General features: G+C 37.8%; 6 protein-coding genes and 1 pseudogene across 27 annotated transcripts; 4 read left to right on the forward strand and 3 right to left on the reverse strand.

Annotated features, from left to right (window-relative positions):
- Nucleotides 1–8971: 8971 nt before the first annotated feature.
- LOC130730342 (receptor-like protein Cf-9) lies at nt 8972–11420 on the reverse strand (annotated as a pseudogene).
- A 785-nt stretch (nt 11421–12205) lies between these two features.
- On the forward strand, nt 12206–17447 carry LOC130734173 (phosphoribosylaminoimidazole-succinocarboxamide synthase, chloroplastic-like). Its single transcript, XM_057586507.1, has 12 exons — nt 12206–12702; nt 12792–12893; nt 13318–13447; nt 14001–14093; nt 14167–14255; nt 14872–14952; nt 15218–15307; nt 15393–15482; nt 15615–15665; nt 15779–15825; nt 16642–16699; nt 16776–17447. Exons 1-12 carry the CDS (start codon nt 12382–12384, stop codon nt 16833–16835), a joined length of 1212 nt encoding a protein of 403 aa, XP_057442490.1. The 5' UTR covers nt 12206–12381; the 3' UTR covers nt 16836–17447.
- Nucleotides 17448–18664: 1217 nt separating this feature from the next.
- LOC130734174 (chaperone protein dnaJ 1, mitochondrial) lies at nt 18665–35472 on the forward strand. 3 transcript variants are annotated; one of them, XM_057586508.1, is made up of 20 exons: nt 18665–18915; nt 19008–19116; nt 19211–19297; nt 19393–19484; nt 20830–20913; nt 21063–21101; nt 21303–21413; nt 21502–21543; nt 21641–21728; nt 23074–23138; nt 23291–23353; nt 23442–23514; nt 23902–23993; nt 25019–25090; nt 25361–25417; nt 26515–26563; nt 26662–26731; nt 27272–27361; nt 34420–34619; nt 35163–35472. In XM_057586508.1, the coding sequence occupies exons 1-19, from the start codon at nt 18889–18891 to the stop codon at nt 34517–34519; spliced, it is 1410 nt and encodes a 469-aa protein (XP_057442491.1). In that variant the 5' UTR covers nt 18665–18888; the 3' UTR covers nt 34520–34619; nt 35163–35472. The 3 variants fall into 3 exon arrangements, with proteins under 3 accessions (XP_057442491.1, XP_057442493.1, XP_057442492.1); XM_057586510.1 differs by lacking the exon at nt 35163–35472 and having other exon boundaries at nt 34366–34619; XM_057586509.1 differs by lacking the exon at nt 35163–35472 and having other exon boundaries at nt 34384–34619.
- A 526-nt stretch (nt 35473–35998) lies between these two features.
- Nucleotides 35999–38029, reverse strand: LOC130734175 (purine permease 1-like). Its single transcript, XM_057586511.1, has 2 exons — nt 37234–38029; nt 35999–36686 (listed from the first exon to the last, which is right to left on the reverse strand). The coding sequence occupies exons 1-2, from the start codon at nt 37975–37977 to the stop codon at nt 36348–36350; spliced, it is 1083 nt and encodes a 360-aa protein (XP_057442494.1). The 5' UTR covers nt 37978–38029; the 3' UTR covers nt 35999–36347.
- Nucleotides 38030–40459: 2430 nt separating this feature from the next.
- LOC130734176 (2-oxoglutarate-dependent dioxygenase 19-like) lies at nt 40460–43100 on the reverse strand. Its single transcript, XM_057586512.1, has 4 exons — nt 42780–43100; nt 42315–42550; nt 41035–41365; nt 40460–40946 (listed from the first exon to the last, which is right to left on the reverse strand). Exons 1-4 carry the CDS (start codon nt 42990–42992, stop codon nt 40704–40706), a joined length of 1023 nt encoding a protein of 340 aa, XP_057442495.1. The 5' UTR covers nt 42993–43100; the 3' UTR covers nt 40460–40703.
- A 6578-nt stretch (nt 43101–49678) lies between these two features.
- On the forward strand, nt 49679–54273 carry LOC130734177 (uncharacterized). Of its 20 annotated transcripts, none has more exons than XM_057586515.1 (15): nt 49680–50072; nt 50185–50279; nt 50462–50503; nt 51383–51444; nt 51652–51731; nt 51941–52273; nt 52356–52411; nt 52499–52583; nt 52670–52799; nt 52889–53043; nt 53137–53257; nt 53405–53581; nt 53663–53713; nt 53817–53852; nt 53938–54273. In XM_057586515.1, exons 6-15 carry the CDS (start codon nt 52224–52226, stop codon nt 54106–54108), a joined length of 1032 nt encoding a protein of 343 aa, XP_057442498.1. In that variant the 5' UTR covers nt 49680–50072; nt 50185–50279; nt 50462–50503; nt 51383–51444; nt 51652–51731; nt 51941–52223; the 3' UTR covers nt 54109–54273. The 20 variants fall into 20 exon arrangements, with proteins under 20 accessions (XP_057442510.1, XP_057442498.1, XP_057442500.1 ...); XM_057586517.1 differs by having other exon boundaries at nt 50462–50500; XM_057586516.1 differs by lacking the exon at nt 50462–50503 and having other exon boundaries at nt 51941–52020; nt 52103–52273.
- A 12120-nt stretch (nt 54274–66393) lies between these two features.
- On the forward strand, nt 66394–67583 carry LOC130730349 (uncharacterized). The gene is made up of 2 exons (XM_057582339.1): nt 66394–66555; nt 66678–67583. Exons 1-2 carry the CDS (start codon nt 66394–66396, stop codon nt 67581–67583), a joined length of 1068 nt encoding a protein of 355 aa, XP_057438322.1.
- The last annotated feature ends 2432 nt before the right edge of the window (nt 67584–70015 follow it).

The raw sequence follows: 70015 nt of genomic DNA on the forward strand, positions 1-70015 counted from the left end.
TTTCCAGTTGGTCATATATCCAAATCATATGTCATGCATTTGATATTAATCGATTCAGAGGTGATTTATGTTCTGTTATTTTGGTATGGCTGCAATTTATACTTTAGGTTATTATTTATTTATTGGAAAATTGCTTTGCTGTAATAGGGTGTGAAAATTGAGGCTTCCATGAACAAGAAATTTATTTCCAAATTCAAACATGTATTTCCTGAGGGGAATGATTACAAAATCACATATTTTGCTTAATGAGTCTGACTTGAAAAATTGTTGTAGATCTTTAGGTCATAACTTTTCAAAGAAGGCAGGTTTCAAGTAATGTGTTTTGTATGTTATTTAGTAGGAATGACCAATTTTTATAATTAAGATTTGGAAATTATTCTTTCAAATTATTCTTTGTGGCTCATCTAAGTGCTTTGATTTGTAGGTTCCAAGTCTGATGGATCTGGAAGACAAATGAAGAAAGTTGCTTGTCCTATTTGCACTATCCATCTTCAGGTTCAAATAGTGACTAATGTCCCTGCTGTTTTCCCACACCACCACATCATCTCCATCCTCACTTGTGGATTTGTTTTGTAAATTTTGCAGGTTCAGGTGCCTAGCTCAGGTTCGGAGACCATTGAGTGTGGAGTTTTCCAACACCCATTTCTTGTGAGTTCCTATTGCGCTATGATAAACACAAATGAAGGTGTCTATGTGTCAACTTTAAATTTTAATTGCTTTACTGATCTATTTATTGCGAGTTAATAATCAAAGATTGGGGATATCATACTGTTTATTTTTATCTTTGGCCTACCTACATCCTTTTATTGTTTTCATCTTGTCATCTGACCTTGGTGTTAATGAATACTTGTTTTTTTCTTCTTATCTTCTTGGAAAGGTACTCTAATTCGTTTGTCCTCTTGTATAAAATAGATACTGAACTTGTACATTTATAGCTATGCAAAAGTCATAATGGTTTCAGACAATTTAAGGGCTGCATATACTGTTTAGATTTGAGTTATAAAAGGTTAATGTTTGGACTTTGCAGTGTGTAACTGGTCGGCTACTATTTAACTCTCACTTAACGTCATGTTTTATTATGTATTGGCCGGATTTTGATGTTACTATTACTCTTAAAAGGATGTATTTGCACACTTTAAAACTGATTTGGAGGTTTTTTTTCCTTGCTGCATTTTCACATGCTGAACCATATGACACTTTTTTGTTTGCTTTATTTTCTTGTAGATGGTGGCAGCTAGATTGAATTTTGTCATACATGAATTTGGTGGCCATTTCTTGGAGGCTCTCATGTGCAAGATATTTAGGAAATGCGAGAAATGTAACTTTTGGCTATTTCTACCCAAGTAACTATCTGATTTTTTTTTTGCTTAATGATCATACCTTTTATATATATCAGTGAAAGAGCATAATAGAATTTTTTTCTAGAATATGTGAGAAACCAGAATATTTTGAATTGTTTGTGTAAAGAACACCTTAACATGTATGGTTTTGACTTGCTATAAACATGATAGTTATGATTGTTAATTGATTGTCTGGTGAAATTGGGTAGAGTTTTGATTTTTCATGTTAAACCTTCTTCTTGAATGATATTTCTTTTGGTGAGTAGGTTGCAGATGCAATGCGACAAACAGTGACAAATATAATTGGAATACCCCTCAATTTGTTGTTGTTGCAATTACCACTGTAAGATTATACAATCCCCCCCCCCCCTTGTGCGAGTAGGTTGCGGATGCAATGCGACAAACAGTGACAAATATAATTGGAATACCCTGAATTTGCTGCTGTTGCAATTACCACTGTAAGATTACACAATCCCCCCCCCCCCTTTTGTATGGTGTGTTGTATTTGCTAGCTTTGGTATTGCACTTAGGTGTGTAGCTAATCACTTTGTTTTGCTTATGAAACTTTTGTGTGAAGTGGGAGAATTTGCTATTCTTGCTAATCTCAAATAAATCTTGTGACAATAAAGAGAGATGGTTTTGTTTGTGCTCCACTTTTTGGAAAAAAAAAATTGATCTTACTATGATATAAATATTTATCAATTCATCAATTTATTGATCTTGCAAATAGTTAGTCTATTCCTTAATGCCCTACTACTCTTAGTAATAGCTTTCTTCCTATCATAACTCTATAAATACTGCTATTGTTTAGTTTTTTCTCACCTTCAACAACTTCCTTTGTTTCTCTCAATTCCTCTTTGTTTAGCTTTTCCTCTGTTTTATCTTTGATCAGGTTTATTCATTACTCATTTCCTCATGTCTTTTATCGCTGGTCCTTTGAATCTCGTCCGTAGTTTATGTTCTGGCCAGTAAACATGGAAGATCAAGGTTCGTGTTCTTCGTTTGTAGGAGATGTTTCCTGTTGATGATATATCCAAAACATATGCCATGCATCTGGTCTTAATCGATGCATAGGTGATTTTTTCTGTTTTTTCTTTATGATTATTGTTATGCAATTTCTAATTTATTTATTAATTATTGGAAAATTGTTTTGGTGTAATAGGGGTTTGAAAATTGAGGCTCCCTTCAACAAAAACTTCATTTCTAAATTCAGACGTTAATTGGCTGAGAGTAATGTTTACAAAATTATATATTTTGTTGTTTATAGAAACACTGGTGTATTTCGGCAAAATACATTGTTTCTTGAGTGAAATTATTGGTGCCTTGTCATAGTAAAATTTGATTCAGAAGATTTAAATGAGATAGAAAGATGATATAAAGCTCAAGCTCTGTAACGTGCTTAGTTACATATTGTTTAGAGAATTTGATATTATTGGTCTAGATTTTATATGCTTTAAATACTCATTTTCCAGTCTGGAGTATTTTATATCCTGTCTTATTCTTGTTTTTGGTGTTTTCTTTCTTTCTTTATGTAAGTGCTATTTGGCAGGGTCTTTTTTCCTACTCTCATATCACCATACCATATTGTCTTTCTTTGTTCAGCGACTCTTTCTGGTTACTGCATTTTGGTGAAGATTAAGTCGCTTGCTACTTCTATAAGATCCCTAGAATTTAAATCCACAATCCTGAATGAATTTGTTTCATGAACAAGATATCAATAAATTTTTCTGCATCGTAACAAAAGCATGTCAAATCTCTTTAATCCTGAATTAAGTACATTTATTTCTCAGGATGATTCTAAGATTTGCTAAGCTTGAGCACATGCAAGTTCTTTCTAAGATGGCTGTCAATTTTTGTTTTCTGTCATCGTTGCACTCCTCAAGTTCAACAAGGTCACTGATTTTGCCATTATCTATTTGTCCTTTTCTTTTTTAAGAGCTTCTTGTGATTTTAAGAAGCTTGAAAGATTTTTTCTAGAAACTTTCTCTTCTTACTGTCAAGTCAAATTCTCAAGTTATTTCATTCACAGATATCTTATCATATTGCAATTAGGTGTTGATAGTATGTCTCTATGACAAACTGAAAGATAGTTGTTTAGCCCTGATACAATTGACATCAAAAGAGAAGAAGAATTGATTTTATTCGTTAGATAAATGACTACAGTTGAAATGGCATGAAGTCCTTATAATGTTTGCTATTTAGGACTATTATAATATTATTTATTATCAAGGAGATTGTTAAATTGATATTTGACAAGATCTGTAATCTGTAATTATTACATTGTTATGCTATCTATGAATTAGTTCAAGGATTTGATCAAGAACCTGTTGTAGTGGTAATGATAGATATGCTTCTCTGAAGATAGAAACTGAACTATGTCACAAATTTTTAAAATATCCATTCTATTTGGTACTCCTAAAATGTTTTAAAATATGGCAGATTTTATTGTCTCAAACTGCATTAAATCATAACTGTACTATCTATTATATTGTCATCATAATATGAGCATATAGATTATTTTTATACAGTAACCTCTCTTGGAATATGAAAGTACATGTTACCAATGTTAAGCCATTGAAATCGAATGGAAAATAACATCAGAAGATTTGTTTGCTAAGGGAGATTACTTGCCAAAATCTCCCAAAGTAACATTGAGAGAAGATTAAAGGTTAAACAAGTGCTGCATTACCCAAAGTCAGAAGATCCTATAGGAAACATATACGAGGTTGGATTTTATTATGATTGAGATGAACCAAGATTTGGTGCTAATATGTTAGAGTTGCGAAGTGTCAACCAATTCAAGGAGAATATGTTTATTCGTTTTTCCTATGAGGGTGGAGCTCGGTTTAAGATCCGACTTTATGATGTGAATATTAAAGAGATTCAGTATAGGATGAGGACCGTTGAGGCTGCATTTCATGTTGCAGATCCAAGTAACTAGAATATTTATATATTTTCTGAGTATGACAAGAATGATATGATTATTGATTTAGTTAGTGTTGATGATCCTGATGCTGAAGTTAGAGATGTTAGTTATGAGTAGTTGATATGGACTGTTGATCTTACTGTCGATCTTATCGATGGACGTGAACCTTTGGTTTGTTCGATGTTTTGCTTTAATTTGTTATTTATTTATGGTAGTATTAATTTTGATTTTATTACTTACGGTGTGAATTTCAAATTTGCAGTTGATTCCTCGTGATGTCCATCTAGAATGTTTCCCTGATCTGATTCAGGAAATCAATATTTTGCTTCCAGATGGATCATGGAAAAGGTGGAAAATTGTCTGGTTCTCATTTGGTCATGGAAGGGGTGAAACCGGTATGAATGGTGAGGTCTGTTACTCGTGGTATCAGTTCTATAAGGGTATATTTGAGAGGCTTAGAAATACGGTTGCAAGACATAAGATGGAGATGTGGAAGATGATGCAACCTAATAGTTTTAGGGTTAAATTTTTTCACACTGTAGTCTAGCATGAAGAAGGTGTTACCTTTATCTATCATTTTTTACTATGTAATTGAGACTTTTCCTTTGATTGTTGTACTTCCTGTGAGTTGATATTTTCCTCGAAGATTTAAAATGTGATACCTCCAATGTTCGCTATGTTTTTGAAATTTTGTATTTATTTTGATTGTGCATTTTTTTAATTTGTTGAAGAATTATATGATCTTTATGTTTGTTCTTTTGGATATAAGCTTAATCATTGTTCCAAGGGTATTGGCTCTGACGTGGTGTGGCTTGCTGTGTGTTGATATTTGGTTTGAAATATTTGTATGTGGATCTAAGGTGCACCACAATGTAGCTTTTGTGTTTGGATATTGGATGAAATATGTCATGATATAGGTTTGTTTGTGTTGCATACTTTGGGGAGTTTACTTGTCCTTTCTTATAGGGAGTTATCAAGTATCTTGATAGTAACATTAAAATTGTATTCAAGTTATCTTGACAAAGAAAACACCGCAAACACTTTTGTTATACATATATAATTACTTCATTGTCCCTAATGTTTTGGTTAAGCTATATTTGGGTTGTTACTATTAAAGATTATATTTTTTGGCATGTGAGTTAATTAAATGGAATTTAATAAATTAATGAAATAAATATGATAAATTGTAGAACTGCTCGTCTGTGCATCGCACGGAGACGGGCTAAAATCCTAGTTCTCCATATTTGAATGTTTTGTACCTTGAATTTTTCAGTGCAATTCAATCCATAAAATACAAAGAGGCACCTACAACTGTTGATGAGCTTGTTACTGTTGACTGTTGTTGTGAAATCACTTGAAACATTCTCATCTATAAAGTCAAATCGTATATTTTTAACACTACAATTGTACATGGTAGAAATCATGAAAACAAATGGATCTCACAAGTACAAGATTCCACATGTGGGCAAAGCAAAGATGGAGAAAAAAGGGCAGTTTCCGATACAAATGAAGTGTGACTCTGCATTGATGCACAAGGTTCTTCATTATTTAGGTTGAACTCGTTATATGGTGCAGTAGTTTCTTTTTCAATTTTATTTTATGCTATGTGGTCTAAAAGCATCCCCATGTACTGATTTTTCAAAGGTGAATGAATGAATTAAGTTGGATATTTATTATTATTTTATTGACAAAGAATGCACTGAGCCATCTTTGATCAATATTGAAACTTTTAATGAATACACAGTATTAGCTGCTAAGTGTAGTGCTCTAGCCTATGTTGTGTGTATAAGCACCATGGTTTAAACTTATATTTATGCAGGAACGTTGCACACAACCCCATTGCTCTAGCCTAAAACATGATTTATCTTCTCATCATGTTAATAAAGCATAATCCCATATACATAAGACCAACCGAATTTATTCTAATTTTTTTTTCATATAATACTAATAAAGCATAATTTCATACAAAACTCTAGCATTACATACACAATAACATCATATCTCTCCTATCATAATGGAATAACATCGCTCAAAAAGCCAATTGAAATAGCTCACCACATCACGAACCACCAAGTCATCAAAATTATTTGCAGGATGTTAGTAAGAATTAGGAAGGTAAATTTTGAGTATGTCTCTAACTACATCATTCTACTCAAAGTTTTTTCTTCATCTTCTGGAAATTCAGTCAAATCAAAACCAATATCAGCAACTGCATTTAAATCAATATTCAGTAGTGCTTTCTTCTCTTGCAGATGCAATATTGAACTTTACAGTGGGAGTCTGATGTAGAATCTTGAGATTCTGATTGTAAAGAGTCTTAAACTATCTCTCCATATGAGTATTCAACTCTCTCTTCAAATGGGTCTTCAGCTTTCTCTTCAAATGAGTTCTTCATCTTATCCATTTTCCCTCAAATTACTTGCTGATATGTGAATCAAATTTTACAGTAAAAAATTGAAGTTAATTTATTTAGTAACACGTGCCCCACTAAATTGGAGTATATAGTACCAAGGAGCAGTAAACATAAGCACAATGCGGGTATTGATTAGTAGTGGTTGTATCCAGAATTGCAATAAATACAATGTGTATAGTAGTTGATATAAAAATTTCAATAAATAGGGGTATAGAAGGGGAAAAAACAGGGAAAATGCATTGACATTCTAAAACAATAAACATTTTAGAATTTTGAAAGAGTGCAAAAAACCACAATCTTTATGGAACGGAGGAATTATGATGTTATATACGCTAAAAACATGGATCGAGTTAGATCCCTTACTTGGGAGCATGATTAAAAAAATGAAAGCTAAATATGACAAGTATTGGGGAAGCATAAAAATATTAACATGATGATTTTTACAGCGGTTGCACTTAATCCTAGATATAAACTATGATTTGTGAAATGAAGCTTTGACAAGCTTTACTACAAGGAAGATGTTGAATATTTAAGTCAAATGTCAAATGAAGCTTTCAATATGATGGTCAACAACTATAAACATTTTTTTATCAAACTCCTTCTAAAATTGAAAACACTATGTTGGTTGTTGTTCATAATTCATTTTTCTATGGAATTGAGTGACAATATAAACAAAAATTAAAATGATTTGTATCTTATGGAGGCAATAGAGAAGAAAACTCTTAATTTTGATATCCAGAAAATATCATACTCTTTGTTTGATAGCTAAGATGTTTTAGCTATGTCGGTATAAAGTATATACAGTTGCTTCGAGATTCGCATTTAGTACTAAGGGAAGAAGTCTTACCAATGAAAAAAGTTCACTTACTCTAGAGATTGTCGAAGCATTAATTTGTACACAAAATTGGTCTGATCAACTCTTTTATCAAGTGATATTAAAGAAATTGTGGAAGAATAGGAAAAACATGAGCTAGGTAATTTATTTTATTGTAATTGAATATTCTAACTTGAAATTATGATTTTGATGATTAATAAGTAGACTTATTTTAATCTACTACTTCTTAGAAGAGACAATTGGAATCACTATTCCTAAGAGAGCTTGCAATCTTGGTCATTGATTTAAAGTGGTTTAAATTTTCTTTTTCAATCTTGGTTGTTTACTTTTTGTATATTGCAGTTTTCTGACCCACCAATCTTGGCCCCGTTTTCCCCTTTTGGTGACCTAATCTCCTGCGATGATGAAGTATAGGTTGAAGGAGCACAGTGGTTCATCAGTTTTTCTCTCCATTTTCCGTACTGCCGATGATCTCATGGATTGCGTTGGAGAAGGTTTGGTAGAAGGGGCCCTTTTTTTCCCCTTCGATGACCTAATTTTCTGCGATGATGAAGTATGAGTTGAAGGAGCACAGTGTTTCATCGGTTTTCTTCTCCAATTTATGTACTGCCGGTGATCTCATGGATTGCGTTGGAGGAGGTTTGGTAGAAGGGGAAGATTGTGGCCTTCAGATTCTCACAATTTAGACTCCTTTGTTCCTACATTCCTTTCATGATTGCAAATGTGAAAGTTTTTCATTTGTATGTTAACTGAGTTTTTGATACAATCATATTCCAAAAATTGATTTGTTATTTGCTCTGTACGATTTCAGGGTTCTGGAAGAGGTGAGAGAGCCAAAAAGCTATGTAATAGAAGTGGAGAAAGTAAAGGAAGTGGTTTATGTCAGAGCCAGAAGATAATAGTCACAGTTTAGCAGAAAGGATATCTTTTATAAATCCCCTTCAAGCAAAGACAACAAATTCAATCATCAAGAATTCTCAACTTGGAAAATGGATGTTTGCTACTAGAACAAGTGATGGTTGATACCTTGAAGCTTGTTTGACTGTAAACTGAATGCTTTTTACTTCTGTAGGGTTTTGAGACGATTACAAAATGAACATTCTATGTTATTGTCTCCAAGGTCCAAAACTTTGAGTTTTGTGCATTGGAACAAAGCCTGAGGTGATAGTGTCCCTCCATTCGATGGCCATTCAATTTTACTGCCTCATGCATTTCTCTCTGAATTTTTTCCAGGTATGCTTCTATGAAGGTTGTTCATTTGCTAATCCAACACCACAAGATCATGAAATGTCCCTAGGCACCATATAATTTTACCAGTCAAGTTGTTGTGAGCCAATTTGAGCATGTGGAGGGCGCTTGTATTGCATATGAATTGTGGAATCGTGCTTGTCAAGTTGTTGTGAATCAAGTTGAGAGAGCTTGGATTGCACATGTATTGTGGAATTATGCCTTTCAAGTTATGAGCCAAATTGAAGTTCAATGAAAGAGCTTGCATTGCATATCCATATGCATTGTGGAATCGTACTTTCCAAGTTGTTGTGAGTTAAGTTGAGTTCATAGAGGGAGCTTGTATCACATATGGTTGGATTAATGTCTACAATGAAGTAGTTATTTGGGACAAGAAAGTACGAAGTGTCATAGGGTGTAACTGGAAGATCTCCTTGCAACTTGTTGAAACTGAGATCAATATGGAAAATATGGTTCCACGAGTGCAAGAGCTACTTATGTAACCATTTGGAAATTTTCCATGAATTGTTATTAAAAATATCTAATGCTAGCAGATTTTGATGTTATGTTGAAAATTTATGAAAATTGTCGTTCTTATTAAAAAAAATAGATATACACGTTCAAGGTCGTGTAAGATGTAGTCAACACTAATATTAATTAATAAAAAACTAGTGTTAGAAAATTGAGGAATCATAAACGTTCAATTTTTGAAAATCTTTGGAAGTCTACAGTACCACTCAAGTTATTTGATGACAAATATAAGTAAGCAAGATTTTCAAATTCAAATATTGAGTTTGTAAACTTATCTTCTAATTTGTTGTTAAAGAGTAACAAATATTCTAAAGAAGAAGTTGAAAATTCATCAATTGACCCTAAGAGTTGGTTATCCTTAAGACCCAATGATACCAAGAATGGGAAACAATAACACCAATGGGGAATTGTTCCATTTAGCATATTTGTTGACAAATCTAGAAAGTCCAACTACTTTACTTGGAATAGGTCCTCCTAGGTTGTTCCATGTTAGGTCAAGAAATTCTAATTAGGGAGATTTGAGATTTGAAAGTAATGGTGGGATTTCATAGCTTGGAAGGTTATTTCCCATGAGACTTGAGTATGTTAGTTGAGTGAGGTTGCTCAAAGATAAAGGAACCAATCCATTAATTTTGCAGTATGAAATATGATGTTGATTAAGATATTTCAAATGACCAATGGAGTTTGGAATTTCTCTTGGGAATGAGGTTTGTGGGAGATCTAAGGCAGCTTCGAGGAGTGCTCTAGTTGGACTTTGAAAGTTGACCTCGAAGGTGATAATTTTCTGGCAAAACTAGCTCTTATAGAATGTCACTTGGAAAATTCTCTTTTAATCTGGTGAATGGTAGATGTAGAGAAACCAAAGAGGATGACAAATTCTTAAGCATTGACAGAGAGCTTTCTCTAATTGAAGACATGTTTATGCCATCAAGATGGAGCTCCCTTAAATTAGATGTGTTAAGAATGAGTTTTGAATCAAATCTCATTTCCAAGTAGTTGAGGTCAAGTGATTCAAGTTTAGACAAGTGAGAGGTTGTGAGAGGAATACCACCACTGATTTCAGAGTGTGATACATTCAAATGTGAGTTTCAAGAGATCACCAATTCCAGAATACAATGGAGACCCATAAAAAAAATTAAAAGTAAGGTTGAATTGTTAAAGGTGTCTGAGTTGGAATACGATAATATTCGGATAGAACTCCCTCGAAGATGCCCGCAGTTAAGGTTGAGAACAATCACGTGGCCTGATACGGCGTCGCATATGACCTCATCCCACTTGCAACAATATGTTCCATCTCTGTCTTATAAGAAAAAGAGGGACAACGAGACCATGGAGATTGAGTAATTTTTTTCCTCTGCTATTGTCTTTTATGGAGGCATGTCATATGGACTCATGGATATTGAAGATTGACAGTTAAAGCAATGTGTCATTTAGGAAGTGCACCCGATTTAGTTTTAATTTCATTTATGATATATTAACCTAACGAGGACTTATATTGTACATTTGAATTTTATAAATTGTTGAAGACTTTTGATGATATATATATTTTTTTGAACTTTCATCGTTTAGTTTGGCAATGTGACATTCCATGATTCAAATTATTTTCTATTTCATTGTTAATTTTGATATTTATGATGTCTTTGAAAACATGAAATCCAATCCAATTCAATACAAACTGCTAAAATTTGGATCAGATTAAAAAAAAAAGAATTGATTGAATGGTGAAATGACAAAATTGAAGGGATTTGATGGAATGAGCTTTCTTCTCAAAATCAAATAAATCCAGATCACGAACACCTTTAGCGACAGCTGCCACACACGACAGTTCCATCTGAACATACTTACCAATTTATTAAAAGAGTTGATACTTGATAGTCAAATTAGTCTCTGAGTTTGTAACTGAGTTTGATTTTAGTTTATCTGAGGAAAAATGACGTTTAGCAACCGTCAGTAATTGTAAAAATGACCGCCACTAAATGTCATTTTCCTAAAAGGGACTAAAATCAAATTCGTTTACAAAGTTAGAGACTAATTTCACTATTAACCGTTATTAAAATCAGTGTTATAAAACTCGGCTCGAACCGACCGATTTGACCGGTTGAACCAGGAATCGAACCCCTGACCGGTGCCGAGCAACGGATCGGCCATGCAAACGGACCGGCAAAACTCATTTGACTCGGCCGAGTTTGGATCAAACCGGTGACTCAGCTCGCCCGATGGTCAAATCGGACACAGCTCCAAACTCATAAAAACTAGGAAAAAAAACTCAAATCTGTAACATAAATGGAGATGTTTGTAGATGAAAAGAGAAATTAGAAAGGGAGAAGGGTGGAGAAAATCAATTTTATGATGGAAGAAGCAAGATCCGTGACTTGAAGATACTACAATAGTAATTTATTTATAAAGTTGTTCCATAGAAAGAACTTGTATAGCCAAGGCCGCGGGTTCCTAATTTATGACTCAACAAACACAATAGTTGGACTTTAATGAATATAACTATAAAACAGTTTTTCAACCAAAAAAAAAGATAAAAGAGATTTAGAAAATAAAATGTGAGAATATTCTTATGATAACAAAATGAAATAATATTTGTATTATTCTATGTAGTAATTATTGATATAGTTTTATTGTAATTTTTAATTCTATTTGTACTAGTTTTTTTTATAATTTTTTATAATTATTTAATATATACCGAGTCAAACGGTTCAATCAGTGACCCACTGGTTAGACCAGTGACCCATTGACCCAATGCTCTGACCGAGTCGATCACCGGACCGAATTTAATAACACTGATTAAAATACACACAATCCAAATCAATGAAATCAGTTCACTTATTTGCAAAAATAAAAATAAAAAATCTATTCATTCTATATTTGGTCAAAAAGAATCCATTCATTCTTTTTTTTTGGTTTTTTTTTTTACTCACATAGGTCTTTGTTTTTCTACGTTCCTTTTACTGGCTTGCTAGCACCGTTGTGCTCACTCTCCTTTCCCTCCCAAAATCGACCCTACCACCACCTCCGCCGGCAACCGCTGTGTCTTCCGGCTCGACGCCGTCTTCTGCCAACCCTCCTCCCTCTTCAACTTCCCACACCTCCGGTGACTGCGATGGTCGGGTCCACGGTTGCGTTAAACCCTACCAAAACCCTCCACAGCAGAATCTCAAACAGCAACCGCATTTCCCCACCACCGGCGTTCCCAACCAGAATCGCTTTCAACCCTAACAAGTTCCGCCGCCCAGCAATCCGCGCTTCCGTGATGCGAAGAGAAGATCAGCAGCAACAACCGTCCTTGGCGGAAGCTCTCCTCAGCGGCACTCGCAAACAGGAGGTTCTCGACGCCATTAGAGCTACCTCCGGCTCTAACTGCCTCTCTGAAACTAATCTCCATTTGACTGTTCCTGGTCTCAAATCCAAAACCCGTGGCAAAGTAGGGAACCAATTATATCTATTTGTTTATTTGTTTGCTATATGTGTACTTGGAATTGTGAAATAGTGTAATGTGATGTTGGTTTGCAGGTTCGGGATATTTATGATAGCGGCGACTACCTTGTTTTAGTGACCACGGATCGCCAGAGTGCCTTTGATAGGGTTCTTGCTTCCATTCCTTTCAAGGGCCAGGTTTGTGATTCATTTTTGTGCTGTATATTTATTTGGAAGGTGTTTATCTTCCTATGTTGTTTTAATATCTAATGGATAGTCGATTTAAGTAGAATGGAATGGAACAGAATGAAATGAAGTGGATTAGAATGAAATTATGTTCTATTGTTTGGATATTATGATGATGGAATGGAGTGAAGACTTGGATTCCTTCCGAATTGGAAAGAGAAAATTTGAGATATTAGATGGAATGTGATGTATTACATTCTATTATATCACATTCCATTCAATTCCATCTTATTTTAAATATTCCAAACAGTTGACTGTGTGGTGGAAGGTGTGGGGTGGAAATGGATGTGTGGAAAATTATTTCTCCCGGTCGGCTGATGGTTAGGTTACTTAATATGTGTCATTTGATAGAATTTTTTTTGTCTTGCAATTGCAGGTTCTTAACCAGACCAGTTTGTGGTGGTTTGAAAGGACTAGGCACATAGTTTCTAATGCAGTTGTATCAGCTCCAGATAAAAATGTCACTATAGCAAAGAAATGTTCAGTTTTCCCAGTTGAGTTTGTTGGTGAGTTATTTGCTGTCCTGCAAAGACTTATTGTTTTCCTATTTAATGTTTTAACTGATGCTGATTTATTGGAGTGAGTGGGGAATGGGGATTATAGCTGTCCTATGATGTGTCTGAACATACAAAATCATCTTTTAATTGAATGAATGTCTTATTAGAAATGCAAATGCTATTTTCAGGGGAGTGGTGAAACTGAAAAAAAAATGAAAATGGTTATATTTTTCTGGTTATATATTATTGTTATATCTTAAATGTTTTTGATAGTTACAGACTTACAGTGATTTGTTGATTGATTGGAAAAATAATAGGATACTATATGTTCTGGGCATATGCTTGGATACTCATTTTTTATTTATATATAATTATTTTGGAAGACCATCACTCTTGATTATCTAAATTTATGAAGGTTCATATGTACTATTGTACCTTTTCTTCTGTTTCAAATTTAATATTATTGTTATTGTGAAGTGTTGTAAATATTTCGATCTTTTAAAAATGGAAGATGAGGATTCTAGCAACCATTCATTGACACCTATTTTTTGCTCGTTTGTAGCTAGAGGGTTTGTCACTGGAAGTACTGATACATCTTTATGGACAGTCTACGATAAAGGCATTCGTAACTATTGTGGAAATGTCCTCCCCGATGGTGAGATTTTGAACTTGTTTCTCATTCTTAAAAAAAATTATGCCTTGTATAATAGCATATTAATACATGACAGGAATGGTTAAAAATCAGAAGTTGCCTAAAATTATACTCACTCCAACTACCAAGGCTGCAGATCATGATGAACCTGTCACTCCAGATGAGGTATGCTGCCTAGTTTTATCACTTGTTACTAGTTCTTTTCACTATGATTGAAATAACAGTAGAGTATGAGCTTCATTGGTAAAAGAAGTGGTCAAAAAGTAAATGTTGGATTTGGCTGGAAATGAGACATTATGAGAGTAGAAAGCAATTTTTCATTAGGCTAGTCAACTTATCCCAACTTACAATGGATGGGTAAATATAAAGTGATAGGGGGCGTTCTCTTATAATATTGTCTTGCATTATCAACTAGTTTCTAGCTCCCTTTTCTGCAAAGAAGATCCTTATGCTAAATTATCCATTCTATTTTCTTTCAAGATTGGTTTATATTGCAGTTTTTATGTTATTATGTATTTGAAAATGTCATCCAAGATCAGTGAAGCACTATTATGATTTATGATCATGGGTTTACTTGTTAAAGGTGGACCAACCTAGAAAGTTGGTATAAGGAAGCATGACTATAAACCTAATATGTTCTATAATAAAATATTCATGCAGTATACGTTCTTTTGGAAGTTTGTGAGGTGTGATAATCAACTTCCTACAAATGGATACTCTTTTCGTAACACCTTTTCCTCATAAATTCTTCTTCTTCTTCTATGATGCATTTACCGTGCAGATTATAGAAAGGGGACTGATGACTGAAGCTGATTATGCAGAAGCAAGTGAAAAAGCATTAAGCTTGTTTGAGTATGGGCAGGTAATAAGCTTCTTTGACTAGGTCATTGTGTAAATTTCGAAAATAAATAAAGTAATGAAGTGCCTTCTATTCTAGCCAATAATGTTTAACCTGTAACATCTTTGCAAACATTTAATAGTTCCTAGAATTTGGGCTGAGCCTTACTCAATCGTAAAAGTTAGCTCTTAGCCAACCCTATGTGCACAATATATATATTTTTACAGATATTCAGTGCCTTTCCTTTTGTTGTTGCGTATTTGACTTCTCCATTTGATTGACCTTACAGAAAGTGGCTTTGGAACATGGCCTCATATTGGTAGACACTAAGTATGAATTTGGCAAGGCAGAGGATGGTTCAATTCTGTTGATTGATGAGGTTCTATGTTATCCCTGATACATATAGGTTCTCACATGCACTCACAGATTATGTTTATACTAAGTTTTTCTGTTCCCAACTCCAGGTCCATACTCCTGATTCAAGTAGATATTGGATTGCTAGTTCCTACTTGGAGCGCTTTCAAAATGGTCTTGAGCCTGAAAATGTTGATAAGGTGTTTTATTTGAACGTGTACCTTTATTTACTTTTTAGTAGATGCATTGTCTTCCACGATTCCATCTATAATGTTTTTATATGAATTGTAGATTGTAAGCAATTTGCTAATATTTTAGAATCCAATTTTTAGGAGTTCTTGAGGCTGTGGTTCAAAAGTCACTGCAACCCCTATGAAGATGAGGTATTTCACCCTTTCTATTGCTAATGATTAGCCTGTAGTCTTCCATTTCAAAAACAAAAGCCTGCAGTCTTCATTCAAATATGCATCAAATCACACTGGTGACTTATGTTTAGGTCCTTCCTGATGCTCCTGAAGATCTTGTTGTAGAGTTGGCTTGGCGGTATGTCTACTGCCACTAATTCCTTTTACACTTACATATTTTGCTTCAAACTTATTTAGAGAAATGTTTCAGAATAGTGTATGGTTTTTTCTAAAGGACTTATTAATAATTCAGTAGTTATGTTCTGACTTTCTAAGTATGATCCTTGCAAAGATTCCAGTGATTCATCATATCTGTAACCTGTATGTTTTAGTTTGTACATGCAATTTGGTGTTGCAGAATCAGTGCCATGTGTTGCCCTCTTTCTTTTTAACTTTCAATTTTTTAATTATAAAAAGAAATTCATTATGGAAAATAAGGTATCCTCAATAATGAAATGGGGAAAAATGAACTTACGAAGTAAAGAAGAAAAATATTAATCTCCTTTCTGTTTTGCTTTCCTTGTCTGAGCTTTTATGCCCAGGCACTTCCTTGTATTTATTAAAGGTTCGTGTTTAATATTTCAAGCTTATATAGCTTAGAAGGTCTTATTATTTTAAATGCTTTGCTGGAACAAAATATGAGGAATTATTTTCTCTCTTCTTTGGAAGCATCATATTGGCACATAAGGTAATCAAAGAAAAAAATTCCGTTGTTTTCCCATATATGAAGAAAAGTTCTGACCTGTTCTTGCTAGTATGTATAATACTTACTATATGCTCTCAATGGTGCAAAAATGTTTCCTCTAATTAGCATTTCTCTTGATACTTTGATCATCACAGTTTTGGTATCCTATTTTCTTAACATGTATGTTCAGTTTATGCTTGTTTTCATGGATCTACTGTTCAGTTTATATCTTCTTTATTCAACTGACCATTATCCTATTCTTCTGGGCAGATATATTTTCTTGTATGAGACTATCACAAAATCCAAGTTTGAGGTGCTATTGACTGAGGTAATCCATACACCAATTTATTTGATTCTATTATCCAATGCAATTAATACTAATATAACGAGATTTCTTCCTGCAGGAGCCAATTCATGAGCGAATTTCACGAAATGTTGCTTATGCACTGTCGTCCTTAAAGTAACCCTGGAATTTTAGGGGCCATCTTAGCTCTGCAGTTTAATGATCTAATCTGATACTAAAAAATACATTAAAAACTTAAATTAACGGAGAACTACAAGGATGTTTTTATTTCTCTAAATAAACAGAAAGACAGAACAAGCTTTCATGCTCTACCAAATAAAGCTTGTTTCTTGATTGTCATGAAAATTGCTTTGAGAAATTTGACAACTTGTGACTTTTTCTCTTTCTTTTTACCCCCAAGAACACAGAGCTGTTTTTGAAAGCAGAACCAAATGAGTCCTTTGGCTTGTATTTTTGTTATTGTGACAGTACTTTTGGGTTTATCAGCCATCCGGCCAGAAAGAAGACAGGGAGCCATATAGGAAAAGTTGCTTGTACATTTTTTATTAGTTTCTTATGTGTCAAAACACTTTGTAGTAATTTCAGTTATTCTCGGTTACAACTTTAAATTATGATGATTAAATTTTAAACTTTGACGGTAGCTTGAGAAATTACTGATGTAGAATACCATTGGATGCCAAGTAGCATCAGAGAGATGTCAATGATGGTGCACCAAATAGACTTGAATGTTCTCATCATTTTATATTACCACAGCCTTTCTCTATTGCAGCAACTTCATATTGTTTATGTTACTGATTTGCTGTATAACAAGAGGCACCATCCTTTACTTACATTGCATGTGAATTAGTACAGATTAAGCATCTCATCCTTAGAAATTAGAATGACCTAGGTTTTACTTGTGCGTTTTTGTTTTTGAGGTGGGAGGAGGCAGATTAGGTAGGCCCTTCGCTGATATTTCTTTGATCTAAATTGAGTTGGTTCCTGGATGTGGGATCTAGGGCATGGAGGCTCGCACCATGTTTATGAAAAGTGCATATAAATTGATCAAACGTGGATAAGGTCTGTTTCTTACATGCTTGGGTGAAAATATTCAACCAACATTGAAGCCCCAAAATCAAGTTTCCTTTGAAGCTCATAATTGTAGTTTTTGCGTTTTGAATTGATTCTACAGTTGGATTATAGGACAAGACCACAACTTTCCCTCCGTGCCTATGAAGGATGCAATGATGCATAAGAAAATGAAGGATGCATCTACAAAGATGCATAAGCAAATGAAGGATGTCTCCTCCAAACTTGGACTGGGGTGCCACATCTCCTCGCCCCACGAGCTAGATAGTGCGCTGTATTATTCCCTTCCTGCGCCACATGAGTGAACTGAATACTCTGAAATCTTACCCTGAAGCTCCTGATACGATCAACGACATCTCGTGCCTAGTACGAACTTACATCTCCATTCGCTTGTAACACAGTAACCACTTGCAAACAGTCACATGAGTCCTTGAGCAGTAAGGTCCGAAGCTCCCTGTCGGTCTTATCCTCGACTTGAATACCCGGCGATGTGCTATGAGCTCCCTTCCTTGCTAGCCTCAACAACACAATTCCCATCCTGCAGAATCCAACCCACAGTTACCCTCCAGTCACGCGAGAGCAGCTCCAAGATTTGTCTCAACACCGAGACTTCCACATGCAGATCGACACTGTCTAAGTTATGGAGTGCCTCCGCCAAACTATACTTATTATATTTTTAAAAAATGGGAAAAATTTGTTGGATTATGTGTAATAATATCAACCAAATATTCATGTCTATTTTCAATAAAACACGCCTAAAATTTGTAAATTTAAAATTTTAAGAATCAAACATAATACACCAAAACACATTTGTAGTTTATATAAGGGATATATTAAGAATTAAAACACTTTAAGCAAATTATTACACGTTAAAAATAATTTTACACTATACAAAGCAATACCCCTTTGTCGTATTGTCCACTCCAAGTCTCCAACCTAAACCCAGTGACAACGTGCTTAAACCCCCAGACCCGAATATCTACCCTCCAAAAGCACCACCACTGGAAACCTCTATCAACTGATCGGCCACACATTCCGACGATCTTCTAAGCAGAACCACCACCTCCACCGCTCAAACCTCCATTTTCTTCCAATTTCACAGCTATACACCACTCTACCGCCACCGCTGCAACCATTTTCCGCCGATGAGAAGGTTCACGTGGCTAACGCCGGTAAGCAAATCAACGCACAAATCTCAATACCTTTCAAAATCAAACTGTTCCTCTTTCTCACGCACCGTCCCTCACTTCTTCTTCCAATGCAGTTCCGGCGCCACTTGCTTTCCTCTCTTTCCTCAGAACCTATCGTCGTCGATAAAGGAGATTCGTTGCGCAAATTGTTGACCTCTCGCCAATGGCTGCTTCTCGCACGAGGTACGTTTTTGCGAAGTTCGCTTGTTTTTTCGCAAATTAGTTACCATTTCTATGTTTTTCTGATGGGTTTTGGTTTAAATGTTTGGGGTTCCAGCTTTGGGAAATTGCAGTTTTGTCACGAAAATGGAGGATTCTTTATCGTCGAGAATGCCGTTGAGATTTCGTCATATTTATGCTGCAGGTTTTGATTTTTAGTTGAAAATGAAGTACCTTGTTTGAAATTATAGATGATTTTTGGATGTATTTGAGGTTTTCATTTGGTTTTGGTTGTTGCAGCATATTCTTCTTCGGCTGAACGAGATTATTATCGGACTCTTGGTGTTTCTGAAAGTGCCAGTCAGGACGAGATAAAAAAGGCATTTCACTCGGTGCGTGATAAAAAAATTATGTTTTGGTAGAGTAGAATAATGATGAAGTCCAATTGGAATATAAATGATGATTCAGTTTTCATCTTTGAAAACTTATAGGCGGAAAGGTGAATTTTATTCTCATTGGTTGGTACTTGGTTGGAGTGATAGGAATGGAAATTAGATGATCTATTCTAGTCATAATGATGAAGTCCAATTGGAATATAAATGATGATTCAGTTTTCATCTTTGAAAACTTATAGGCGGAAAGGTGAATTTTATTCTCATTGGTTGGTACTTGGTTGGAGTGATAGGAATGGAAATTAGATGATCTATTCTAGTCATAGTAGTGTTAGTGTTACTAAACTACATGTGAGGCTAGGGGAATCATATAACGTTTTTGTTTAATTTAGCACTATGCTTTTCCTATAGTTGTAGCTTCATTTTTGCTCATTTACAAGAGGAAAACCTTGCTGCTCATGATAGTCAAATTGTAGCCTCTTTTTTTTTTTTCCCCGTTTTTGTCTCTTTATTTTTACTCTTCTACTAACCAAGCATATATTATTCTTACTTATCCTGTTTGTGCTTTTTAATAAGCTAACCTAGTTCTTGTTGATTTACATTTTTATCCATAATCAGAATTTATCTAGCCACTGGTTGATCAATTCATCACATTGTTACTTTGAATATTAGAGTTTGAAGTCTCATGCATGCAGAAAGATACAACTCAGGAATTTTTTTGAATGATTAAGGTGTTAACACAGTGAGAAGGTCAGAGAGAGAGAGAGAGAGTTTCATTTAGATGATAAGATGAGGTGTTGACGTGTTGTCATGTATCTTCTTGTCGTGAACTACCATAGTCACAGCAGCTGATTTGGGATAAGATTAGGTGTTTGAATTTGATGTGAAGCCCATGTATTTTTGGTGTTTCCCTAAGATATGCTGCAAGATTTGGTATATTTGCTTCCTTGATGTTGTGCTTTTTCTTTGATTTATCCTTCATATAAAGTAATTCTTTAATCCTTCAAATTCATAGTAATTATATTCTATTTGTTTTAATAAATTCTTCTTTTATCCGAGAAGTTCTTACTTAAAATCAATAAAATGTAATATTTAAAGGCTTAATAATTTCCCACAATTTTTCAAAGGGGTTATGGCTTATAGAAGTCATAATGTTCTGCAATTTTATCCAATACAGCTGTTTTCAGAGCTTAAATAATACTAAAATCAGTTTGCCTGACATTTTCGTTTGCAGTCCCAACTCCCAATATATGCTGTCACCACACTCCTTTGACAACAATATTTGAAAACCAAAGGTCTTCGTTTAGCTAATGCTATATTATGACACTTTTGTGCTTTGTACCAGCTCGCTAAAAAGTATCATCCAGATGCAAATAAGAATAATCCATCTGCGAAGAGGAAATTTCAAGATATAAGAGAAGCATATGAGGTCTGGATAATGTATTTATGAATATGAAATATTCTTTCCTCACAATATCTGACATCTATAGTCCTCCCTTCTTCTTGCTACATCTGTTATTGTCTAAATTAATTACCAGAATAACATTTTCACGTGTCTTTTTGCTAATGTAATTTCAGACATTGAGAGACTCTAAAAAGAGGGCAGAGTATGACATGGTAATTCCCCCGTCCCCCCATATGCTATTTAATATTTTTAGTTCAATATCGTAGTTACCTTATGTGGGGTTTGTCTGGAGCTTCAGTTAATCAAAGCTATTCAAACTTTCTGTTATTCATAGTTTTCATTCTTATATAAGATGTTGAATTGACCGACTTTGTTCCAATATTTTCTCCCATGAATCACTTCTTCAACTGAAGATGCGATCTAGAGGTTCAGAAAACATAGAATATGGAGATGCTGATACAGAAAGGTTTAAAAATGCTTTTCGATCCCATTTTTCTGATTCATTTCATAATGTATTCTCAGAGGTAATTCTTTTCTCTCGTACATGACTTTTTGGATTCGTTTCATATAGTATTGTCCTGGGAAATCTTATAATATTCTTAATCTTGACAGATATTTGAGGAAGCAACAACTCAATTCTCGTCAAATATAGAGGTCAGCTTAGCCCTTGCTTCTCTCTTGTTGCTTGAATTAGGTTCCTACTTCCTACATTTCCAAGCTTAACCTTTTGCTTATTACTTTGCTAAAATAGGTGGAGTTGTCTCTTACTTTCTCAGAAGCTGCGACAGGATGCACTAAACATGTATCATTTGATGCGTTCGTTCCCTGTGATTATTGCAGTGAGTAAAGTTAAATATTCTCGGAATTAGGGAAGTCCTAGGGAGAAAATTTTCTACATAGGAATGAAATTACATGCTTTTATTGTGTTAGGAAATAGTAAAATACTGTCTTGAAGTTTTACAGTTACCAATCTGTGTGTGAAAATAGCAGAAGGCAGGCTGTCTGGTCAACCAGAGTTAGGGTGTGTTTGTGTAAACAGATAAATTAAGCGCTTATGGCCATAAGTGCTTATCGTACAAGAGCTTATTCATAAGCTATTTGAAGAAATTTATTGAATTAAGTTGAAAATATGTTATAAATAAGAATGAGCTCTTTTTCCTAAACTTTTTGGAAAAGCTTATGAAATTACGCTCAAAACAGCTTATAGGTAGGCCATAAGCTATTTACATAAGCTCTCTCAAACACTTGCATAAGCGCTTATGCTATAAGATAAGCTCAAATAAGCTCTTCCAAATGGGTTAATGCAATTTTTTGATTAGAATCACTCATGGAAAATTCTGATAAATGCTTTTTTTTTGACTGCTTGAATGTGTGCTTGTGCAATGAGTGTATTGAATTGAATTGAGTCTAGAGTGTCAAATTCGGGCTGATCCAACCCATTTGCTCACTACAGGACAAGATATGATTTAGTTGCGGTCTGGTAACTACGTAACCCTGGCCTGCCCTTTGATGGGTTGCAGGTCAAATGGGCCAGCCTATGGGCTCTCTTAAAAAAATTCTGCAATCTACAATATTACATTCTGACTTAAAGAAGAACACACTGCTCAATAAATGTCTAAGCGAAAGGTAAAAAAAGTGCTTAAGAAAATAGTAAGTAAAATAAGTAATAAAAAAACTTTGATGTTTATTATTTTTCATTTAATTTTTTATTAATTTTAGATATGATTAGATTAAATAAATATTCAGGCCAACTGGCCAGCCTGCACTGGGTTGGTTGATTTTAAGGCTGGGCTGATATTGACCCAATGCGTGCTTTAACTCAGTTATTCAAGCTGACCCATTGGGTTGGACCATTTTGATTGCCATAGTATTGACATATGGGTAGCTTCTCCACCTTCCCCCTCAGTCTTGCCTATTGTAGAGATTAGTCTTTGATGCAGAAATATTACTAATGAACAAAATCCTGACTAATATTAATTGCTGACTAAACTGTGTCTACAAAAAGAATTCTATAAGCTGAAAAACTATTGAGGAAATAATCAAAAGTATGTACCACCAGATGTGGAAAATGTTGTCTATTTTGGAATCTGTTTGTAGTGCATTTTACACTGGATGTGTAAGATGTTCCTCTTGATCTAATAATTATCCCATTTGATGCCAATCAATTTCTTTATATTAATCCAGATGGACAGGGCTATCCACTAAATGCCACTCCAAAAGTTTGTCCAACATGCAGGGGCTTAGGCCGAGTAAGTGCCTTGAATGATCATTGTTGATTATTAATGACATAATATTTTTAAGCAAGATTTGAACTGTGCACGAGACAATTTCTTTTTCTTGTATTTGTGTTATCAGGTATTAGTGCACTCTTTCATTCTTTGTTTTGATGATTTTCTACCAGGTTACAATCCCACCATTTACATCAACATGCATTACTTGCAAAGGATCTGGCCGTATCATTAAGGTCTTTCATAAATGTTATATCAATTAACTCTTGTGAGGTTGGTTAATAAGTATTAAAATTTAATATTTTGTGTATCTATTTTGTGCAGGACCTGTGTAAGTGGTGTGGGGGATCTGGGGCTGTTGAAGGAATGAAAGAGGTCAAAGTTACAATACCAGCAGGTTGGTTTTTATTGCATGTATTGAAGTTGCCTGGAATGTAGCTTGGCTAGAGCTCATCAATGTATCTGAACATATTGGAATAAACTCGTTTGTTGTTCTTGTTGTAGCTTGTTATTCATGTTGGAATTCTTTATGCCCAGATTATTAGTTTGACCAACTTTTAATCCTTTATGCTCAATTTAAGTTGATATTGAATAGTCTTTGATCTCTATTTGAGTACTGGTATAAACCATAAAATTTTAGAAATATAAAGTTTTATCCATGCTGCAGACCTGTCCTGCCTAGATTTGGTTTATCTTCTGGCAATAATTTTTTTTATATATTCTATCTGGTATCCAAAAAGGTAGATTTTTTCCGTTAGTCTTATAATTTTGAATGAACTGCTAGGCGTGGACTCAGGAGATACAATCCATGTGCCAGAAGGTGGGAATGCTGCTGGAAGTGGAGGTCGACCTGGAAGTTTGTACATTAAGATAAAGGCAAGTTTTTTTTTTTTTTTTTTATAGAAATTCCCTGTCAAATATTCAGTGTAGACCACACTACGTTGCCCACCTAGTGGCCTGTGAATCTGTAGCTTCACCCAAACTTGGCATTATTAAGGGGATATTGATACATAAGACCCATACAGGGTTATTTTGGCTGGCTGGGGCCATTGCTTCCCTATATTTCGTAGAAAAGCTATTGAAGAAAATATTTATCTTTCAAAGTTAAATTTACATGCTAGCTTCCTTTATGTGCACTTTCTCATTTAACTGATCATTTGAAGTTGTAAAGGGCTCTAGAAAATGTAAAACCACGCTCACATGATGCTCAATGCTTGCATATGAAATACACCTCTTATTTGGTTGGAAATGGAAACTAATTCTGTCTCCTTAACTCTTATGTATTTGATTTATGGAGTACTCTTCAGAATTTCAACTTCACTCATAATACAGTGAATGTCGATTTTGGTCCTTCATAGATACATGCATCATTGGTCCTCTAATTATTGGTGACATTCAATTGGTCCTTCAGTGACAATTCATGCCAGACATTTTGTCCTTGTAAGAACCAACTTGGTGACACTTATATCAATTTGGAGCATAAATTGACATTATATCCTGTTTGATGCATTCATTGACAGAAGACCAATGTAAGAGATAACTTTGGGTGGCCAAAATGGAAACTTAACAAAGTTGTTTTTGCTTTGTTTTCAATCTTCAATGGCTTTACTCTATGAAGTATTATCTTCGACATGGAAATGTTAAAGGTGAATAGAAAATTACTATTTCACTATGAGTATAAAAGCAGGATAAAAGTGATAAATCAGTGATAAGAATTCATGCGAAGGTTAAATTAACTAATTTAATAAAATGAAAAAAACCCTAACTATGATAACAATTATACTATAAATGAAAACTCTCAATATATAATAATCTTACTGGTATAATATGTTCGTGAGCAGGGCTTATTCTGTTCTATACTTCTATATGTATTGGAACATCATTTCTCCCTGTTGATGTAGGTGGCTGAGGATTCAGTCTTTGTCAGAGATGGTGCAGATATCTATGTGGATTCTAATATTAGCTTTACACAGGTGAGAGCTAAATATATTGTAGTAGTTTCTGATGAGCTAATGGTCTTTTGGCCCTTCTAGTGCTTTTTGATGTTCTATCATCGGAGTAAAGAGGGGAAAGGCCTGACCATCGCATAAAGGGGGAGCGCACACCTTTTCTTATGCCATTGCTTGTATTTTGTCATAGAGTATTGTTTTAATGGGTCCCATTTTAAGAACACAAACTATAGTTTACTCCTTAACCATCTCGATGTTAACGTACCTAACTCTTTCAGTTTTAACTTTTTACAGGCTATTCTTGGTGGCAAAGTTGATGTTCCTACTTTATCTGGGAAGATGGAAGTAAAGGTAAGAGAAGCTATGCTTTGTCAGTATAGTTTTTTTTTAATGTTGCAGAAAATTTTATGGGAGTAGAATTGCCCTTTCAAAGTTAGAGTGCACTATGATCGACAAACCTAGGTGGTTACCCCAGTACCTCCTTTAAGACACATGAAGTAGATGGAGGGTGAACAAAATAGACACATCCAAAGTATGAAGATTATGATAGCTAGTAGACATATTAGAAAGATGAGAAAAGGGTGAATCAAAGCTTAGAAGTTGAGAAGGAAATGGTTAATCAAGTTGATAGCAGTGGAAAAGGTGAGGAGGAACAAAATATTCAAGTAGCCAGGCCATTTGTTGAGTATGTCAATTTTGCTGCCAGCAATGCTATTTTGTTGAGCCATGTATGGAGAAGACCTCTAAGAAATAATTCCTTGATGTTGTAATAATGCTTGAAATTCATTAGATATATATCCTCTCTAGAATCATGTCATGAACCAACTATCCCAAAAGCTTAAGCTGCTAGGTAAAAACAAATGAATGATTTTATATAATATTTCTAATATCCCTCACGCAAGATCTCATTGGGCTTGAAAGGTTTTATTCTTATTACTACTACTATTATTTTACCTGGAATCACAGGATTTAGACTTGCTCACAAGGAGAGTAATTATGATAAGATGAAAAGAACACTCAACATCCCAGATTTCCCTTTTAATAATGAGTTCATGCATACATATGCCGATGGCATGTAAATTGGTTGCATTTTCTGTATCTCAGCTAAAAATGAAGACGATAAGGGTGACACATTTTAGGGACTAGTATTTTTCAGATTCTTAAATATCCGCTTGCAAGAAGGGGAAAAATTGGAAAAAAATGATATTGGTTTTGTAATGCTTTTTGACTAAATGAGTCCTTTCCGCTGACTGATAAAATTCATTGTGTACGTTCTACTTTAAAATTTCTGTTTTGAATCATTGTGCTCAATGAATATTGTTTGGTGGGGAAAAACTAGCCTGGCCTTTAGGGAGGGACCTTCAACTTGCAAATGGAAATATTTTATAATATGACTGACTGCTTGTTTTGAACTATTTGATCTAATAATGTGCGATTATGTCCTTCAGATACCTAAGGGTGTTCAACCAGGACAGCTTCTGGTCTTTAGAGGCAAAGGTTAAGTGAAGTGTTTCCTCTGTCATGAAAGATTTGGACAAGTCTATTCTCCTTTTATTTTATGCGGTTCAGTATATTTACTATAGTTGGTAATGCAGGATTGCCAAAGCATGGGTATCTTATACATCATGGGGATCAGTATGTGCGTTTCCGTGTTAATTTTCCAACGTAGGTTATTCTTGTGTTAACCCTTTTTTCAGTTTAACTTCATGCACCATAGTGTCTTTTGTGCAAAGCAATAGAATGTATTTCCATATAATGCCTGATCTCAATTTCTTGTGATACTGTTTGATATCATGGCATCAGGAAAATTGAATATTTTATTGTCAGCTCTCCTTTTTCCTGTTAGTTTAGTTATCAGCTATTTACATAACTAATGAAGAGGGAAAAATGAAATTGAGTAGTTGTTCAAGATTCAAGAAGCACTCTTTTGGCGCATTTAGTGCCGTTGTACTATTTTACTATGTTAATGGTTTAGTCAATGTTTGCAACTATGGGAATGGAAATTGCTGCATAGGTTTTTACAGTTGTCAGACAAAAGATTATTATTACCAAATTTGTCTTCAAGTGATGTTTGTGTGCAATAGGAAATCAGTATTTGTATCAAGTTCTTACCATTTTTCCATCTCTATGCATAAGAACTAGCCTGCTTATTACTAAGTTATGTTTTGCATCAATTCACTTTTGGTCCGCTATTCCTTGTTTTAGTGCAATTAACGAACGACAACGTGCTATACTTGAAGAATTAGCGAAGGAGGAAATAAAGGCAGGAAACAGCTCATCATTTGAAGAAAACTGGTATACCCTTTATGTAACTTGTTATTGTGATATTTTTAGTTGCCTTTACATTCAAATCAGATTTGACGGTTTAGTAGCTATTTAAATTTGGTAAGGTGTCAGCTCTGAGTTCTGAGTGACACTATTGTAGAATATAGTTAGTTTGAGTGCTTTGAAATCCAACCTATTTGTGTGGAGAAAATGTTATAAAGTGTATTTTCCTAAAACCTGTGGCCTTTTGGTGGTAATAGGGCTAATAGGGGGGGGGGGATAGAGGGACATTGACTTTGTAAACACAATCCAATAATTGCTTAAAAATGCTTCTTTGGGTATGTTTAGTAAGATCAGATACCAAATTTAGTTGGAATCTGATAGACCCTTACGTCAGGAGTGGGCTGCTATTGATGACCCAAGGCCCAAAGTGTGGCGTGTTTATGAAAGAAGGAACAAACAAGGAAGCTTCCAGATTAAGTAGTGAGCTGGCAGAGAGAGGCTAGAAAGTTTGTTACAGAGAATCAACGTGTGTGTGTGTGCATAGGAGTGCTTAAAAGGGAATTTCTGTTAGGAATAGAGAGTATGAGAGAATATTGCTTTTGTCAGAAAGAATAGAGAATTATGCTTTCTCTATAGGAGCCTAGCTCTGGAGTAGTAGTGACTACTGTATTCCCCAATTTCCATTAATCAGTTGACTCATTCCATTTCATTTTTCTGCTATTCTCCTTTACTGTTTTATTGGTCTGTATCAAATTGGTCCGACCTGCCGGATCCAAATTCGAGAGGTACCAGTGTTGTTCGGAGAAGAAGGTCACGAAACAGAGACGCATGCCACCAAGGAAAATGGAGGCGAAAGTTGCAGCCCTGGAAAACGAGATCGCAAATCTGCGCACCACCTTGACCACGATGCAAGAGCGAGCGGAGAGTCACCAAGCACAGCTACTGGAGATGCTGGCTTCGAACCTTTCCAAGCAAACACCAGAGAAAACACCAGAGAAAGGCGACACTGGAAGCATCCTTCAGGATGTGTCAGCCACCAAATCTGGGAAAGAAGATGGAGGACCTTCATTAGTTTCTGGTTGGACCAAGCTGGAAGGGGGTTTGCTCGATGAGTTCCGCAAATCCGCCAAGAAGGTGGAGCTCCCTCTTTTCAACGGCGAGGATCCTGCTGGGTGGATTGCCCGAGCAGAGGTTTACTTCCACATTATGGGTACCAGTCCTGAGGTTAAGGTGAATCTGGCCCATTTGTGCATGGAAGGATCAACGATCCATTACTTCAACTCACTGCTGCAATTGGATCCAGGGCTAACCTGGGAGAAGCTCACAAACGAGCTGCTGGAAAGATACGGATCTGCGAGTAAAGGGGATGTGTTCGAGCAGCTATCAGATCTCCAGCAGAGAGGCACAGTTGATGAGTACGTTCTGGAATTTGAACGCCTTTTGTCCCAGACCCCCAATCTCCCTGATGAGCAATTTTTCAGCTACTTCATTCATGGCCTCCGGGAGGACATACGAGCACGGGTACGGAGCATGCGTACCTTGGTGCCTCTTCCACGCTCTCGGTTGATACCGTTGGCAAGGGCGGTGGAGACGGAGCTCCATGGACCAGGCCACACCTTATCGGGCTCGAAAGGTAATGGGCCTCGCTCGGGTTACGGGTCTGGTTCTTCTACCCGACCAACCCATTTGTCTACGACTGGATCGGGCCCATCGGGTCAAAAACCCAATCAGGGTTGGGTCATGGTGAAGAACAAAGATGAAAAGGGAGAAAGACGGGACGACAACACCAACCATCCTCGCACCCCACCACGCGATCGAGGAATCCGCCACTTACCTTATCAAGAGCTCTTGGATCGGCGACAGAAGGGACTTTGTTTCAAGTGTGGGGGGAAATATCACCCCCTCCATCAATGTCCTGACAAGCAACTCAGGATCATGCTGATTGATGGTACAGAAGAAACGGAAGTGGAATCCGAGCAAGATGCAGAAACAGCGGAGCCCGAGGTGGATGGAGAGTGCAGCATCATGCGGCTTGGAGCTGAACCAATCCAAACTAAGACGATGAAGCTGCGAGGGTCAATTTTTGGTGTTCCTATGGTGATTTTGATTGACAGTGGTGCCACCCACAACTTTGTCTCGAGGCATGTAGTAGAGACAATGGGCTGGGTCGTTCAGTCGACACCTGTGCTGCGCATTCGATTGGGGGATGGATACAAGGCCATAGCTCGCGGCGAATGCAGGAATTTGGAGGTTGAGATCGACAATTACCATACCTCTGTGGATGCTTTGCTGTTCGATCTTGATGGCATCGACTTGGTGCTAGGAATCGCATGGTTGGCAACCTTAGGAGAGATGAAGGTGCATTGGGGCAAGCAAACCATGAAATTCCAGAATGAGGGCAAGTGGATTTGTCTCCAGGGACAGGATTGTACTCAGGAGAAGGGAGAAGCGCTGCAGAGCTTTTTGGACAATTGCCCGTGGGAAAATGGGGAGTGTTATCATACTTCTACTGAAATCACACAAAACCCAGAAATTCTGCAAAAGGGAGAGTCCCATTTAACCAGTGTGCAAACACAGCAACTGGGTAGTTTACTTTCTGAGTTTGAAGATGTCTTCGCTACTCCAGTGGGATTACCACCAAAGAGGCAGAAAGAGCACCAGATCACCTTGGCAACAGGATATGGACCGGTTAATGTGAGGCCTTATCGATATTCTCATCACCACAAAGATGAGATAGAGAAGCAAGTTGCGGAAATGCTTCAATCAGGTATTATCCGACACAGCCAAAGTGCTTTTTCAAGCCCTGTGATCTTGGTGAAGAAAAAAGACGGATCATGGCGGATGTGCGTTGATTACCGTGAACTCAACAAAGCTACCGTTCCTGACAAATACCCAATTCCCGTGATAGAAGAATTGTTGGATGAGCTACATGGTGCACGATTCTTCTCCAAACTTGACTTGAAGTCCGGTTATCACCAAGTGTTGGTGAAGGAGGAGGATGTTCACAAGACGGCTTTCCGGACTCATGAAGGCCATTACGAGTATCTCGTCATGCCTTTCGGGCTCATGAACGCTCCTTCCACCTTTCAAGCGCTGATGAACGAGGTATTTCATAGTATGCTCCGTCGAAGTGTGTTAGTCTTTTTCGATGATATTCTGGTATACAGTGCTGATTGGCAATCACACCTCATTCACCTGACTAAAGTTTTGGAAACCTTGAGGGTTCAACAACTGGTAGCCAATCGTAAAAAGTGCTCTTTTGCCCAACAATCAGTGGAGTATTTAGGCCATGTGGTGTCGTTTGAAGGAGTGGCCATGGACCCAGGGAAGGTTCAGAGCATCACTAATTGGCCTACGCCAAAGAATGTAAAAGGAGTTAGAGGATTCCTGGGAATTACGGGATATTATCGCAAATTTGTCAAGGATTATGGCAAGATCGCTCGACCTCTCACGGAACTGACCAAAAAGGATGGTTTCAAATGGAATTCTGAGGCTCAAACAGCTTTTGAGATTTTGAAGACAAGAATTACCACTGCTCCTGTTCTGGTGTTGCCAGACTTTGCCCAGCCATTTACCATTGAATGTGATGCATCAGGTCGAGGGCTTGGAGCTATTCTTCTTCAGAATCGCAAACCTGTTGCTTATTACAGTAAAGCTCTAAGTGAACGCAATCTGATGAAATCCGCCTATGAGAAGGAATTGATGGCCATCGTTTTGGCGGTTCAGCACTGGCGCCCCTATCTTCTTGGGAGGCATTTCACAGTTTGCACGGATCAAAGGAGCCTCCGACAGTTGCTACACCAACGAATCACGACGGTGGATCAACAGAATTGGGCCGCGAAGCTGCTTGGATATCGTTTCGATATCGTGTACAAACCTGGTATCACAAACAGGGGAGCAGATGCGCTTTCCAGAATTTATGATGAAGGAGAACACCAAGCTTTATCCTCTTTTCCTACTTGGACAGAGGGTACTACTTTGATTCAGGAGGTCCACCAAGATGATAAACTAGTCAAGATCATCACGGACTTGAAAGCGGAACCAACCAGCAGACCGGGTTTTGCATATACTCAGGGGGTGCTCTACTACCAGGGTCGATTGGTAATCTCCTCTGCATCTCAGTTGATTCCCAAATTGCTTCTGGAATTTCATGCGGCACCGCAAGCGGGCCACTCTGGTTTCTATCGCACTTACCGGAGGATCGCTGCAAACTTGTATTGGATTGGGATGAAGAATTCCATCCAAGAATTCGTGCGTGGTTGTGATGTTTGTCAGCGCCAAAAGTATTTGGCAACATCCCCTGGAGGTCTGCTCCAACCTCTTCCTATTCCCGAACGCATATGGGACGATGTTTCTATGGATTTCATCAATGGATTGCCCAAGGTCAGGGGAGTGGACACTGTGTTTGTGGTTGTGGATAGGCTATCAAAGTATGCGCATTTTATTCCTCTTAAACATCCTTACACCGCGCGAATGGTAGCTGAGGCATTTGCAAAAGAGATAGTGAGACTTCATGGCATTCCGCGTTCGATTGTCAGCGATCGTGATCCAGTTTTCGTCAGTAATTTCTGGAAGGAATTGTTTAAACTCCAGGGCACTCAGTTAGCCATGAGTACTGCCTATCACCCAGAATCAGATGGGCAAACAGAGGTTATTAATCGTTGCCTAGAAACATATCTGAGGTGTTTTATCTGAATTTGCTTTAAAACAATTGGGTCAGTTAGACTATTTTCTTGGTGTTCAAGTCCATCACTTGCAAGATAGGTCTCTCCTACTTACTCAGACCAAATACATTGGTGATCTTCTTGAAAGAGCAGACATGGCTGAAGCTAAAGGCATCTCTACACCTATGGTCAGTGGTGCCAAACTAAGCAAGCATGGAGCAGATTATTTTGCAGATCCTACACTCTATAGGTCCATAGTTGGGGCCTTGCAATATGCCACTCTTACCAGACCTGAAATAAGCTTTTCAGTCAACAAAGTGTGTCAATTTCTCAGTCAGCCCTTGGAGGAACATTGGAAGGCAGTTAAGAGGATATTGAGGTATCTAAAGGGTACCATTCATCATGGCTTGCATATCAAGCCTTGTTCTCTGCATTCTCCAGTAGCTCTAGTGGCATACTGTGATGCTGATTGGGGATCTGATGTTGATGACAGGAGATCCACCTCAGGGTCATGTGTTTTCTTTGGTCCTAATCTTGTCTCTTGGACCTCTAAGAAGCAAACTTTGGTAGCCAGGTCTAGTACTGAAGCAGAATATAGGAGTCTTGCTAATACCTCAGCTGAGTTGCTATGGATTCAATCATTGTTACAAGAGCTGCATGTTCCCTTCACAGTTCCCAGAATTTTCTGCGATAATATGGGAGCTGTTGCATTAACTCATAATCCAGTATTGCATACCCGCACCAAACATATGGAACTTGACATTTTCTTTGTTAGAGAGAAGGTGCTGAATAAGTCTTTGTTTGTTCATCATGTTCCTTCCATTGATCAGCTTGCTGACCTCTTCACCAAAGCACTTTCTCCTACTCGTTTTGAAGACCTTAGAAGCAAACTTAATGTGACTGAGAAACTAGTTTCTCACCCACCTTCAGTTTGAGGGGGTGTATTAGGATATATGTAGTCACATGCTGACATGGCATTGCTGACATGTCAATCTGTAACAGAATTAGTTATTAGGTGTAACAGAATCAGTTACACAGTAACTGATTCTCTCTCTCTCTCTCTCTCTCTCTCTTAGTAACAGCTTGCTACGCAAGCTTCTCTGATTCTATAAATAGCTAAATGCTATTCATTGTAACTCAACTTTTCAGAAATACAATTCAGTTTACAATTCAGTTAGAATTTCAACAGACTCAATGGTTGTCGTGGGCTGAATATTGGTATAACACAACCTATCACGCCTCTACTGGGATTACTCCGTTTACAGCAGTTTATGGCAGGGAACCTCCAACTATGATCAGATTCACAGTGGGTGAAACTAAGGTAGAAGCTGTGGCCCAGGACTTGAAAGATCGAGATGAAGCCCTTCGTCAGCTAAAAAATCATTTGACTCGTGCCCAGGGGAGGATGAAATCCCAGGCAGACAAGAAAAGAAAAGACAAGAGCATTGCCATAGGTGAATGGGTTTTTGTCAAGCTGCGTCCCCACCGTCAGCATTCAGTGGCTCAAAGAATCAATGCCAAGCTTGCTGCCCGGTATTTTGGCCCTTTTGAGGTCCTTGAACGAATTGGAGCAGTAGCTTACAAGCTACGTCTGCCTATAACATCCCGCATCCACCCGGTTTTTCATGTTTCCTTACTAAAGAAGGCAGTAGGAGATTACCATGTGGAGCAGGAATTACCTACTGGAATTGGTGGGGAGTTTGTGGCTGTTGTGGAACCAGAGAAGGTTTTGGCTGTACGCACCATTTTACAGCAAGCTGAAGCCGTGAACCAATATTTGATTCAGTGGAAGGGAAAGTCTGCAGAAGAGGCCACTTGGGAAGATGAACAAACTCTGATTAACCAATTTCCCGCCTTCAACCTTGAGGACAAGGTTGTTTCTCAAGATGGTGGGATTGATAGACCCTTACGTCAGGAGTGGGCTGCTATTGATGACCCAAGGCCCAAAGTGTGGCGTGTTTATGAAAGAAGGAACAAACAAGGAAGCTTCCAGATTAAGTAGTGAGCTGGCAGAGAGAGGCTAGAAAGTTTGTTACAGAGAATCAACGTGTGTGTGTGTGTGCATAGGAGTGCTTAAAAGGGAATTTCTGTTAGGAATAGAGAGTATGAGAGAATATTGCTTTTGTCAGAAAGAATAGAGAATTATGCTTTCTCTATAGGAGCCTAGCTCTGGAGTAGTAGTGACTACTGTATTCCCCAATTTCCATTAATCAGTTGACTCATTCCATTTCATTTTTCTGCTATTCTCCTTTACTGTTTTATTGGTCTGTATCAGAATCTTCATTGGCGTGCTTGCTTGCTTTGTTTAGTTTTGGTGTTAGCATCTATTTTCTTGAGTGAGTGACGTCTGATCTGATTGTAATGAAGATCCAAAATGGATAACAGGCTTTACCAGCAGCTATCTACTGGTTGAACTTACAGGTGGCAGCAAGTTCTTGAATACATGACGGGCTCAAAGTTTTTGCTGGAGCTATCTGTGCTGACATTATTCCTTCTCTTCATTAACAAAATGTTGAACTGATATTGCTCAAAGTTCAAACACAATAGCGGTGGACTTGCCGAAGACAAATATACATCTGATTGCTGTATTCTTCTCCCTTTCAGAGTATGTACAGTAGAAGGTAAAGCTCTGAATTATAACACATTCATTTAACCTATCTTGTAGTTTCTAGCTTTTCTTTTTCTCTCTCTTTCCTCTGGAGCATACATGTGCCAAGGAAGATCAGAAACATTAGTTCTAGATGTTACTTGATCCTTGGGACTTGGGTACTTATCTCAGGATAGCTCCATGAAGAAGCATATGTCAATTTCATATGCTCATTGCTATGCTAGTAAGTTTGAGATTGATCAATGTTGCTTGCTTGCACTAGTGATAGGTTTTTGTAGAATTTTTCATTTTTTTTTTAAATTTCAAAACATCCACTGACATTTTTTTAGAAGAGTCGCCCAGTCATCCTTGTTGCTTTGCTTTGGGCTCATCCCGTGCTTGGTATACTGAGGTTAAAGAGAAAGACTATTGGACAACTAGTTAGCCAAGAAATGCAAGTTGCATGATTAGCAGAATTGAATATTCATTTTGGGGCCATTAATTGATAGACTGTAGGACAATATTATCGCAATAATTTGGAAAGATATATAACTTTGCTTATCTCCCGTTGTGGCAGGTTATAGATATAGTGAAGCAAGCATCATTTCAGATTTTATTGAATACGGGAATAAATGAACAACGGACTACGGAAATCAAGGTTATTGCTGAATGTAGCTATTACTTGGCGTCTGGTCCCTTTTCAGGTTATCAAACTATCGGTGAATATGATTGATTGCACTGAAACGATGGTAAAAATTAATTTTGTGAGCAGAGTTTAACCCATTTTTGCGGTCATCATTGATTTCAAATTGTAGATGGAAACTTACCTTATTGAATGAAGATATATGAAAATTTTATATTATATACACGTCATATTTCAAGTAGTAGGGATTTGGACTTGTTGAAGTGTGCTCAATGTATAAACTTATTTATTTTTTTTTATAGGCAAATGTTGTTAGTTGTTAGTAATATTAGTAAATTAGTCCGGGTTCGAACCCTGTCCCTTCATCCCACCGAACCCTTATGTCCCCTATCCCTTATTTACCTTTTGCTCAAGTTTAATTTTTTTTATTTCAAAAAAAAGTTTAATTTCTTTTTTTTATTAGAATATTGAGGGTGATTGTAGAGGACATGCAAAGGTATTTGCTGTCATGTGATTAGCGATCACAAGTTCGAGCTAAGAAATTAACCTCTTGCAAAAATGTTTTGTAACACTGCCAACATTAGATTTATAAAGTTGGTCTGACCTCTCTCCGAACCTCGTGCATAATGTTTTGTAGCACCAGGTTTGCCTCTTAGTGAGGGTCACAACGAATTTCAAGTGACTTTTTTATATTAAAAGAATGCGAAAAGATTGAATTTTAACCACCGGAAACTTTAATACCATGAATATCAGAAGTTTAACATGTTGAATGAAAACAAACATATGAATACTTTTATATTATATTTTCATATGTATCTGTTATGATTGCCACAGCCACAATGATTTGAGGTTGAGATCATTTTGCGACGATAATTCTGACTATCAACCATCCCTTATCCATAGTTTACACAATATCAAAGATCATACTCAAACCTTTTGACTACTGGTAGTACTAAACATGAACAGTGGAATGTTACTATGTTTGTATCTGGACAAATATTTCCACAGCTTGAAAGGGTAACGATATGACTTTGTCCTTTTGTGGATTTAGTCAAACTGGGGCCAAAACTGGCCTGTAATAATATTGACAATTCAAAACCAGCTGACAGTGAAATGCAATCACGTATTATTCAGATGAAAACTTTGAGGCAACTCTATTTCCTTCTTTTTCCTGGCTTCTTCGAACTCACCATAAAAGTAGGATACAAAACCCCAAAGAGAGAGCACCAAAGCAAGCCCCTTCTCTGCTTGGAAATTCTCTTTGTATATAATAACAGCTAACACTTCAGTAACAGGAAGAATCGCAGCAATTGTAATGCCAGACAACAACGAGGAAGCGCAGAAGATAACACCTATAGCTCCCAAGAAGAAAAACTGCCACATTATAGCACTCCACACTAGCACAATATAGTACTTAGTTTCCCCAAGCTCATATTCCCTCGCTTCTCTTGGAATCACCTGCAAAAAAATTGCAAGTTGCAACACTCATTTTACTGTTTTAATTTAATGTTGAAAGCAAGTAGTGAAATATTTATTTATAGATACCATGTACACTATATTTTTCTATCACTTTCTGTTACATTACTTCATATATCTTATCTATCACTTATCTGTATTATATTCTTTTCCCTTTTTTCTTATTGGTGAGTGTCTACCAAACATTTTCCAATTAATCAATACTTTTCATTTCTCTAGTCTTAGTATTCTATTAACGTGTCCCCGTAGGATAACTTAAATTGTAGGAGCTAGGGACATATGGGTTGGGTAGGGTGAGGTCCAGGGATCGATTCCTAGCAGGTGCAATTTATCTTTTCGATCTACTAAAAAAAAGTATTCTCGTAACCTAGAACCTAATAATATTAATCAGAAAACAGCATTGTGACCGATTAAAATTTCACCTAGCTAAAATTGTATCAGTTCATCACTCTATAAGCATTATGTTTAAAGAAAAAATATGTAACATCTGTTTCCCAAGGAGACATGGAATAAGTGAGCTAGCAATTACCTTGAAGTCATTGTTTATGATCATCCCAACAGTGCAGAACAAAGTAGCAAAGAAGCACATAACGAGCTGAATCTCCATAACCAGATGGTAAGTAACAACTTGTTTGGTCTTCTTGTACACCAACTCCATCAACGGCAAAACAAACCCATACAAAGCCGCAGCCGCCACTATCATAACAAACCCTATCACGTACTCCCGAGTCGACTCACCGGCGGGACGATCCCCGCCCGAACGGATACCCAAAACCACCGCAGCAAGGGTCAGCAACACGATGGAATTCACTGAGTACGCCGTAAACTTATGCCTCACTAGAAGGTACGCGAAGACGGCGGTGAAGGCGAGGTGGGAGGCTTGAATCAGAGAGAATGTCGACACGGGAAGGCGAGCTACCCCACAGGCGTAGAGGTAGTCATCAAGGCCGGTGAGGATGCCGATGACTGCCGAGGCCAGGAATAAAGGTGGTTTCATGGAGAAGAGCTTTGGTTTTGTGGCGGGTGTTGAGTGGCGGCGGTGGAGGTAGGAGATTGTTAGGGGAAGGAGAATGATGGGGAAGGCAGCGGTTTCAAGGAAGCTTGAGAGCCACATGCGTTTGCCGCCGTGGATGAAGTAGAGACGCATCACGAGTGGGCCGCCGGAGGTGCCTATGGATAAGAGGATGGAGTTTAGTACCAGAAGGGCTTTCTTCATACTTCTTTTGGGTTGTTGTTGTTCTTCTTTTTCTTCTTCCCTTTGGCCTTCTACCATGGTTAGTTACTAGCTAGAATTAGATAACTTGCAGTGTAGCATGTCATAATCATGTAGATGCTAATATAAGTTTCAGAAAAAAATCTCAGGAATCTTATTCTCTAGAATATCATATAATGATAATGTTATTCTATTAATGTATCTTTTAAAAAAGTGTTTGGTTAATAAATTCAATTTTTTTTTCATACATAGAAAAACTAACAAAGAAACAAATGACACTAACTAATCCAGAGAGAGTCCTTCAAGAGAAGAACTTCTAACTCTGGTGATGAAGGGGTCTCAACCAACAAAGTCCCAACCAACGAAAGGGAAGAACCTTGCTTCGCTAACCAATCAGCAACTGAATTTCCATCCCTGCAACTCCAGGCAAGCTCAACACGCCACTCCTTCGCTAACACTGCACAAATCTTACGCAGAATCTGACCATGAACAAGGTGGTCTACACGAGTAGGGCTTGAAATCAATGTAAACAGGCAGCTCTTGACAATTTGAGTTACATATAAGCCTCTAAACACCGCAGTTCCAGGCGAGCAGAAGGCCATCGCGCAGAGCAAGAGCTTCTGCCAAGAAAGGTCCTCCATATATGTTATTAAAATTATTTAATTAAAATATTAAAAAAATATAAAATAGGAATTTAAAAGAAAAGTTAATGGGAAGTAACTTCCATTCCCATGAGAATGTTCATATAAGAATGTAAGATACTCATCCTTAGACATGATAATAACATTTAGAGAAAACAAGGTAAATTGCATGCTGGAGAAGGAGGCAGAGAGCAGAGAGGCAAATGTGGCGGTTGATGTGACAGTTAGGGAGAGAGTAGTTTTAGGGAATGAGGGGAAGGTCCCACGCTGGGGCTTTCGGAGGGTGGCGACAGCCGTGCATGTTGTGAAGGTGGGGCATCGCGATGGAATTGGTGGCTGTGGAGGGAGAGGGGTGCGGTTGAGGGTTTTAGGTAGTCAAGGTTTGAGAGAGCTTATAAGGACGATGTGGCAGAGAGACCATTGAAGATTAGCGCCAGACCCCATGGGATGGGTCAACTCAGTTCACATTATTGCCGGTCATAACTAACGCTAAGTTGGTTGGTGAATTTTGCGCCAGCCCAAAACCGACGCTAGTTGATGGTGTGCAGATGCTAATTCATTTGTGGTGGTGAAATACTCATAAGATTGCGTATCATGCACACCTCAACCAATCAAAATAACTTATTTTATTTAATGGCGTATTTTATTGTTGTTGTTGTTACTTATTTTTATTTGTCAATCTGGGAAGTGTATTGCATGCTTTGTTTAGTTGCGAGAGAAAGACAATAGATGAGCAAAGAGAACTAGATGGGAAATAAAATGAATTTTGTAGGTTGTTTGATATGATAGAAATAAAAGAAAATGAAAAAAAAGAGAAAGTCACTTTTTATAATAAATGACATATTTACCCTAAATAATATAATTATTTATTTATAAATGTGAAAATTACTAAGGCTAAAATTGGAAAGTTAAATAAATAATGTATTCATTCCAGCTTTCTTCTAAAAAGGAGAAGATCAAGAAAAGATGGTGGACAAACCAAATGAAGGTATTGACCAAAAAAAAAACTAAATGAAGGTGGGAGAGGAGTTTCTCTTTACTATCTCTCTTCAACATCTTTCTCACTAAAGTCTTTCTTTAACAAACACACCGTTATAGTGTAATTTTATTCATAAATTTGGTATTATGATTTTAATTTGGTTAATTATTTCCTACAATAAATTCTTAGCTCTTCCCAAGGGAATTTTTCCTAGTAAGATTTTAATGAGACTTGTTTTTTAAAGTCTTTCCCCAAGGAGTTCCTTTGTTTTTTTGTGGTTTTTTCTTCTCTTCTCTCATCTTGTTTGGGGATTGAAGTACCTCTTGTATTTCTTTTCAATATAATTTGATAGCTTATAAAAAAATAAAAATTTCCTACAATAGATTCTTAGCTCCAGCCCTTAGATGCTCCCCAAGAAGTTGAATCATGACAAAGTGCCTTTGCCTATAAAAAAAAATGACAAAGGGCCTTAGACTCCTCTCAAAATACTTCCTCTGATCTACCGCTCCATTTTCATGATATATGAGGTGTACCGGACTAACAAATTAATGTTTCATACAATTAAGAGGGTGTCATCTTCATGTCATCTTCATTTTTAAGATTGCTTATAATACAAGATTAATTATATAAGTAAATTACTTATTAGATAAATATCTAACACACCACTTTACACATGTAGAGAAATATATGAATCATCGCTCATTAGAATGAAACGTATATTGTAGTCAGCCGTTTACCATTTAATGTGAGCACCCGCAGCGAGAGGAATATAAAATTAGTCATTATTGTCAGTAGTGGATACCTCGAGCTCACCTAAAAAAAGAGATATAAAATCTTAAAAAAACAATGATATGATAGATGATGTGATAAATACAGTAGAGACACATGAAGAAAAACCGATAATCACATAGTAGACAAGCAATAAAACAAACAAGTGAAAACATGTCATTTCATGAAATCATAATTCATTCATCAATAGCAGCATGCATATGCTGAATGAATTAGAACAACCTTTGAGCTCGCTTTTTCAACCATAGATGTCTAAATTACATTCTTCAATTCCAAATTTAAAACCAAATTATAAAATACACTTAGCTTGCATGATTCATATGCAAGAAAGATATTAATACTACTTGAATAATGTCTCAAGGATAACACTGTTTTATTCAAATTCGAATTCGATCCAAGCAAGATTTCTTATTCAGTTCCTGGCTTTGCTGAAGCATCAAATAATCTCTGTATGTAATGCCACGATATGCAGGGGGATGATCCTCTTGAACCAACTCCGGTGCAGGACTAACAATGGAGTCAATTGGTGGCCCGTGTGCTGTACCAACAGAAATTCTAGCAGCTTTTTCATTTACCACAGCACGATGAACAACACTCTTGTATTTCCCATTGGTGAGTATCTGAGCACAAAACACATGCATTCTTAAAAAAAATTCATGTATAGAAGAATGACAATAAGTGCTTGAGATTTGAGTTGTATGGTTGTACCTCCAAATGATCCCCAGTATTGATGAGAAAGGAATTGGGTAAAGGTTGGATAGGAATCCACTTATCATTATGTTGAATTTGAAGCCCACCAAGATCATTTTGCATCAGGAGGGTCAAAAGCCCATGATCTGTGTGCGGAGGTAGCCCCATTACATCTTCAGGCTTAGGACATGGTGGGTAAAAGTTGATTACCAGCAACTGGTGAGCCCCTGACTCTAAATTCATCCTTTTATGTATGTAGTTTTCTTCAAGGCCCAAGCTTAGTGATATTCCTTTTAGCAAAACTCCAGTCACCTCCCTGCTCTTTGTGATGTATTCCTCCAAAGTTTCACTGAAAATTACATTGACAAAGAAAAACAAGATAAGAACATTAATGTTACATTTTAACCATATTTCAACCCACATTTCAAATGTTAAAAAAAATGCAACTTAGACATACAATCACTGCGGTGCAGACACCTAACACATATCTTATCTTATTCTATATCTATTATATATGTCACATTTATTATTTTTCTATTTTCTCTTCATTTCTCATTTTAGTTGTTTGTTGAATGTCTGCAGTAAGTGGATGTTTGCAAATTATTTTCTAAGAAAAATATATCTGAGATATTATGAGTGATGTGATGAGAACAAATAAATAGAAAGAAAAAAGAGGGAAACCTTAGAAGAGAAAATGAGTCTGATTGTATCCAAGTATTTCTTTTTGAGATGAATGATTCTATCAGAGTTAATATAAGTATAAGCAGCAAATCAATATTTATGGATTGGTTAGGTAGTTTTGGCTTATATGGTGAACACTAAAAAGATGCACTTGTGTCCAAAGTCTGTAGGGTTCGGTAACCACTGAAAGTGATTAGCTTTTAGCTAATAAAGATTAAATATCTATGAATAGACCGTAAGTTGAGGATATCAATCATATCTACGAAGGAAATTGATGGGATGTCCTTCATTGCATGAATTTGGTCCATCCCACTCTTCGTTGTCCCCCATTAGGTTTTGAATTTCTCCTCCCTAACAGCTAAGTACTGTATTATTAATGCCACTTTTTTAGTCCTAATTATTTCGTGAAGCGCCAAATAATTAATGTCACTTACTCTTTGTATACTCATTTTTGTGATGGTTTTTGATAGTGTTAAAGTTTATTGATATTTAGAAACTGTAACAAACGTTTAGTGTCCAATAGTGATTTATACTGTACAGTAATTAAGTAATATGTGTACGAGACTCAATAATAAGGCAAAATTATGTCTGTGAAGATAAGAGTATTAATGACATACCTAAAACCAAGGGGCTTGGAAGGAGCATGGAAGTGAGGGTGAACATGACACTTGAGATAATCTCTCCAAAACAGGGTCTTGTCCACCATGACATTGAAGCTTGTCCCACATCGTATTGGATCGAATAAATTCTCACCTGAGAACTCCCGTTTTTCTTCCTCAGTCAGATCGAAAAAGCTCTTGGTTGATCTAAGCACCTCACCCCTCAGTTTCTCCGACACTCCATGATTGATTAGCTGCATTATAATTAAAAAACAAACAACACACTAAATGAATTACAAATCATTATATGTTGCAAGCATGATCAAGAAAACTCTACTGTGGACAAAAGCAGCACATATAGGAGTGTGGTGAAGTATATATTTTGTTAAAGTTGCTTCTGGCGGTCAGTCATAAAACTTAAGAAACGTTGCTTCTGTCTACTGTAATTTTAACTTGAATGTGAATGAAGTTAAATGTTTATACCATGAAGAAACCCCAGTCACGACAGGCATCACCAAGTTGTTGGATTGCCTTGGAACGCTCATTGGGATTGGAGGAGATGAGGAGGGAAAAGTCAATGATTGGAACATTCTGTGTTTCATAGATTATGGAATCGTCTGGAGTTTTGGGGCAAATGTAGTTAGAAGGAATAGATCTCACAGCATCGGATTCAACTGACCCTTTTATGGTAAACATGTTTTCTTAGCTCAGAGACTTTTTGCCTTTGGATAAAAGAATGGACAAAGTCTGTTATATAGCACGTGAATTTGTCTATGCTTTGCTATCGGCCTACTTCTCAAACTCTCATAGATGGGGCATTATATAGAAGCGCGGTAACCACCGAATTTTCAAGGACAGTTTCTAAGAACATCAATCCACATCCACATACTACTTAGTGGAGATTATATTGGAGGGCCCTATAGACCTTGGAAACAAGACACGCCTCTTAAGTTTAAACCTCAACGTTTTTAATTAATATGAAACTTCAACTCATATTTGAATACTCAACATTCTTTTCTTTAAGTGTGAGCCACCACCACATTACCATGCTCCTCCTTAGCTGAAGTTATCCATACTTGCACTGTGCTCATAACCAAGAAAATAGGACTTCGAGAAACCGACACTAAACCTTTACTCAAAACCTTAAGACATTGAGTTTACGAGAACATCTCTTATAAAGTCTTCTCCGCGTCAACGAGACACGTCACCTAAAAGTACCGCTAGGTATATAGACGTTCGATATAAGAAGTCGTTATCATAATTAACCATCGATCGATTCATTATGACGTAGACTTTCAATAAAAAAATCTTCACATCATCTACTCGTAAGTAATGTGAAACTCCGTTCACATTTAAATTCTATCAACACAGTCTTCTAAAATAGGGAAGACATATGAGAACTACTCTCTTTGAATTTGTGAAAAAATGAGGAAAAATAGAAAAATGCGGGACCTGCAGTTATAATTAAGGTGGTTGTTACTAGGACCACTAATTTTGTTGCCAATTACTGTTAGAATATAATATTACGAGTTGCAATTACGTACAATTTTTTTTTTGGTGAACTAGCAAAAAAAAATAGAAACAGAAACCAGAAGAAAAACACTCTCAGGTGGCCTTATCTATCTGGGAGACAGCAGACGCAACCAAACCGGAGGTTGATCCCAAGACACGTGAAGGATAATCTAGCTGCTGGGAACATTAAACTTAGCCAATATTATACTCCCTCCGTTCACATTTATAAGAATCAAATGGGAGGTGCACCTTTGTTATTTTTATAAGAACCAACTTGAAGTTTGTAGTGCATAAATTAATTTTGTACAAGAATGCCCTTATTAAATGAATTTTCTCTCTCTTTCCACTTTCTATAGTATTAATGATGCATAAAGATTATGAATAATGAGTGGATGGTAGCTTTGGAAAACTTATATAAATTGATAACAAATTTAATGCAATTACCTAAATTTACTAAATTTCTTAAGAGGTGTGAAATTGTTGTTTGGTTCTTATATTAAGACTATGTTTGGCATGTTTAGCTGATAAGCTAGCTGAAAGGTGAAAAGCTAGCTGAAAGCTTATAAGCTAGCTGAAAGCTGAAAGCTGATAAGCTAGCTGAAAGCTGATAGCTGAAAGCTGAAAAACTACGTGATTGAAACAAAAGTGTTTGGTAGAACTAGCTGTTAAACAAGCTGAAATTGTAAAATGACATAAAAGGACATACTTGTATAATTATTTTTATATTTAACATTACTTTATTTTCACATTAATACCAATATGATATTAATATTAAAATTATTATCACTTTAAATATTTTTATTAGCTACAGTTATATATCATCTTAAAAATATAATATTTATTTTTATTAATATAATATTTATAATACTTGTGGTGCGTAGCGGTGTGGCGGGAATGGTGGCGGAAACTGCATACGTAAGTGTGAGGGGAAAATAAGTTTAGTGTTTTTATAAATATATAAGGGTAATGGTAAAATTTTAATAAAATAATAAGGATAAAAATGAGAATAAATTTAATAAGCTATAAGCTTTAAGCTATAAGCTACCTGAGATAGCTTATAGCTTAAAGCTTTAAACTACTAAAATAAGCTCATTCACCAAACACTTTTGAAGAGCTTTTAAGCTAGTCAAATAAGCTTTAAGCTAGTCAAATAAGCTATAAGCTAGCTGAAATGACATGCCAAACATAGCCTAAGAAACGGAGGGAGTATTGTTTATCCACATGACACATGTCAAAAAGACCCGGGTACATCCAAGAATCTTGAAGCTGCGTTTTTAACATCAACCATATGATTGTAGCATGCTAAAAAAAAATCATTGATTTGAGTCAAAAGCCAACCCTAATGAGGTAAGAACAGACACTAAATCCAATTTAGCGTTGCCGTCAAAGCCAACGCTAAGGTGAATATTGCAGCTAACTCTTGAGGCCAATCGTAAATTTTGTAGCTTCAGTAAAGACGATGTTGATGCTAATATGATATGCTCTTTATCTGCTTAGGAGGTTGACATTTTTTTTTTTAGTGTCAGTAGTATAAATCGACTTTACTTTATCAATTTTAATGTCGACCTAATCAACAAGATTTGCTTGAGGTCTTAAGTAACTCGTGACAATTTAAACCCCATAATCTACTCGTATACCTATAAAAATAACGATATCGAAGAGTTATATAATTATTGGAAAAAAATGATGATTAATTAATTATTAGAAAACGACAAGGGAAGAGGGAGAGCTATGCATTCAGCAGGGAGCTAGGATATAAAACTACTTGCAAGTCAATTGGTTTTTTTTTTTGAAAGTTTAAGACCAAGAGGCAACAAATTCAAAACTGGCAAGCAAGTCATAGTGTTCTTAATTAAGAATTAAGTTTCTTTTAGCAATTACCCCTTTCTTTGAACACTTGTACATGTAAAACTACCTTTTCAACAAAAGTTCTCACAATATTACATGGGAAAATGTTACAAAGAGGAAGAGAATATGTAATAATGAAGGCTTAAATATGTGGAGTTTGTGTAAATATAGCCTTCCTCATTGCTTCCAGACTCAGATTCACCTTCAACATGGCCTCCAGACTCGAAGCATTGAGGATGACACATCATTCAATTCTGATTAATTTTACGATAAATAAATTCCTATATTTTATACCTACACGTTTTCATGATTAAGTTTACGAAAGAAAAACTTTACCCTATGCCCTTGATGGGTGTTATGTCATAATTGATCACCAAACAGGGGCGTATATAGGATTTTCTTGTTGCGGGGCGAGATATCATTAATATCATCAATATCAATATCATCAATATATATTAGAAAAGAACAACTCCTATCAGGCTGATTTAGTGACGTGTTATTCTCACGTTAATTCTTAGTGACGTGTCATTTCCACGTTAATTCTCATAAAAAAAATTCCACGTGTCATTCTCAGGTTAATTCTCATAAAAAAAATACATTTTTAAATTTTAGATTTGATTAGGATTTAGGTTTTTTATTTCTCGATTTTATCTTAATTTATTTTTGATTTATTTTTAGAGTATTAATTAATTTTTATGGTATTTTTATTGAATTTTCATAATTTTAATTAATTCATGATTTTATGAGTTTTTATTGTGATTTGCTAGATTTTGATAGTTTTTATCTATATTTATTTAGTACCTTTTTAAATTTTAGATTTGATTAGGATTTTTTAAAGGTAATTTTAAATTTGATTTTTTTTTCATAAAATATTAAAAATTTAAAAGATTTGCCCTAATTATCTAAGATTTACCTAGATTAAATAAGAAAACTAAAAATTCAATAAAAATATCTTAAAAATTAATTGATAAAAACTACCAAATCACAATAAAAACTCATAAAATCTTTAATTAAATAAAAATTCAAAAATGCAATAAAAATAACATAAAATATTCAAAAATTCAATAAAAATAACATAAAATTTAATTAATACTCTAAAAATAAACTTTTTCTTCACCTAAAATTTATTTCCATAACAAATCTTGAAACCGATTTTTTAAATTTAATTTTAAATCTGAGAAACATTTTCATAAAATATTAAAATCTTAAAATATTTGCCTTTATTATCTAAGGTTGACCTAAATTACTCCTTACTAATACTGCATCAGCCATCTCCTCCCCTACATGTCTCTACTGTGAACCGGCTGACATGGAGGAAATATGATGAAGATTACTCGAGTATGCAACTTGCTTTATGTGGTGCTGATAATTGTGTAAGTGTTTGACATAAATTTTTATGCTTCACTTCCTAAAGGTTATTTTTTGTTGCTGAATTTGATTGACTTAATTAGTGAGCACTATATTTGGTAGTGTTGATTCAATTCCTAAAAGCCAGGGCCTTTAATTTTCTCTTAATGTTTTCATTGTTCCCTATTTTGTGATTGTTTTGTTTAATTTCATATATGCTTTAGTATTTGTTGAGGTTTCTGTGATGCTTCCATATCACTTAAATAAACTAATGTTGTGATGCTTCCTCTTATGAAACCTTTATTCTGAATGTACTTAATCGGCCAATTGATAGCGAACTTACATGCTTTTATCCTTCCCATTGCAAATTTATTTAATTGCATCATTGTCTTCCAGTTTTGGCTGCCAAAACTTCATCTACAATGTCAGCATCATGAAGGCAGAGAAACTCTTTCAGAAGAAGGGACGTCCAACAAATTTGACTCAGGATCCCAGTTAAGGAAATGAGATTTAGGTAAGATACTTATTCATATGATTGTTTTCAATTCCAGATTTTGCTATTTTTCTTATTAATTAATAGCTTTTTTTTGTTGTCAATTGTAAATCGCTTTTAGACATAGCTATAGTCTCTTTTATTTTGCTTTACTATCTTAATACTGGAAGCTTTTTTTCGATTAGTACATGGGTTAAAATTCTAAATTTGCTTAACTAAAGGTCTAATTCTATTTGATTTTCAGGCAGTTTCCTATTTGGCTCAAGAATGTTTGGGGTTATGGTCCGGGAACTGCATCCTTATACCTGTCACATCCATGGGTATTAGTTGTACTCATAACCACATCTTTATGTGGAATGAGGTTAGTATATAAGATTTGAAGCAGAATGAACAGTTCTGGGTTCATATAATGAGGATATGGACTTTGTTGAGCTCTATGGACATCACTTCTCATCTCAATCTTAGGTAAGGGAAGAAGTTTATTATAATCTTCACTCATTCTGATTGCTTGGTATAAAAAGATTATTAACTCTTATTCGGGTTTTATGGACTGGCATGTCTGTTGCTGACCTTTTTTCGGTAATTCAATTGTTTTCCACTACCTAAACATTATTTCATTGTTCCTCTCAATCTGTTTAGTCCATCTCACATGTGTAATGTAAGCTCTTGCTTGGTTTGCAATTTGGTTTGTATTTTTTTTCTATAACAGATGCATCATCTTGCACAATTTAAGATCATTCCCAATAATGTAGAGTAAAAGAAAGACATGGATGCTCCCAAATACCAAAGAAGCATGACGATGATTGATGATCTGTGATGGATTTGCAAGAAAAGAAGCCTGAGTTCCACACCAAGGATAGTATAAAATGTGTTATTCTAAATACAGTTGGTGGCTACTATACAGCTCTAAGGGATCACACTTCTTGATAAATGGTGGCAAAAAAGAGCATGCAAAGATCAATGTTTGTTGTAATGATGTTTCAAGGTGTTGCCACCCAGGGCCGGTCCCGACATTTTGGAGGCCCTGGACAAATAATAAAAATGGACCCCGAATAATTTTTTTAAAGAACATTATCTATTTATTTAGTGAATTAGGTAGAAGAACATAAACAAAACGTCATATCCACGATTTTTTTTCTCAATAATGTAAAAAGATATATTTATTTAGCAAAAGGTGGTGGGAAAAAAATTATTTAGTAAAGTGTTGTAATTTTTGGAGAAAAGGCCACGGGTGCGTGCTCCAATCAAAAAACCGTGGCAAAAAAATCTGAAAAGGCAGCGGTTCCCTCTTATTGTGGGTAGAACCCAGGTCTCATAAAAGACTACGGTTTTTAAGCTGTTGCCCAAGGATTTTAGGCAACAACTTAGAAATCGTAGCCTTTGGGAATTTTTTTTTGAGGCCCCTTCTTTTTGGAGGCCCTGGGCTGTAGGCCTGCTTGCACAGGCCCAGGGCCGGCCCTGTTGCCACCTATGTATAAGTAAATCCTTCTCCTATTTTGACATGTGTTACACTGAAATTTTTAAAATCTTCTTTTTAACTTTAGAGATTTCTTTATGCATATGTAACATGAGATATTGTTTTATATAAAAGGTATCATTATATTTTTTTAAACAATCATTATATTCTAAACTAATTGATTGATATTGTGTTAAATTACAAATAAAATCAAATGAGATACCGACCGAATGCATTCATTTATAAATGGAGAGGAGAAATTTCTCCACCAAAAATTTGTTACCAAAACAAATCTATGTTGGCTAATTTAAAAATTTTAAATATGAGAAACTTTTTCATAAAATATTAAAATCTTCTTTTTAACTTTAGAGATTTCTTTATGTATATGTAACGTGAGATTTTGTTTTATATAAAAAGTATCATTATATTTTTTTAAACAATCATTATATTCTAAACTAATTGATTGATATTATTTTAAATTTCAAATAAAATCAAATGGGATACCAACCGAATGCATCTATCTATGATCTATATAAAAGCAAAGTTTTGCAGCCTTGGGGGCAAAAAAGTCCTTCAGCAATTTATTCCAATATCTATGAGAGTTGGGTATGGATATTTTTGTAAAAAGGTCATTTTATTTCACTCAAGTTTGATCTCAGCCGTTCATTCATATCAGTTTCACTCCATCTTTCATTCAAGGAATTTATTAAATTTGTGAAACGCTTTTCAGTTTCAACAAAATACAGACGCTTCCCCCTTTCACCTTACCTTCTTCCTTTTCTCCTTCTCTCAGCCGTTTCACGAACTTGAAAAGGCAGACACATGGTTTCAAGTTCGTTTAAAACCTTCTCTCTGCTCTCTGCCTCTGATTTCCAGCATCTCCTCGACACCTTCCTCGCCCTTCCACCGCCGTTTGGAACACCTTCATCATCGGCTTCATCTGCGACCAGCCCACGTCTCTTTCCATGGTAACCCCTGTCGCAGGTACCTTGGCCACTGGGATTGGGGCTTTGACGGGTGGTCAAGGAACTGGCTAGATGGCGGTTATGCAAACAAACGGAGACAAGGGATTTTTTGGAGGGTTCGAATCAGAATAGGGAAGGTGGTCTGCTCCGTTTGGGTATGTATTTCATCTCTGGTGGTCTCTAGGATTCAGAACTGATATCGTTCCCCTTTTTTTCTGATCTGATATCGTTTCCCTTCTTTTTTTTTCTTCCCTGATCCTGATGTAGAAGATGGCTGAGGTTTGGCACCGGACATTGTTCCTTAAATGGTGGCTGCTGGCTGGGTGCTCATACTCGATTTGGGTTTTCCTGCAAATTTTCAGGTTTGTTTCTCTTTCTCACGACTGTGATTCGTTCTTCCTCCAAGCATCCATTCGTTCCCTTTGTTTTTTTTCCCACTTCGTGATGGAGATGATTTTTGGCTAAGCAAGTTTGATTCAAATTGTTCACTGTGATTCCTGTTCTGCGGATTTGGTGCACCTACACTGGGATTATGGGGTTCTAGTTTGTGCATTGGTGTCGTTCTTCTACGTTGTTCTTGATTGTGGTATTGAATTTCCTTTCCCTCTCTCTCTCTCTCTGTTGTCCCTGAAAGGCCCAATTTTTTTTTGTCTCTGATGTTTGATTCCCTTAGTTTGTAGGCTACTGTTATCTGGCTGATAGTGGAATTAGGACTATCTAGGCCCAAATTTATGAATCGCAGAAAATTTGATAACATGTCATTGATATTTTTGGAATCAATGACATGATTTAGCCAAATAAGTGTGACCAGTGTCTGTAAGCAAGGTAAAAGAGTAGGAAGAAAGAAATGATTTAGCCAAATAAGACCTGACTAGGTTATCAGCCCCAAGTACCAATTACCATGTATAGAAATAGAGATGAGGTGGCAGGAGTAGTGATTACATTGGCTAAGTAGCATATGAAAGTGAATGTAGCATAGAAATAGAGATGAGAACAAGGAGTTTCGTCTGAAAATGCTGAGAAAAACTATAGGTCTGAAGGTGTTTTAACAGAAGCTGTGCAAATTATAAGAGAGCTTTAAGTAGAAGAGTCAAAGCAGAATGATTAATGTTGGCTGTGAAATAATTAAAGGATTTCTAATTAGAAAATAAAACCAATGTGATTTTAATCTTGCTCTGTTGCTGTCCTTCATTAGGAACCATGCTAAACTTAAAGAAAGGGTGGTGTAATGTAACCCATGGTAGAAGTAAGGCTTAAACAACTCATGAAGACATATTTGAGAACAAATAAAAAAAATCAGAGAATGAACAAATAATTTAAGAAATCAGTGGGAGATGTCAAGTTTATGGGGGAGCATTCTCTTTTCTGTGGGGGGGGGGGGGGTCTTGGTGGTTAAAGGAAATGTGTTCTCTTTTTCATCTCTCTGTTCTCTTATCTAATAGTATCTTTTGAATTTTGGCTGCAGGTTCTAATATTATTTACCAGCAATTTCAGATGAGGGTAGAAGTTATAAAATAAAGTGAATAGGTGACTTGCCCACCAAAGATATTTGTGCTTATTGAGTGAATTCTATAATGCTCACTATTATTGATCAACTTTGTCCTCATAGAGAAGTTCCTGTTTGTAGATTACGGGGATTCGGATTGGTGGTTCTTGGTGGGTAGGGGGGTCCTTGGTGGTTAAAGGATCTCTCTGCTCTCTTATCTAATAGTATCTTCTGAATTTTTGTTACAGGTTCTAATATTATATACCAACAATTTCAGATGAGACTAGAAGTTATAAAATAAAGTGAATAGGTGACTTGCCCACCAAAGGTATTCTTACAATTTGTGCTTATTGAGTGAATTCTATATTCTTTATCTATAATGCTCACTATTATTGATCAGCTTTATCCTCAAAGAGAAGTTCCTGTTTGTAGATTAAGGGGACTCGGATTGGTGGTTCTTGGTGTGTAGGGGGTCTTGGTGGTTAAAGGATCTCTCTGCTATCTTATCTAATAGTATCTTCTGAATTTTTTTTGCAGGCTCTAATATTATTTACCTGCAATTTCAGATGAGCCTAGAAGTTATGAAATGAAGTGAATAGGTGACTTGCCCACCAAAGGTATTCTTACAATTTGTGCTTATTGAGTGGATTTTATATTCTTTATTTATAATGCTCACTATAATTGATGCACCTCTTTTAGAAAAGAAACTGATTTGCAGGTACAACCCACTATAATGTATGCATATCTTTGATAAATTTTTCGTTTCTTTGGGTGTATATATAAAGAATGAACTACTTGATAATAGTTGCTGCCTAGAAGTATGGAAAGAACAATCATTGAGTCCCTTCCAAATCCAAGTTTTCTTTCAGTGTCAGTCATCTCACCAATGCATTTAAGGCTTTTGGAGGTGCATTTTCGTGTGAATGTTTTGAGCCTTAAAGTTTTCTTTCAGTGACGATGAGGCTCCAGTTTTGATAGTTCATCAGTGTATGGTCAAGACTTTTGGAGGTGCATTTTCGTGTGAATGTTTTAAATAAAATGGGTCATTAGATTCATAATTTCCATTTAATTGTTTCTTAAATTTGAAATTGTTAGGGGTCGTTGGGATTTCAAACTACTATCATGGTACAAAATTGCTAATCAACTCTGATGTCTATGATGCTATAGAATACAAGAAAAGGTTGGTGATTTTATATACCTGCATTAATTATTATAAATGATCCACAAAAGGTATTTGACAAGATCATGTTTGATTATATAATACAGGTTGCAAAGTACTGATGTGTCTATTTCACAAGGAATTACCCAGATGCCATCCCAGATTAAACTTTCATTTGAGGAAGAAATTCTTGAAGCACCAAGGATGACAATATCAGATATCAGTTATTGCACTGAGGTATTGTTCTTCTATTATAATTTGCGGTGAATTTAAACATAAAATATTAAAGAACTACTTTTTAAAAATATCTTTCCGTTATATTTCAGCCTTGCACTGTATCTATACTTGCTAAAGTCATTGAGATCAATTATGATAATGGATGGATGTACAACTCATGCTTTAAGTGCTTGAAGAAAGTAGAGGATGTTGGAAATAAATTTTATTGCTCCAAATGCTCTAAAATGGTGAAGTCTATCAAGAGGTTAAAAATTTATGGCTCCCAAATTTATAGAGAGAGACGTAGTTTATGGGGTTAGATTACAAATTTAAAAACATTTTTATTGCTTTTAAACAGGTATAAGGTCAATGTTTATGCCATTGATGACAGCGGTTCCGCATCTTTGGTATTATTTGACGGGTCTCTTTTGCCATTTATTGGAAAAAATGCTGAAGAATTACAAGCTGCTATAGATGAGGTAAATTTCCGTCTTATTTACAAGCAAGGAAAAAATGAAACAAGTAATTTGTTATAAAGTCTTTTAATGTTATGTTGTATTATTTTAAATTATTTTAAAAAAAAAACTGCAATCGTGATATAGCTTTCCTTTGTGTGGACAACTTAGGCGGCTCATGGTCAGGGGTATCCAATTGAGCTGAATTCAATGATTGGTGAATTTTTTATGCTGAATATTGATGTTACCCAAAAGAATATCGAGGACAATTGGCAAACTTATACAGTGAGGAAGTTGAGTCATGACCAAGCAATAATTTTCAAATACAGGCTTAAGCATAATATAGAGGTGACTAAAAATCCATTGCATAATATTTATCATGCGAATATATAATTTGTTCACATACTGTGCGTTATTGTTTTACTTTAGGATGTTCAAAACAAAAACTGTAATGCCACACAGTCAGCTCATGATGACCAGGTACGAACTATGTTATCTAAATTTATGGAGAAAATATCAGGATATTTTTATTGGTGTTCAACTTTAAAATTCATGAGTGAGGACTAATTATTCCTATTTGAAGGGAACACCTTCACAACAACCATATGATCTATCAAAGGTATGTAGAAATGACTCTTTAAATGCATATAATTCGTGTGACTATTTAATATTTACACAATGACTTTATAAAAAACCTTGCATAGGATTGTACGCCCAGAGTAAATGACCCTGGTGCTTCAACCGAAGTGCGTGGGAAGCGAGATTATGATGTCGCAGACTTGGCTTCGCAAGATGAAGGCGAAAGGCTGCAAGCATCTGCTGTGAAGAAAAAACTCAAGATGGCCACTGTTAAAGTGGAGCCAAATTCAAACTAAAACGCATTATGTGTGTTGCGAGTGGTTTTTTATGCTCTATGTTTTTTGTGGTTGCTTTTAGATATTGGATTTTCTGATTGGGTTCTGAGGATAGTTTCAAATTAATAAGTTGTTTGTTGGAATTTTGATTAAGTCTTTATGGTGAACATTTTTTTTATGGGCTCATGATCGGTACACGATTATCCCCATGCAACTTATTTTTTTATATTCCATCTTTCTACTTTTTTGCTAAATGTCATTTTAAAAGGTCAACGAAATAACTTTTGAAAAAAAATCAATAAAACTAATAAATAATAAATTCATTATTCAAAAAAAATTGACAACATATAGATTACATTATGCATTTTTAAAAAACGTTGCTTGCAATTTATATTACATTCAACTTGGGATCTGAAATAACAAGGTCAACATTCATTAGTTTGGAAACTTTAGCACATTTTTAAAAAATATCGGGATTTATAGTTTTTCTTTTAAATAAATAACAACTCTTGGGACTGATTATAAGAGTTTAAAATATTTGATTGGTTGACAAAGTCAACAGACATTACATATGATAGTTTTTTAAGAGGAAACGTGGAGGAGTTTGGAAACTTTAGCACATTTTTTTAAAATATCGGGATTTATAGTTTTTAACAATAAAATAGATAATGTGATATTGAAGATAGATGGTCTAGAGAGAAACTTCAGACATATCTTTAATAAAAATACAAAACCTGAGAGCAAACAGTCACAAATAATGGGACTAAGAAAAATAGAAAATTAAAGTAGTTCTTGGATGTCTATATTAATGCATAGATAGAATTGATTTAGTCCATCCACTCTTTCATCTCAATGGCTCCTCAAATTCACATGACAAACTAATTAATATAATTATAAAACATAACTCAATATTAAAAATATAATTAATGAAAGAAAGGTAGGATAGGGGAGTGATTTAAAATATTGGAGCAACGTTGCAGAGAAAAAGTATAGATTTTGGTGCAATTGGTATGGAAGTAATTTAAATGTTTGTACAGATGATAGGTTTTTTTGGTGAGTTAAAAGGTAGCTGAATTTTTAAAAGTCTCATTCAGGAAAAATTATTATGATATCTTGAATTTGAAAACCTGGGGTGTTATTGCCAAAAATCTCTGGATATTGAAGGATCCGTTACAATTATCATTAAAAAAAATTCCTTTGGGTGTTTTTGAATTAAAAATTTTCCCTCATGATTTTGAATGACCGTTACATAATTAATTGGTGAATAAAAAATGCAACAGCCTAAACCTGGGCATTTTTTAAATTCTCAAATTGAATATAAACCATTTAATTTAAAATAGCATTGTTAGTAACTGATTGCCAAATTAAAGGGATGCCTATTAATTGCATTCAATCCTAATATTCCAAACGGAAACTTTAGATTGGTTCCCTCTTAATAGCTTTCACTTTAATGCTGATAAAAATCTGGACTGGGCGAGCCCCTAGAGGGGCAACGCCTAGCATGTAGCCCGCCCCGGGGCAGGGCCCTAACCTTAAGATGGGCCTTGGCTTCGGAGGCCCAATTGGCCCAAGAGATAGTGCCCAAACTCTATAAATAGGGGGGAGTTACCAATTGTGGGGGACCTTGGCTCATTTTGATGAAATCATACATGAAATTCAGCATTCTCTCTCTCATTCTCATTCTCTCTCTAGCACAATTCTCCACTCTCTAGGTACTATACCTTTCTTCAATGTTCATTGCTAGAACATTTGGCGCCGTCTGTGGGGACTGTAAACTTTCTACTCCCATTCACGTGGATTGATTGTGCAGGAAGTTATCTCTGTTGGTGATTAGGCAATTCTCTGGTCTTTTGATTTTGATTCTGTAACCGGTGTTCGTTTTCCGATCGAGTTTGCATCGTTCTTGGTTTGGATGGAGACTCGACGCAGGAGGCAGCATCATTCACCAGTGCAACAGCGAATTTCGCCGCCTCGGCGGCCTCATCGTGTGATCCTGGATTCTCCGGTACGAACGACGGGAGTACAGCCGCCTTCTCCTCCTCCGTCACCACCACCTCCTCCATCGCCTTCACAGGTTGGATCTCTGGAGCGCTCACCAGAGAATTCACCTGCTCCGGAGCAACAACCGGCGGTGACACAGGAGCAATGGCGCCATCTGATGCGCAGCATTGGCAACATCCAACAGAGGAATGAGCATCTACAGGCTCAGTTGGATTTCTACCGTCGCGAGCAGCGGGACGATGGAAGCAGAGAAGCAGATTCCGTGGCTGAGTTCCGTCCGTTCTCGGAGGATGTTGAGAGTGTGGCGATTCCGGATAATATGAAAACGTTAGTTCTGGATTCTTACAGCGAAGATTCCGATCCGAAGGATCATCTTCTGTATTTCAATACGAAGATGGTGATAATTGCGGCGTCAGATGCGGTGAAGTGCAGGATGTTTCCATCGACGTTCAAATCGACGGCGATGGCGTGGTTCACAACTTTGCCGCGCGGATCGATTTCAAATTTCAGAGACTTCTCATCCAAGTTTCTAGTGCAATTCTCGGCGAATAAGAATCAGCCGGTGACGATCAATGACCTATATAATATTCGCCAGCAAGAAGGAGAGTCACTGAAAGAGTACATGGCAAGGTACAGCGCAGCGTCGGTCAAGGTTGAGGACGAGGAGCCTCGAGCTTGTGCTCTAGCATTTAAAAACGGTTTGCTACCGGGAGGGTTGAACAGCAAATTGACACGTAAGCCGGCGCGTTCGATGGAGGAGATGCGTGCTCGCACCAGCACTTATATTCTTGATGAGGAGGACGACGCTTTCAAAAGAAAGCGCGCGAAGTTGGAAAAGGGCGACACGTCGCCCAAGCGCGCGAAAAAAGATAAGAATGGCGAAGATAAGGGGGATGGCAAGCAGCAAAGGCAAGATAAAGGGAAGGCGGCATTGAGGCCGACCAAGGAGCAGTTGTATCCACGGCGTGATGATTATGAACAACGCCGGCCATGGCAATCCAAGTCCCATCGCCAGCGGGAGGAAGCTGACATGGTAATGAATACTGAATTAACGGATATGCTCCGCGGGGCGAGGGGCGCAAATCTAGTGGATGAGCCAGAGGCCCCTAAGTATCAATCACGGGACGCCAATCCCAAGAAGTGGTGTGAATTCCATCGGTCCGCCGGGCACGGCACAGACGACTGCTGGACTTTGCAGCGGGAAATTGATAAGTTGATTCGGGCGGGATATCAAGGAAATCGCCAAGGCCAGTGGCGCAACAACGGCGATCACAACAAAATGCATAAGCGAGAAGAGGAGCGAGTGGACACTAAGGGCAAGAAAAAGCAAGAATCAGCGGCTATCGCCACAAGAGGAGCTGATGACACGTTCGCTCAACACTCAGGACCGCCCGTCGGGACCATAAACACCATCGCTGGGGGATTTGGCGGCGGTGGCGACACCCATGCGGCGCGGAAACGCCATGTTCGTGCGGTTAATTCTGTTCATGGGGTCGCTTTTGGATTCGTACACCCTGACATAACAATCTCGATGACAGACTTTGAGGGGATAAAGCCTCATAAGGATGACCCGATCGTAGTGCAGTTAAGGATAAACAGTTTCAACGTTAGAAGGGTACTCCTGGATCAGGGTAGTTCGGCTGATATTATCTATGGTGATGCATTCGACAAGTTGGGACTAACTGACAATGATCTGACTCCATATGCGGGAACCTTGGTAGGTTTCGCGGGGGAGCAAGTAATGGTGCGAGGATACATTGATCTAGACACAATATTCGGGGAAGATGAGTGTGCCAGGGTTTTGAAGGTAAGGTATCTGGTTCTCCAGGTGGTGGCATCTTACAATGTCATTATTGGGCGAAATACATTGAATCGCCTTTGTGCTGTAATTTCAACAGCCCATTTGGCGGTCAAGTATCCGCTAAGCAGTGGAAAGGTTGGAAAGCTGAAGGTGGACCAAAAGATGGCGAGGGAGTGTTACAATAATTGCCTTAACTTGTACGGCAAGAAGAGTGCGTTGGTCGGTCATAGATGTTATGAAATTGAAGCTTCGGATGAAAATCTTGACCCACGTGGCGAGGGGCGGGTAAACAGGCCCACGCCAATTGAGGACACGAAGGCGCTGAAGTTTGGCGATCGCACTTTGAAGATTGGGACCAGACTGACGGAAGAGCAGGAGACGCGCCTGACAAAGCTGCTTGGGGAGAACTTAGATTTGTTTGCTTGGAGCTGCAAAGACATGCCTGGAATTGATCCAAACTTCATCTGCCATCGATTAGCATTGAATCCAAGTGTCAAGCCAGTTTCACAACTCAGGCGGCGCTTCGGAGGAGACAAGGGAAAGGCGGTTCAACAGGAAGTTGACAAGTTGCTGGCGGCAGAGTTCATCAGGGAAGTGAAGTATCCGACGTGGTTGGCGAACGTCGTAATGGTGAAGAAGGCGAACGGGAAGTGGCGAATGTGTGTAGATTACACAGATTTAAACAAAGCATGTCCAAAAGATTCGTATCCCCTTCCCAGCATTGATAGCCTCGTTGATGGTACCTCGGGCAACGAACTGCTTAGCTTGATGGATGCTTATTCTGGCTATCATCAAATCCGCATGCACCCGGCAGACGAGGACAAAACGGCTTTCATGACCGCCAGAGTCAATTATTGCTATCGCACCATGCCGTTTGGACTAAAGAACGCTGGGGCGACCTACCAAAGATTGATGGATAGGGTTTTTGCTGGGCAGGTGGGGAGAAACATGGAAGTTTACGTCGATGATATGATCGTTAAGTCAGTACGTGGTTTGGATCATCATCAAGATCTGGAAGAAGCATTCGGCGAGATCAGGAAGCACAATATGCGCCTTAACCCGGAGAAGTGCTCTTTTGGTGTTTAGGGTGGCAAGTTTCTGGGATTCATGATCACATCCAGGGGAATAGAGATAAACCCGGACAAATGCAAGGCGATTCAGCAGATGAAAAGTCCCTCTAATGTGAAAGAAGTCCAACGTTTAACCGGGCGAATAGCAGCTCTATCTCGTTTTCTCCCTAAGTCTGGCGATAGATCTTTCTCATTTTTCAAGTGTCTTCGAAAAAATGCTGCATTCGAGTGGACAGCGGAGTGTGAGGAAGCTTTTGTTCGCCTCAAAGAACTCCTGTCATCACCGCCGATTTTGTCAAAACCAATGCAGGGGCACCCGCTGCACTTGTATTTTGCTGTGAGTGATAGTGCTCTGAGTTCTGTGATATTGCAGGAGGTGGATGGCGAACATCGAGTTATTTATTTCGTTAGCCACACACTCCAGGGCGCAGAGGTCAGATACCAGAAAATCGAGAAGGCAGCATTGGCGGTCCTCGTCACCGCCCGGCGGTTAAGACCTTACTTTCAGAGTTTTCCAGTAAGGGTGCGAACGGATTTACCCCTGAGACAAGTGTTGCAAAAACCGGATTTGTCAGGCAGATTGGTCGCCTGGTCGGTTGAATTGTCCGAATATGGTTTGCAATATGATAAACGAGGCAAGGTTGGCGCACAGTCGCTGGCTGATTTTGTGGTGGAATTGACCCCAGATCGGTTTGAAAGGGTAGACACTCAGTGGACTCTCTTTGTAGATGGATCCTCCAATAGCAGTGGCAGTGGCGCGGGAGTAACGTTGGAAGGACCAGGAGATCTAGTACTGGAACAATCGCTGAAATTCGAGTTCAAGGCCACAAACAACCAGGCAGAGTATGAGGCTCTCATCGTCGGGTTGAAGTTGGCGCGTGAAGTAAAGATTGGAAGCTTGTTGATAAGAACAGACTCGCAGTTGGTGGAGAACCAAGTGAAGGGCACTTTCCAGGTCAAAGATCCTAATCTGATCAAGTACCTAGAGAGAGTGCGATATTTGATGACACTTTTTCAAGAGGTTGTGGTGGAATATGTTCCTCGGACTGAAAACCAGCGGGCGGACGCGTTGGCCAAATTAGCGAGCACGCGGAAGCCCGGCAACAATAGAAGTGTGATTCAGGAAACGCTGGCGTTCCCCAGCATTGAAGGCGAGCTCATGGCATGCGTGGACAGGGGAGCGACGTGGATGGGACCTATATTGTCCATCTTAGCGGGGGACCCATCGGAAGTGGAGCAATGCACGAAGGAACAACGGCGAGAGGCGAGCCACTATACTCTCATCGACGGACATTTGTATCGCCGTGGTTTTTTGGCGCCATTGTTAAAATGCGTACCGCCGGAAAAATACGAGGCGATAATGTCTGAGGTGCACGAGGGAGTGTGCGCAAGCCACATTGGGGGGAGATCTTTGGCTTGCAAGGTGTTGAGGGCGGGATTCTACTGGCCCACCCTCAGGAAAGACTGCATGGACTTTGTGAAAAAATGCAAAAAATGTCAAGTGTTTGCTGATTTATCTAAGGCACCGCCAAAGGAGCTGGTAACGATGAGCGCCCCATGGCCCTTCGCCATGTGGGGGGTGGATCTAGTAGGGCCTTTTCCGATCGCCAGGTCGCAAATGAAGTTTATATTGGTAGCGGTGGATTATTTCACTAAATGGATTGAGGCCGAGCCCCTGGCCAAAATAACCTCTGCGAAGATAGTCAACTTCTACTGGAAGCGAATTGTTTGCAGGTTCGGGATCCCAAGGGCGATCGTATCCGACAACGGGACCCAGTTTTCAAGCAACCAAACTAGAGAATTTTGCAGGGAAATGGGCATACAGATGAGGTTTGCCTCTGTGGAGCATCCGCAAGCAAACGGGCAAGTGGAATCTGCAAACAGGGTAATCCTGCGTGGATTAAGGCGACGGCTCAAGGAGGCTAAGGGAGCCTGGCTGGAGGAACTCCCGGTGGTGCTATGGTCATACAACACCACTGTGCAATCCACTACAAGGGAAACCCCCTTTAGAATGACCTATGGGGTTGATGCTATGTTGTCAGTGGAGATTGACAACTTCACATGGCGAACCCAGCCAGATTTTGAAGGGGAGAATCAAGCCAATATGGCGGCGGAGTTGGACCTTTTGTCGGAAACGCGTGACGAGGCGCACATTCGGGAAACAGCGATGAAGCAGCGCGTGGCGGCAAAGTTCAACAGCAGGGTTCGCGTCCGAGATATGCAGGTCGGCGACCTGGTCCTCAAGTGGCGATCGGGAGCCCCGGGAAACAAGCTCACGCCTAACTGGGAAGGGCCCTACCGCATTATTAAAGTTCTTGGTAATGGGGCCTATCACTTAGAAGAGCTTGATGGAAGGCGGCTACCTCGGTCGTTCAATGGTTTGAGCTTGCGTTACTATTATAGTTGATCGCAGGCGAGAAAGCGAACAAGGCGGAGTCGCCGGAGCCAGATATCTTTGAAATTTTCTGAAAAGTGTTTTCGAATTCTCCAATGTATTGCAATAACAAAGCGTGCTCTTTTTCTCTGAAAAGAGTTTTTTAATGAGGCGCTCCATCAATAAAATAAAACGAAAATTCACGAAATTCGTGTCCAAAAATTCCAGGGATTCCCTGACGATCGGAATTGCAGATCGACATAAAGAATTACAGCGATCACTAAGTGGGACAGGCTTGATCCCCAAAGGGGCCTGCTGGAACCCTGAAGGTGGCGGCGATTCCACAAATGGCCTTTGACGCCTGGGAATCATCCCCCGGAAAGTCTGACGTGATCGCCGGTCCCGTAAACGATGTGCTGGATAAGTCTCGCCAGAATACGACGAGCACCGTTAACTAGGCAAAAGTCTTGGGACTCCCAAATGGCCATTGGGATCCAAGCATTGTAAGCCCCGAGCGGGCAAAGCCCCGGGCGAAGCCCTCGAGAATGGAGGCCGTTTCTTCCTTTGGGGGAAACGTCTAAAGTCTTGGTGGTGGAATACCAAGCAACAAGTCCTAGTTAAAATTAATGCACGAAGTCGTTAGGCGTAATTCAATCATATGGCGCGTGAAAAAATAGCGCAAGATATAAGGTCGGCGAATGAATAAGGTGGAAGGCGAGTGCTTGGACATTCAGGATGTTGAGTATTTTATTACTCCGGCGTGGTGGGGTGTTAAGCTATGAAATTCATTCATGGAATTCATTCTTAATGTTTTTAAGCAATAAGAAGGCGGCGACCAAAAAATGTACGGCGAAAGTATTCCAACATGATTTACAAAATATCCAACGGCGATATGAAAAGCTATGGCGAAGGGTTGCTTAAACATAGATGAATGGCGGAAAAGTACACTACAAAGGGACAGTAAAAGCTAAATGACTTAAAAATTACATTATTCATTGTTTTCTTCTTCTTCCTCTTCCTCTTCCTCTTCTTCTTCAGTCGCTGTCCAGAGGTGTTGGTCAATCAGGGGAGGATCGTCAGGACCAACCAGTCCTTCAGCGGTTATCTCTTTCATTACTCCCATGGCGCTAAAGTCAAAGTTCGGGTACAAATGTTGGGCCTGATCTTTGGCGAGGTAGAAACCGCGCTCGCGGTTGTCAAGGGCAATGTCAGCAGCTTGTTCCCTCGCCTCAGTGGCTTTGGCTTTCTCCGTCGCCAACTCGTCCTCGAGCACTTTGATTTTTGCCAGTTGGGAAGCAATCTCGGCATCTTTCGTGGCGAGGGCCTCGGCGTGAGCGCCGGTCGCTTTCTTGATTTCCTCAGATGTGGCCTGCATCACCGCCTCCATGTCAGACCTCGCCAGGGCCAGGGACTCGGCAGACTTTTTCTCTTGCTCCGCCAGCGCCTTCTTCACTAACTCCAGCTCAGCGCGCAATGTTGCGAGCTCCGACTCCTTAGCAACTAGCGCTTCGCCGCTGGCGATCAGGTCCTTCTCAGTTTGCTCTTTTTCCTTTTTGCAAGCTTGAAGACTTGCATCAAGGTCATCCGCTTCTTCCTTCATCAACGCCAGCTGATCCTCCAGTTCGCCGATTTTAATTCCCGCCGAGCCAATCAACTTGTCGGTTAGAACTTTGTCTTTTCCTGCCTGCGTCGCCAGTTTGTCGAAGCGCTTTTCCCAAGCAGCGGCGACTTCTTGATGTTGAGCGCTCTCGGCCTTCAACCGCTCGGCTTCGGCGGTGGCGGCGTTGAACTTCTCAAACGCATGGGCAAAGATGCACCCAGCGCGCAGGAGACAAGCAAGAGTTTCCTCCTTGGTTTCATTAATGCCCCGACTCAAGACTTCTTTCTCTATGACTTCGCGGTTGAGGCCGGTAAGCAAGAATTCGGAAGGTTCAATGGCGTTGGGAAGCATGTTGAAGTAGTTGGAGGAACCGCTCTCTTTACCAGGAGCTCGCTCGATCTGGGTAGCGGCGACATCAGAAGATCCCTCTTCGCGGCGAGGTGGAGAAGACGCGGGGCACCCATCATCTGTTGGGGGTGGGCTAGGAGGTGCGTCCTGGCGAGGGGGGGACTGGGGGGTTTTATTTTCTTTCATGTTCTCCCCGGCAGGAGCATCAGACGACGCCGCGGCTGTTGTGGCATTAGCGGTGGCATATTTCTCAACGGCTGAGGGTTGGGAGATGTTGGCGGTTGTGTCAGCAGTTGGCGACTGATCAGCAGGGGTAGTTGTAGCACCGGCAGAGGTAGTTGCAGCGCCGGTGGAGGCAGCTGTAGTGCCAATAGTAGTGGACTTGGCGGCGGCTGCGGAGGCCACGTCCGCGGTAGTAGATTTGGGGGCCGGGACAGTGATTGTCTCGGTAGCTGTGGCGGCGGAGGCTTTAGCAACACTTTTGCCTTTAGACGCAGCGGCAGTGGTGGGCTGAGCGCCAGGGTTGGAAGGGCCGGCGACGGAGGAGGCTTTGACCAATTTTCTCCTCTTAGGGGCTTTGGCACCCTCACCTTGGTTCTCGGCGCCGCCCCGCTTTTTCACGTCGCCCTCAGCGTTGAACTTTGGGGAAAAGCGAGCCATTCTCCTCTCGCGGGCTTTCAGGAGTTCGGCGTTTGTGAAGTTCATATCTTCTGCAACAATGAAAAAACATCAGTAACAACATAAGAGGCGAGAAAGAAAATGTCGATAATAGAAGTAAGCCATGGACGACCTAAGTATTTGGGAGTCCTTGAGGAGCCAGCGCCCTCAAGGACTGTTGAGCAGTCAAGGATGGGGAGTGGGGCAAGGAGATTCAGAAAAGCTTTGTCGTTGGCGGACAAGGATTCCTCGGAAGGATCAGTAATCCCATTGGGCTTTTCCATCTAGTAAAGAGGGAAAAGGGCGGTCCCGTCCCTAAGGGTGAAGGCCTCCGGATAGGCGGGGTGAACCGCCACACGAAAGTACTTCCGTGCGAAGGAGGTCTTCGCGTTACTTTTGTGGGGATTCAGGCACTTCCGGCCGGCCCGGGCCTTTAAGGAAATCCATCCTTTGTTTTTGATGGATTTGGGGTCAACATCGTAGAGGTAGAAGAAACTGGTGGGGGATGGGGCGATGCCAACCACGGCGCATAAGATTTCAAAGCATCGAATGAAGGCCCAAGCGTTGGGGTGAAGTTGGCAGGGCGCCGCAATGATGTCGCGGAGGACGGTTTGGACAAAAGGCGAAAAAGGGAGCCTGATTCCAAGCTCGCTAAACATGTATTCGTATGCAAAGAAAAAGTGAGATCTCTTTACGTCGCCGTCTAGCTTGTGAGCCCAGGGGCGGTCCTCAGGAAGGCAAATCCAGATCCTGAGTTTGGCGTTAAACTCGTCTTCATTGGACAAGCCACCCAAGGAACCCACGAATTCCACAATGAGGTTGCTATCTTGGAAGATGGAAGGTTGGTCTATGGCCTCATGTTTGGGGGCTACTTGGACTGGAAGGGGCAGAGTGGCGAAGGTTTTTAGCCGGTAAGCAGGGATCTCCGGGACCTCTAAACGGAGGCCGCCGGCTGCGGTGGAATCAGAGTCGCTTTCGGAGGAGGAAGTGGAGTGATTAGGGGAGGTAGGGTTTGAAGCCATTTTAGAAACCAGCGAAGTGAAAGACAGGAGAAGATGAGTATGTATATGATGCAAAGATAAGGGCAGTAAGACTCACCGGAGTAAGATGTGAAGAGTGGGTAGCGGAAGGGGTGATAAGCGATGGCTCCGGAACGGAAGTTGGCAGAAGGAGTCTGGTAAGCGATTAGGGAGGTAAAGAGGGGTTTCGGAAAGGGATGATTGTAGGGAAGAAGGGTTTTTATAGGGAAAGGGGGGAGTCTGGAAGGGTGACGCGTGTTGGACGCGTGTGGAAGGTTGGAAGTCATGATGGTTTTTGGGGAAGTGGGTTGCGTGTAATGGGGAGTTATTGCGCACGATGGGACGGTTATGAAAAGTGAAGTGACGTTTCCGGAGAAAGAGGGAAATTGATGTAATTGACGCATCACGTGGGGCAGTTGAGGATTCGAAGGGTTTTTGAAATAGGGGAAAGCGCGAAAGGCCTCGCCACTATAATAGCCAAACATCATCGCCCGATAGGTGATACCAGCAACAAAGTTTAGTCGCTCGCCGGAAATACTGCCAATCAACGTTTGGGTGATCGGCACGTGACCAATGCCTGCCACCTTTCCCGCCGGTAGACGATCATGCACCTGTTCCAGCTGACCGCCAGTACGGATCGATCGCTCTCGCCGCTTGTGGACTTGTGGACTTGTCGGCTCAGGTCGCTCGCCGCTTGTGGACTTGTGGACTTGTCAGCTCAGGTTGCTCGCCAAGTCAGTGGACTGGATGACTAAAGATGCTAGTTTCCTTTTGCTCACGCCATGTTGGCGACATTGTTTGCTTTTCTTTTCTTAAGCCATGTTGGCAGCTCAAATCCCAGTGTATTATAGGACATATGTAAAGGCATTTAAAAGACACACTTAGCTCTCATACTTCAAGCTCGGTGTCTTGTGGACTAGTGGACTGGGCGAGCCCCTAGAGGGGCAACGCCTAGCATGTAGCCCGCCCCGGGGCAGGGCCCTAACCTTAAGATGGGCCTTGGCTTCGGAGGCCCAATTGGCCCAAGAGATAGTGCCCAAACTCTATAAATAGGGGGAGTTACCAATTGTGGGGGACCTTGGCTCATTTTGAGGAAATCATACATGAAATTCAGCATTCTCTCTCTCATTCTCATTCTCTCTCTAGCACAATTCTCCACTCTCTAGGTACTATACCTTTCTTCAATGTTCATTGCTAGAACAAAATCCTTAATTAATAAGTTTTGGAAAAAAAACTGATTTAAAACTTTCCTTATTCTTTGGTAAACACGTTTTTTTCTCAGTATTAAAGTGCCATAATCCCCTAGGAATTAACCTGCTGAACCCCATATTGCACGCTTGCCGTTGATGAACCTTTAGTCATTTTAGGAAAATTAAAATTCATGAGACCGACTGATCTTTCATTTTGAAGCGGTGGATCGAACTCTAAGAGATATTATGAGATTTACCAATAAAAACAGCAACAACAAGCATTTTGGAGGAAAGATTGTTGTGTTAGGTGGAGACTTTAGGCAAATTTTACCAGTAATGCCTAAAGGTAGAAGGGAGGATATTGTCCACGCCACCATCAATGCTTCTTATCTTTGGGATCATTGTCATGTACATTACCATTTCTCCAAAAAAATGTCAGCTTTTAAATTAATCAATTACTTTCAATTAAATAAAAATCAACCAAAAACTTCATCTATAACAATAGTTCTTATATTTTGAATCATGACCAGGTGCTTACATTAACAAAAAACATGAGGCTACAAACTGGAAGATCAGCTGCAGAGGTTGATGAGCTAAAAAAATTTTCAGAGTGGATATTAAGCATAGGAGATGGAAATGCAGGTAAGCAGGTAGAAGACGAAACAATCCTAGACATCCCTCACGATCTTTTGATCCCACATTCAGGTGATGCAATGGCTTCTATTGTCAACTCTACTTATCCGTCTTTCCTTCAGGACTACGAAAATCCAAAGTTTTTCCAAGATTGTGCTATTTTATCTCCTACAAATGAGATTGTTGATAGTTTGAATGAATATATGATGTCATTGTTGCCTAGAGATGAGAAAACTTATTTGAGTGCGGATAACACATGTTCATCAGACATCAATTATGACAGTCAAGATGATACCCATACACCGGAGTTTTTAAACACAATAAACTCTTCAGGCTTGCCTAATCATCTGTTAAAGCTAAAAAAAGGAGCTCTGGTGATGCTTTTAAGAAACATCGACCAATCAGCTGGATTGTGCAATGGTACACGTCTGATTATCACTGAAATGGGCAAATATGTTTTGGAAGGCAAGGTTATATCAAAAACAAATGCCGGAAAAAGGGTGGCTACACCAAGGTTAACCTTAACCCCATCAGATAGGAGAATTCCTTTCAAGTTTCAAAGGAGACAATTCCCTATAGCGCTCTCTTTTGCCATGACAATAAACAAAAGTCAAGGACAATCTCTAAAGAGCGTGGGGTTATATTTGCCAAAACCGGTGTTTTCACATGGCCAGTTATATGTAGCCTTCTCTAGAGTCACCCATCGTAAAGGATTAAAAATCCTCATTTGCGATGGTGACGACAGTAATTCAAATAGTACTTCTAATGTAGTTTACAAAGAAGTGTTTCGCAATCTAGTGTGAAGAGGAAGTTTTTCACAAAAATGTTACTTTAATTGTGTGTTTAACTTTTTCTAGATAATCATGTGTATTCAAACTCTACTATATATTTTTACCCTTGCTGATTAATGAATGTTATTTGATTGATAAAACACTTGATATATATTAAGCTTTCAACTGGCCAGTTATTTACCAGCAACGAAACAAATTTGCCCATCATCAGTTCAAACCAATTCACCATATTTAATTAAAAGAAAACATCAGAATTCTTAAACTAATTTATTATATCTTTTAATCAATAAAATATATTTAAATCAAGACAAATTTAACAAAAACAACACACAAAAAAAACCAAAAAATGAATATCCCCCGTGCAATGCATGGGTAAAAAGTACTAGTTCAGTTATAAATGGAGAGTAGAAATTTATGCACCTAAAATTTATTACCAAAACAAATCTATGTTGGCTAATTTGAAATCTAAGAAAAATTATTTTTGTCGATTTAAGGTTCGTAAATTTTTTACAAAGTCTGATATATTTCATAAATTTTGTAGGTACCCTGCAATATCGTCTCAAACTTGGATGACTTCAAATAAACAAAATGATGTCATATTTTATGATTTATCTTTCACAAGCCTAATTTGTGCTACTATCACATTCTTTTTTTTTCCATGATTAATACGTGTTTATCATCTGCTTTATTATAATTGTTCTTACATTCTTAGTATGTTAAATTTTTTATAATTTAAAATATTGATCGTTGTATCAAATACAATAGACACATTCTTTTTTTTTCCGTGATTAATATGTGTTTATGATCTGTTTCATTATGATTGTTCTTACATTCTTAGTATCTTAAATTATTTTATAATTTATAATATGATCGATGTATCAAATACAATAGACATATTCCCCGTGCAACGCACGGGTAAAAAAAACACTAGTATATTAGAAAAGAAGAACTTCTATCAGACTGATTTAATGACGTGTCATTCTCATGTTAATTCTTAGTGACATGTTATTCTCAGGTTAATTCTCATAAAAATAATTCCACGTGTCATTCTCAGGTTAATTCTCATAAAAAATATATTTTTAAATTTTAGATTTGATTAGGATTTTGGTTGTTTATTTCTTGATTTTATCTTAATTTATTTTTAGATTATTAATTAATTTTTATTGGTATTTTTATTGAATTTTCGGATTTTTAATTAATTCAGGATTTTATGATTTTTTATAGTGATTTTCTAGATTTTGATAGTTTTTATCTATATTTATTTAGTACATTTTTAAATTTCAGTTTTGATTAGGATTTATGTTGTTTATTTCATGATTTTATCTTAATTTATCTTATTATTTATTTTTAGAGTATTAATTAATTTTTATGGTATTTTTGTTGAATTTTCGGATTTTTAATTAATTCAGGATTTTATGAGTTTTTATTGTGATTTGCTAGATTTTTGTAGTTTTTATCTATATATATTTATTATCTTTTTAAATTTTAGATTTGATTAGGATTTAGGTTGTTTATTTCTTGATTTTATCTTAATTTATCTTAAAATCCTTAATTAAATAAAAATCTGAAAATTCAATAAAAATAACATAAAAAATTTAATTAATACTCTAAAAATAAATTTTTTCTTCACCTAAAATTTATTTACATAACAAATCTTGAAACCGATTTTTTATAGGTAATTTTAAATCTGATAAAACTTTTAATAAAATTTTAAAATTTTAAAAGATTTGCCTTAATTATTTAAGATTTACCCAGATTACTCATTACTAATACTACATCAGTCATCTCCTCCCCTATATGCCTCTACTGTGAACCGGTTGGCATGGAGGAAAAATTAGGAAGATCACTCGAGTATGCAACTTGCTTCATGTGGTGCTGATAATTGTGTAAGTGTTTGACATAAATGTTGTTGAGTAATTAGATTATTTTCCTCATCCTCTTTTGATAAATGGAAACAATATAGAAAGCAAAAAGTTTCTCATTAGCTGCGGACTGCGGTTGTTTCTATATTGTTTTCATTTATCACAACATTTATTGATTTTTTTTCGAAAAGAAGGAGTCTGCGGTGTCTTCCTGTATGAGTCAAATCCCCATCTTGCGATTCAAGGTATTCAATTCTCTACTCTTTATCTTCTTGCTTTGGATTATCAATATTTATTTGGGTTCTTATTTTCTGTTTTCATTTTATTTCTTTGTTCTTTTCTGAGTAGGAGGAAGAGAATCCTAACGAGAAGAAACTATAAGAACCCAATAATTGACAAGAGAAGAAAGAAGAATCTAAGTTCGTGTGAGTGGTGAGTTTCTGATTCAGGTTCGAAGTGAGAATTTTTTATAAGCTTTTCTCCCCAAGTTACAGGTGCTCGGAGGTGCTTGCTGATTTTCCTTATGGCTTCAACTCAGATATTTGGTATCAAAGATCTCTTTTATGTTTAATCATTCATTAT

The sequence above is a fragment of the Lotus japonicus genome, chromosome 1, assembly GCF_012489685.1.
Source record: "Lotus japonicus ecotype B-129 chromosome 1, LjGifu_v1.2".
Classification (NCBI taxonomy): domain Eukaryota; kingdom Viridiplantae; phylum Streptophyta; class Magnoliopsida; order Fabales; family Fabaceae; genus Lotus; species Lotus japonicus.

Coding starts and splice junctions, on each gene's coding strand:
- LOC130734173 (XM_057586507.1), top strand. CDS start 12,382: ATGGTCGGGTCCACGGTTGCGTTAAACCCTACCAAAACCCTCCACAGC. Junction 12,703..12,791: donor AATCCAAAACCCGTGGCAAA/GTAGGGAACCAA, acceptor GTTGGTTTGCAG/GTTCGGGATATTTATGATAG. Junction 15,308..15,392: donor CAATTCTGTTGATTGATGAG/GTTCTATGTTAT, acceptor TCCCAACTCCAG/GTCCATACTCCTGATTCAAG.
- LOC130734174 (XM_057586508.1), top strand. CDS start 18,889: ATGAGAAGGTTCACGTGGCTAACGCCG. Junction 19,117..19,210: donor ATGGCTGCTTCTCGCACGAG/GTACGTTTTTGC, acceptor TTGGGGTTCCAG/CTTTGGGAAATTGCAGTTTT. Junction 21,414..21,501: donor TTCATAATGTATTCTCAGAG/GTAATTCTTTTC, acceptor TAATCTTGACAG/ATATTTGAGGAAGCAACAAC.
- LOC130734175 (XM_057586511.1), bottom strand. CDS start 37,977: ATGGTAGAAGGCCAAAGGGAAGAAGAAAAAGAAGAACAACAACAACCC. Junction 36,687..37,233: donor TCATAAACAATGACTTCAAG/GTAATTGCTAGC, acceptor ATTTTTTTGCAG/GTGATTCCAAGAGAAGCGAG.
- LOC130734176 (XM_057586512.1), bottom strand. CDS start 42,992: ATGTTTACCATAAAAGGGTCAGTTGAATCCGATGCTGTGAGATCTATT. Junction 42,551..42,779: donor GTGACTGGGGTTTCTTCATG/GTATAAACATTT, acceptor ATTATAATGCAG/CTAATCAATCATGGAGTGTC. Junction 40,947..41,034: donor ATACTGGGGATCATTTGGAG/GTACAACCATAC, acceptor TTTTGTGCTCAG/ATACTCACCAATGGGAAATA.
- LOC130734177 (XM_057586515.1), top strand. CDS start 52,224: ATGGAAAGAACAATCATTGAGTCCCTTCCAAATCCAAGTTTTCTTTCA. Junction 52,800..52,888: donor ATATCAGTTATTGCACTGAG/GTATTGTTCTTC, acceptor GTTATATTTCAG/CCTTGCACTGTATCTATACT. Junction 53,853..53,937: donor AACCATATGATCTATCAAAG/GTATGTAGAAAT, acceptor AACCTTGCATAG/GATTGTACGCCCAGAGTAAA.
- LOC130730349 (XM_057582339.1), top strand. CDS start 66,394: ATGAGATTTACCAATAAAAACAGCAACAACAAGCATTTTGGAGGAAAG. Junction 66,556..66,677: donor ATCTTTGGGATCATTGTCAT/GTACATTACCAT, acceptor AATCATGACCAG/GTGCTTACATTAACAAAAAA.